The sequence below is a fragment of the Leptidea sinapis genome, chromosome 24, assembly GCF_905404315.1.
Source record: "Leptidea sinapis chromosome 24, ilLepSina1.1, whole genome shotgun sequence".
NCBI lineage: Eukaryota > Metazoa > Arthropoda > Insecta > Lepidoptera > Pieridae > Leptidea > Leptidea sinapis.
Genome location: NC_066288.1, coordinates 6,870,677 through 6,942,765, shown reverse-complemented (window position 1 = coordinate 6,942,765; position 72,089 = coordinate 6,870,677). Strand labels below are relative to the sequence as shown.

The 72,089-nt window shown below is 33.8% G+C and overlaps 2 protein-coding genes and 1 long non-coding RNA gene across 26 annotated transcripts in view; 2 read left to right on the top strand and 1 right to left on the bottom strand.

Moving 5' to 3' along the window:
* LOC126971814 (gremlin-2-like) overlaps window positions 1-908 on the top strand; it is a 3,595-nt gene extending 2,687 nt beyond the window's left edge. The window contains exon 2 of the mRNA XM_050818245.1: window positions 1-908. This exon is cut by the window's left edge and continues 2,468 nt beyond it. The gene's annotated coding sequence lies outside the window, so the exon portion shown is untranslated.
* A 12,762-nt stretch (window positions 909-13,670) lies between these two features.
* LOC126971720 (uncharacterized) lies at window positions 13,671-19,991 on the top strand. Its single transcript, XR_007730972.1, has 12 exons — window positions 13,671-13,704; window positions 13,871-14,027; window positions 14,840-15,005; window positions 15,329-15,494; window positions 15,818-15,983; window positions 16,141-16,306; window positions 16,796-16,952; window positions 17,285-17,441; window positions 17,765-17,921; window positions 18,725-18,890; window positions 19,214-19,379; window positions 19,860-19,991. It is a non-coding gene; the product is annotated as an uncharacterized LOC126971720 (long non-coding RNA).
* Window positions 19,992-23,743: 3,752 nt separating this feature from the next.
* Window positions 23,744-69,041, bottom strand: LOC126971687 (neuroendocrine protein 7B2). 24 transcript variants are annotated; one of them, XR_007730937.1, is made up of 9 exons: window positions 68,921-69,041; window positions 47,869-47,931; window positions 38,486-38,576; window positions 37,706-37,932; window positions 36,370-36,527; window positions 35,589-35,770; window positions 29,993-34,165; window positions 26,234-27,386; window positions 23,744-25,577 (listed from the first exon to the last, which is right to left on the bottom strand). XR_007730937.1 is itself a non-coding variant. In XM_050818081.1 (7 exons), the coding sequence occupies exons 3-7, from the start codon at window positions 38,567-38,569 to the stop codon at window positions 34,091-34,093; spliced, it is 726 nt and encodes a 241-aa protein (XP_050674038.1). In that variant the 5' UTR covers window positions 38,570-38,576; window positions 47,869-47,931; window positions 68,921-69,041; the 3' UTR covers window positions 28,932-34,090. The 24 variants fall into 24 exon arrangements, 1 of the variants encoding a protein (XP_050674038.1); XR_007730936.1 differs by having other exon boundaries at window positions 26,234-28,413; window positions 30,372-34,165; XR_007730938.1 differs by having other exon boundaries at window positions 23,744-25,778; window positions 26,435-28,413; window positions 30,372-34,165.
* Between the last annotated feature and the right edge of the window lie 3,048 nt (window positions 69,042-72,089).

Sequence of the window (72,089 nt, the reverse complement as noted above, 5' to 3'; positions counted from 1 at the left end):
CTTTATTGTAAAAGGATGATTCTGAGAACTCATGTATTAGAAATAGCTAATACTTTTTTGTAACAATAATTTAAAGGTATCTTTGCGTTCTTGTATTTTAATTTTTTTAGATATGTAACATGCACATATTATGTATTTTCATTAGCATACTCTATCGGCCGAATATACCTTTACGTAAGTCCGTTGATAACTGATATGATACAAAAAATTAATATGTAAATCAGTGTCTTCAAATTTGAATTCGAAATTACACATTGTCATATTTGTTAATTACGTTTTTCTAATCTATTTTACCAGTGGGAGGCTCCTTTGCACAGGATGCCGGCTAGTTTATGGGTACAATCTCAGCGCCTATTTCTGCCGTGAAGTAGTAATGTGTAAGCATTACTGTGTTTCGGTCTGAAGGGTGCCGTAGCTAGTGAAATTACTGGGCAAATGAGACTTTGCATCTTAAGTGTCAAGTTGACGAGCGCAATTGTATTACCGCTAAGAATTTTTGTATTTTTCAAGAATCCTGCGCGGCACTGCACTGTAATGCGCAAGGCGTATCAATTACTATTGTGTATTAATCAACAGCTGAACGTCCTGCTCGTACCGTCTCTTATTGTCATAAAAAAATCTATTTAAGGTACTTCAAACAATTATATATAATATACAGAATAATTTGGAAATTCGAAAAATTACTATTTTGTTTTGAAGTGAAAATAGTGAAAATATTGTTTGCTATTTTATTTGTATTTTAATATATTTCGGAAGTAATGCTTTTATTATATTTTAATTTATTATCGTGTGTAAAATACCGGCAAACCAATAAAAAATACTTAAAATAATTACTTTAATATACGTTAGAGTCGCATATATTTCCATTTTTGTCAACAAACAAGACTCCATTTATTGTTATTTTTGTTTCTCCTATGTTATATTTGTATGTATAATAAATATTTAAATGTAAATATTTCTTTTTACTTCAAGGTTTATTAGTAACATCCACTAAATACGAGCAAATCCAGTTTATTTGTTTGTCATAAACAAAGAACAATGGCGAAGTTTCATACTACAAAATATTTGAAATTGAATGGAAGCGTCTTAAGAACTGACGTGTACTAATTAATTATTTATAATTTTCTGCATCTACTGACATTATTCATTTTTAATTTGGAACCGGGATAATGGAGAAATAAATGATTATTTTGTTTGAGTTTTTAGGTCAGGTTGTTATTTTTATTACTTTACCGTTCTAACTATATTATACTTATCTATTATATTCCAACTGACATGTTCCAACAACAATAACACTGAATAACACCAATTCCAAAAATCTTTAAGGATAGGAACTAGTAACCATAGGCAAATAGTTAATAAATACCTAATTACTAACGTCTACGGTCAACAACTCTGAGTATTATATTATGATAAAATGGAAACTTGTTACTTGATGCAATGGTAATAACAGTTTATTTGCAACAAACCAGAGTTGGTTGTCCATAGTTTTATAAGTAATTTTATAATAGGGAAGTCAAATGCGCAATCCATAGTCGTAGGTACTTCTAGTGTGCCTAACCTACGCCCGAATTTAAGGCTCGGGTCGACTTTTAAACTAAGTAACTTCTTCCATTTTTATAATCTTAAAAAACTGGTAAAATAAGTACCTAGTTTTCTAATGTCTTTTTCTCGATCCAAGATCTTATTAAACAAGCAAAATATTTTATTTTGTTTATTGTTATATAAACAGCGTACGTTAGACCAAATCGTGGGGCATAATCATAGTCCTGTAATGGAGTGCAGAAGTAGTTCAAAATGAGGTTCAGAGTTTAAAACGAGAGAAAGATATTATTCGAGTCCAAAACCAAGCCAGGTAAAATATAAACTACTTATTAAAATAAAGAAAGCACAAAACAACACAACAGCGGTAACTATAATTGATAGGTATTATTAGCATTAGGTAGATCATAGGTGACAGGTATAGAAATTAGAAACTCATTGATCACTCGCTCATCGCTGTCAGTCATTTGACAGATAGCTTTCCTTGATCTAACCTAAAATGGATGTGATTTCATAGTCGTGACAGCATATAATGTGAAAATGAAATAAATATTTTATTTATTTCCCCGGTTCCTTTTGCAATACAATTTTATCTAACAAGTCAATTTATCTACGAAGTTTTTTTTTGTAACTATCCTAACCTTAGACGGTTATTCCTATAGTCAGGTAAAATTTCGCCATTGTTCTTTAGGTTATGGATACTTTACAACATAACAACGCATCATGCGTTGCTTTGCTTAACGATATACTTTTGTTTCAAGCTTTTATTTATATAAATACTAGCTGACACCCGCGACTTCGTCCGCGTACACACATGACGATGCACGTAGTACTTATAAAAATCTTTATTTTTTAAAACTCTACTAACTTTATATTAAATGAAGATATTTTATCAATTTATATAAAAATAATCTGATAGATAGTTAACAACTGTAAGTAATCTACCAACTATAGTTAGCTAAAATTAAGTTTCTTTTTTACCTCCTGAGAAAGTCAAACTAATCTTTCAATTTGTTTTGTGACGGGGGATACATCAAAGTAAAAATGAAATCGTTGTTTTTATTTTATTCCGAGCATTTTCATATTTGTTCACCTTTTAAACCTTCTCTGGACTTCCACAAATAATTCAAGACCAAAATTAGGCAAAATCGGTCCAGACGTTCTCGAGTTTTAGCGAGACTAACGAACGGCAATTCATTTTTATATATATAGATATCAGAACATTAAAGGGCATACCTTCAAGATAGATAAAAGATTCAAAGGCGTGGCTTAGCCGCGAGGAAAGGTGGTAGGTACGCTAAAATGCTAAGATCTTACTATTCTAGATCAAATACACAATAATACATAATAGTACAATTCAAATGCCATACTACACATAACGCAACACTAAATAGCCCAACTTCTAACCCCCTTATTCATAATGGTCCGCTAAGTTTACGAGTAAACAGCCGCTAGGGAGTGCTTTTTCTCATTCTGACTTAGGTCAATAAAAGAAGACAGAGTGAGAATTAGAAATGCTTTAATTTAGCAGACTATTATGAATAAAGGGATTAATGTTTAGTTGTAAGGGTCTGTTTCGGAACTCGTTTATTGTTGAAATAATTATTTTAATGGTGTTTTGACTTCAATTTCGATTGACAAAGATTTCAATTAAATGGACTACGCCAAAGTTTTTTGCGAGTAAAACCGATTGAGAAACTTAGTTTTTCCGAGTGTGTGTGTTAGTGTGACCACGAAGCTCTGTGAGCCGTGGTTGAACGTCCATTTTAATTACATCATATTAAAAATTACTAGTAATCAGAGTACATTATGAGATATAGATTTGACATTCATTATTGGTAGGACTGGTAGAGTCTTTATTGAAATATATGAGAAACATACCTTTGGGTCTAATGACTACAGTGGGGCTAAATTCCGCTTATAAAAATGAAAATTTGATCCAAAATACTCAAGATTGATAGTATATCATATTTTTAGACTAAATTTTTGTGAGAGTAACATTGTCTTTATTTGATTGGTGGCAATTTATTAATTCGATCATTTGGTTTTTAATATGTGTTCTCATGTGGATAACCACATGAGAACCAATTTAGTCATAAGACTAAATTCCGCTTATAAAAATGAAAATAGAATAAATAAAATAGATAGTCATAAGACTAAATTGGTTCGAAACATTACGTTTGAGAGACGGTAGGGTTTAGCTTTAAGTTTCTCTTTGGTTTACAGAAGAGGCATACACTCGCTATTTATAACCTCAGACCTAAAGGATCATCGAGACCAAAATTTTAAGAAATAAAACACCCTAACTGTTGCGTCTCTATATATTCTTGATAATTTTATGAATGTACGTAGGCATGAGTGAATTTGCTTGAAACTGTCATAACCATAATGTTAATATCAGGATCAATCATAAAATTATAATACCTACTACTCGGATAAGTCTTTCCTGGGGCGGTGTATATGGTTTTACAACAAGATCCCAGAAAATGTTCAAAACAAATGTATTACGAAATTTGAATGAATTCTTAGAAAATGTTTTTGTGCTAAAGGTTACTATAAAATAAATGATTTCTTAATGATAGATTGGGAATGGAGCAACCACCCTAAGGCTATTAAATAAAAAAATTGTTGTACGATATTACATTGTAACCTGTAATTTATAACAAAAAAAAAGCCCGCTGAATTTCTTGCGCCCGTGCTTCTCCGATCTGAGGCATTCTTTTCCGAACGGGTGGTGGTAGTTTTTGACGTTCAATAAGTTCTGTTACATCCTATTTTGAATAATGCGGCGCAGCTTCTTCAACTCAGAGAAGCGTACGGCGCGGCAGTAAATAGTCTTCCCAAAATTGCTTAGCGACCGCGTAAATCGAGTGTATGTGTGCGTGCGTCGATTCGGGCGCTCTAGTATGAAGTCAAAATACTGTTCTATTGCAGCTGTAGGTGCAACTGATATTATATCATAATATTTAATAGAGTATCAAAGGCCAAGCAATTTAAGAAGCTTAATAAAATTCAAGAGATTTTGCATTTCAAAGACTAAAACATCTAATGCACAAGAATGTAAAGTAATACTTTAAACGATTTGCCAGATAATCTACAAAATTTATATAAAATGAATGGAAAATATACAGGCTTACTAAAAAACATTTTTAGAACAACAAACATATTTATCGGAAGATTAATGTAAATATTAATATACCATTATTTAATTATTATAATTATAGTAAAGTAACACTGAAATGGCGAGCGACAACTTACCCTTTAGGGGTTTTCGTGGTATTTAGATGTAGAAATTTTATTGTTTGCTTTGTTTTGAATGTAAAAAAAATATGTAGGTCGCTGTATAATATGGTGAAATTACTGGGCCACCACGATAACTCAGAATTTTGGGTTTAATCAACATTAGAATAAGTTTAATAAAAAGATAAACCTCGTTGCTAGACGAACATTGTATGTCGATAATATCTATTTACCATAAAAATATTATAGTTATGAGCCCGGACAAGATATTATGGTTGATATGGCATTATGTATATTATGTTCTTGCCAATTCAACAATTTAAAACGGCCTACACACTTTACAACCTTGCGAGACCAAATATGTGTCTGAATTGTATAGAAAACTGTTAAAATGCTTTGTAGCTAAACAAACGAAGTATTAATTAGTTTCACAGAAAGTTTTTATTGCTTCACGAAGTGTTATAAAATAGCCAAATTTATGTTTAACACACTTAAATAGAAATAAATTTTGACGCTTTAATTTCTTTAATAGTAAAAGTATTAAAATGCGTGGATTAAGAGCATAAGATTTAACGTGGGAGAAAAAGAGATATGAAGTGTTTTGGTACCAGGCGATCAAGGTTGAAGAAGAGATTGTCTTATATTATATGTAATATGTAGGGCGTATCTATTACCTTTAGCTGATCCTGCTCGTCCCTTATTTTAATAAAAAAAACGAGTGTACGGGTCACCTGGTGTTTATTAATCACCGCCTCCCACATTTTCTTGCAACATTACAGGAATCACAATAGAATTTCCAGTCCTTCAAAAAGTGTTTTTTAAATTAGCCATGTCGTATCGTCCCGGAATCAACGCACAAGGAAGCTCATTCCACAGTTTGGTCGTACGTGGAAGAACGTTCCTTGAAAACCACCTTTCCATAGATATCACATATGAATCCACAGGGCTGAGGGCGATCCCTTAAGAAACATATTACAGCTTCTTTGACAATGAAGGCTTACTATAGTATAGTTGATTTTAAAGGATTATGATGCATGGTATTTGTCTGGTTCTGTGCAGGCCACCTAAAATTGTATAGTTATATTAAATAGCTTAAGTTGTTATATGGTTTAAAAGATGAACTGGGAGTTTCTTATCAGTTCTTCTCCCCATGTCATAGCCCCTACGAAGTAATGTAGCTTCAAGACGTTTACCAAGTGTTACTGCAATATAATATGTTATTGTCTCTCACTCTTGTAAATAAATATATTTCTATTTCTTAATAATGATCAATCCATGAAGATCGATCTTTGTTATGGAATGTAATTAAGAACTTGAGCCATAACCACCACGCTATCCATGATGGCTTGTGATCACTGTTCTGTGTAAATACCACTGGACAGGCTGTTCCATATGTTTGACAGTAATTTTTTTGTGCCTATTTGAAGCGCCACTCGCCAGAGAACTATTTTTGATGTATAATACAAATGGCTGCGAGAGAAGCGCTTAGTACCTACTCTGAAGTATTTTTGCATTTTGAATTAATTCGTTCGTTTTCCATCAACGTAATAAATTACACATTTTCTTGTAAATAGTTTTCCTATCGATGTTTGTTTAGCTGAGGTTGTCATCACTAGTTTTAGTACCGCAGACTCTCGCTACATGGCCAACAGCGCCAAAATGGCGAATATCAAACAGGCACAAAAGCACTTTGACAGCCCCCAGTCCATTGGTTTATAGTAGAGACTAGAGGTCAGTGGTTGTGATCCGGCAGGTTAGGACTGGATGAGTGGGGCAAGAGATCGCCATCAAAGGAAGAAGTGGGAAGAGTTCTATTTGAGTTTGATCCAATATTTGATAACCATTTGGGCATAATGATTGCTGTGCAGTGGCAACCTGTTTCGAGCTGAATATATAGCAAAAGAAGTAAGAAATATACCTCCTTGTACTTTTTAATAGGCAAATTCTTGCAAATCAACATTGGCTACGATTTTTACCTGTTGTTATATTATTGCAATTTACGCATGAATTATCAACTATTTATTTTCAAAAAATATTTTTTCTTAATTAGTAAAGTAAGGGAAATATACCATTCTATTATTAAAAATATTAAGTAAATATGTTTTTAATAAGAATTCTCATATATTTTAAAGGATCTTTTAAATTTTACCGAAAACACAGAAAACAATGACATTTAAAATATTGAAATAAATTTACTATAAATAAATAAAATTACTACTTATATATCTTTGTATGCAGTGAGTGTTAGTCTTTCTAATAGATCCTACAACAAAATCACTTCAAACTTTGTAATACAAATTACGAGTTACCTAAAGTGACTTGACAACACAATGCCAACAAAAACAATAACTTGTAAAATAACCAAGTCTCGCAACTCAGTTTTTCTAGCGTAAAAAATTGTGAGATCCATGTAATACCAAGTCAGTCTTTATTAACCCCCTTATTCATAATAGTCTGCTAACTTAAAGCATTGCTAATGCTCACTCTGTCTTCTTCTATTGACCTAAGTCAGAATGAGAGAAAACACTCCTAAGCGGCTGTTTAAAGTAAGCGGACCATTATGAATAAGGGGGTAAGTCTCTACTTAAGTCCTTCTGTCTAAGTCATAGGTTCTCAACGTGGGCGATAACGCCCCCTTGTGGGCGTTTGAGACTTTCGGGGGTGCAGTAGAAGTCCCAGAGAAAATTAGGGGGCATTGAGAACTATGGTATAAGTTATTACATAATTAGCTAACCTAACAACCTCTTATAGTTACCGTATCTATGTCTGCTAGAAATGCCTTAGACTTCTGATGATCGGTCAGTCAGTGAGTCAGTGAGTGACAATATAAAGTTATAATTCTTCAACTACTGGTTCAAATTGAATGAAATTTGAAAAATAAAGTGTTTATACAATTCTGCTTGCTTACTGAAAATTCAGGCTTCTAATTTTGTCCACAACAAAGTTAAAGGCGGGTCGAAATAGGCCTTCGAGATACGGATGGTATGGCCGTACCACTTGTTTTTGCTCGACTTGGCGGGGACATTACCGTCCCTCAAGATATATTAAATAAGGGGGAAAATAAAACATCTTTTACACAGAAGAGTACTTTATTATATAATTAATATTCAATGCAACCTCATATACAAATAATAAATTAGTTTATAAACATAATATTAATTATTACTTAAAACATAATATTTGTTTTATAAGTATAAACAAACATGTGCTGAAATTATATTATGTTTTAATATTAATAAATAGAAGTTATAAAGTTAGTGTGCGCAGATATTGCTGTTCTGTCCATTCTGTGTACCAGTTCACAAATTTGCGTGCCTATAAACTTGATGTACGCCAGTTTAGTGGGCAAATGAGACTTAAAATCTTATGTCTCAAGGTAATGATCGCAATTGTAGTACCGCTCAGAATTATTGGGTTGTTCAAGATTACTGAGCGCCACTGCATTGTAATGGGCAAGGCGTATCAATTACCATCAGCTGAACGTCCTACTCGACTGGTCCCTTACCGTCATAAAATTCCATTTTAAGTACTGACATACAACATAGCCCCTATTGAAGCAAAACCAATGTTCCGTTATAAATCTAACCTTAAATTAAAAATTTAATTATGCGATTCCTTATAAACTTATATGACTACAATATGCTTTGACTTTCAATGCCTTAAAATCAACATCGAAATGATATATCTGATGAATATAATTTCTAAGCACTAGTTTCTTACACAATAATATTTACATCTACATTAATTGCCCGCAATTTACCCATGTTTTAATGTACATTTGTAATCTACTTATTAACAAGCTTATTATCTACGTATGTGTCCAAAATTCAATGAGATCCATTCAGTCGTTTTGGTGTGATTGAGAAACAAACATTCAAACTGTCAGATTTATAAGATCCGTATGGATCATGTTAACACAAACAGAAACCCTTATAATAACATAATCTTACTTTATGAGTGGAATAAATGTGCGATATATTGTACATATTCAAGCATTTAAAATTTATTATTAATTACCTCTTCAGACTTAACTACAATTTATACAAGCAAAAGTTTCATACAATAAATATTTGTCTAAGAATATGATATACCTTGAATACATGGATTCATTGGTGGTAATCTCAGTACTAAAACTACACTACAAATCGATGGCAATGTTATTGTGTATCTCTTATGTCTATCTGTACATAATCAAGTTAATGTTAAATCTAATTTCAAGCGTGGCTATATCCGTTAGAAACGTTCTTCTGTCTTGCACGTTTGTCTATACGAGCTAACAGTTTGAATAATAATAGAGTGATAGGACTTATACCTTTTAATATATTTACATATATAAGATAATGGTTATTTTATAAATACAATAAGAAACATTAGTCAATTTATTGATGTTATTATGCTTATTTTAGACTACAATAAATATTCAAATCTATTCTATTAATTATATGAAAAAATATTTAACTATTAATGATAATTTATGATTTTTGCGAAAGACAATTCTATATTAATTTGATTATTTATCTGTCCTACTATGTATTTAGTGTGTTAAAAATTTAAATGATAGCTGAAGTACCTGAAGATTTTTACTGTTTACAGAACTATATCTACAGTCGACCGTTACTTACGTCGTGTCTTACTTATTACTAAATTATTATTCTAATATTTGTTTTATCGCCCTTTGTAACTTATCGAAAGCGTATCTTTCGTATAAGATATTAAATTATTAAAACTTTGATAAGAGATTAAAAAAGTATATTCACTTAAATCGGCTTTACATACGATTAATCGGTTTTGGCCACGATTAAGTTTAGGCCAATAAGAGGACTTTCATCAGGGTGAGCGTAGTTCGTGGTTTCATCCTGTCTGGTCGGTAAAATCTACGATTAATCGTTACTAATGCCGATTCAAATAAATACTAAATAATTTTCTAACTTCTACAATTCTACGAAAAATCCTACTCACTACATATAAGACGAGGGATGAAAGATTCTTTACAAAAAGTACAGCCCTTATTACAATTAAACTTTTAAGAGCACTTATTATTGGAATTAACACATAAAAGTCCAAGCATCCAAATAACCTTCGTTTTCTTGCGAAACCTATTCAAAATTATATCGTAGGATTTAATAATAATAATAATAATAACGATATATTATGATACACAAAGCAATGTACAGAACACTATACGATATAACAATAATGTAATGAAATTTTGCATTTTGGGTTATATTTAAACAAATCTATAAGAGTCATACTTTTTTTCGTTCAACCCTCGCAAAAAAACATTCTTTGGTTATTTCCCATCTTTAAATGTACATGTACTATCACTAGCATACAAAAATATATATAAAAATACTCGTCTCTTTCGATATCTGCATTTTCTTATATGTACCAATGATACATCTAGAATTAGAAATGTAATTTTAAATCAAATGAAACGCTATGATTATATTGATTGTCAGAACAGAAGAAATAATATTGATGGAGAGGTATTTTGCTTGCCAGGAATCTGTTTTGTGTAAATTTATATTATAGTAAATCGATTATTGGCTTAATGTTTTCACTTTTGATAATTCTACAACAGGCATCTTTGAAAAACATAAAGTGATGCTAAAACGAATAATAATAAATCAAAGAATTCAATAATATATTTGTGGCATCATCAACATCCGGATGACGTCCACTGTTGGATAAATGCCTCACCCAAAGATTTCCACGACGATCGGTCCTGCGCTGCCCTCATCCAACGTATTCCGGCGATCTTGACCAGATCGTTGGTCCATCTTGTGGGGGGCCTACCAACACTGCGTCTTCCGGTACGTGGTCGCTATCGAAGACTTTACTGCCCCAACGGCCATCTGTCCGTCGAACTATGTGCCCTGCCCTCAGCCACTTCAGTATCGCAATCATTTGGACTATGGTGACTTTGGCATAGCCCTCTACATTGCCCTCTGATCGACCATGTGCTTTCTCTTAAGGCCCATAGTTAGCAACAACGTCTGCGTACCGTAAGTTACGCGGGTTGGCGATCGCAGTAAATCCTACGTTGTTTGTATCCCTTAGTCGCCTCTTACGACACCCACGGGAGGAGATGGGGTGGTGCTATTCTGGCGCGACACCACACGCGCAATAATTGTGGGTAATATGAGAAACCAGTACTCTGTCGCAGCATACAGCCTGGACTTAGCAATTGGACAGTAATAATCAATGCATTAAATAACGGGCACTCTATCCTTGTTGTTGTAAACAAATTTTATAAATATTTTTCAATATCTTTCATATACAAGATTTATCATGTTGGTAAGTTATTCCAGTGTTTTTGGGGAGTATTCAATTTGTAATATTTGATTGGTAGGAGACAAATCCTGGTAATTATCAGAATATATTGGGTGTATGAGGATAATGTATTTAATCATACGCAAATAATGCCATAAAGTTTAACTGAATAAGAGTTAAATGAAAATCGAATGAAAATGGAGACGAACAAAGTGGCGAAATTAAAAAGACTGCCACGAACGCGCATTTTGCTCAAAACGTCAGATTTGAAAGAGAATTTTGTTTGACTTCTCAACATTTTCTCTCCAGAAGTACAACTACCCAATACAGCTACCCCCATCATGCAAACCGATCTTCATTATCAGGCATATACACAATCAAAATCTGACGCACTTGAGAAGGTAGGTCCCGAAACTTGTGTGTGATTAAGGGAACAATGCCGAAAGATTATAATAATATATGTACCCCGATCAAATTGAAATAAGTTGACTTTTGTGTATGAGCGTGTTAAGGGCATTGAGATATGTCATGGACTTTATGCTGCACGTGTTTGAGTAGATAGATCTCGAAAGTTCCACTAGTGAGATTAAGAGACAAAATTGATATGACAAAATACATATAAATTAAAATATGCTATGGACTTCATGCTGCATAATATGTAAGTTTGAGTGAAAGATGCCTGTCTTATACATTACAAATTTGAGTGAAGGAGGACTCCACAAAAAGAGCAAAAGCTGTGATCTCCATATTCTGGCATTTGAGGCAATAAAGGCAACCAGCTGGAAACATGTATCTCAAAGAAATTGAAAAGAATTAAAAAAAAAGAATTATTGTATACTATCTACTTCATGTTGGCCGATATCACCTCATTTCACTTATAATACATTCAATTATTTTTAAGTTATGCTAAATAGTATTTCCATTTATAGGAACTAGGTGACTCTGAGGCATATAGATGCCCACTGTTCTTACTATAGATATTTACACTTTAAATTAATAATCTGCCAAATATATATTTTCACTAAATAAAAAAACATGACAATATACAATGAAATACAATTGTAAACACAAAATAAAATCGATAAGTCGAAATAAGATTGCAAAAACTAAACTTAGTAAAATTTTGATGATCCAAATGATTTGAGTTTTCTTTAGTGTTAATTCCGCCAATATTTGTCTTTAACCAACTCGACACGTGTTTCGCCTCTACACGAGGCATCCTCGGGACATGTTTACATTGTTGAATGAACAAACAAATTGGGTCCCTTCACCATTGTTACGTATCTCTTCCTGGGGAATTACGTCACAACAGCCGACCAATCACAGCGCGTTATTTCATGGGACGACAGGTATAAACAAGGTTTTCCGGCTCTTTGGATTCAGTCTCGTGCCAGATTTTGCCGAGTCAACACGTCCTGAGAATGCCTCGTGTAGAGGCGAAACACGTGTCGAATTAAAGACAAATATTGGCGGAATTAACACTAAAGAAAATTAAAATAATTTGGATAATTATGAATTTCAGCAAAGTAACGCCAACTACAGTAAAAATTTTGATGGTATAAATAAAACATAATTCAAAATCGTGGCATAGGTACTAATACGTCGTTATATTTTATTTACACACTTATTTATTTTACTTATAATTAATAATGTTTTAGACAACGATCACACTTTACTAATTATGTACAGGCTACTGTTTTTGACTAGATTTCCATCGCTTTGACGCTGTATATATACATTATAGCGTAACCTTATCATATCCTAACTTATTTATTTATTAATAATCTATTTTAATAAGTAATATTATTTAAGAAGAGTACAGAATAGAAAGTCAAGTAGCGACACAAGAATAATTTTATAGAATGATAGATCCCTTTCAATAATGCTTTTTGCAAGAATACATGACGTAGTTACTCGAGGTGGTAATAAACTGTATACTGCCTATTAGCAATAGGAACAAACACAGTGTTACTATTGCATTGGTAAAAACACTGTATTTGAAAAAACAAAATCGCATTTAGAATAAAAAAATGAGAATTTGAGTGTAATTTTAACATCAGCAACGTAACACGATTAAATACAGTGTTATTGTCAGTTGTAATAACGCTGTATTTAATGAAATAAAATTAGCAGAAAAACAAAAGGTGCAAATACAGTGTTACTACGGCAGGACTAATAACACTGTATTTGATGAAACATATTTCCAAAAGTCCAATGTACCAAATTTTTGCACTGAGCCTACAAAAATAATGTATACTAGCCATTAACATTCACTGTCGCATTCATACTTTTATGATTTTCGCCGTAAATAATAGTATTCATCCGTTTTCTTTTGTCTCGAGCGAGAGGGCAACTAACGAACACCTAATTCTGTTGTAAATATCCATGGATTTTCGTTTAGATGTAATTACAAGCAAATATTTCGTTGATGCTCAGTGTGACGCGCGCAGATCGATGTGATATGATTCGTATCGCGGAACGGTACGTCTTAGGTGGTTTGTAATGCGTTGTGACTCAGATCATAATGTCACTGTCAGCGGCTGATGATCGAGATTGTTAGAACGAGCGAACAAGTTTATTCACAACGAGTAGATGTCCTACAATCTACATGAAATGATATGAGTCGTATCGCGGAACGGTACGCGTTAGGTGGTTTGTAACGCGTTATGACTCAGATCATAATGCTACTGTCAGCGGCTGATGATCGAGATTGTTAGAACGAGGGAACAAGTTTATTCACAACGAAAAGATGTCCTACAATCTACTCATTCTGAATAAAATGATATGAGTCGTATCGCGGAACCGTACGCCTTAGGTGGTTTGTAATGCGTTATGACTCAGATCATAATGTCACTGTCAGCGGCTGATGATCGAGATTGTTAGAACGAGCGAACAAGTTTATTCACAACGATAAGATGTCCTACAATCTACATGAAATGATATGAGTCGTATCGCGGAACGGTACGCGTTAGGTGGTTTGTAACGCGTTATGACTCAGATCATAATGCCACTGTCAGCGGCTGATGATCGAGATTGTTAGAACGAGGGAACAAGTTTATTCACAACGAAAAGATGTCCTACAATCTACTCATTCTGAATAAAATGATATGAGTCGTATCGCGGAACCGTACGCCATAGTTGGTTTGTAATGCGTTATGACTCAGATCATAATGTCACTGTCAGCGGCTGATGATCGAGATTGTTAGAACGAGCGAACAAGTTTATTCACAACGAAATGATGTCCTACAATCTACTCATTCTGAATAAAATGATATGAGACGTATCGCGGAACCGTACGCCTTAGGTGGTTTGTAATGCGTTATGACTCAGATCATAATGTCACTGTCAGCAGCTGATGATCGAGATTGTTAGAACGAGCGAACAAGTTTATTCACAACGAAATGATGTCCTACAATCTACTCATTCTGAATAAAATGATATGAGTCGTATCGCGGAACCGTACGCCTTAGGTGGTTTGTAATGCGTTATGACTCAGATCATAATGTCACTGTCAGCGGCTGAAGATCGAGATTGTTAGAACGAGCGAACAAGTTTATTCACAACGATAAGATGTCCTACAATCTACATGAAATGATATGAGTCGTATCGCGGAACGGTACGCGTTAGGTGGTTTGTAACGCGTTATGACTCAGATCATAATGCCACTGTCAGCGGCTGATGATCGAGATTGTTAGAACGAGCGAACAAGTTTATTCACAACGATAAGATGTCCTACAATCTACATGAAATGATATGAGTCGTATCGCGGAACGGTACGCCTTAGGTGGTTTGTAATGCGTTATGACTCAGATCATAATGTCACTGTCAGCGGCTGATGATCGAGATTGTTAGAACGAGCGAACAAGTTTATTCACAACGAGAAGATGTCGTACAATCTACTCATTATGAATGAAATTATATGAAACGTATCGCGGAACCGTACGCCTTAGGTGGTTTGTAATGCGTTATGACTCAGATCATAATTTCACTGTCAGCGGCTGATGATCGAGATTGTTAGAACGAGCGAACAAGTTTATTCACAACGATAAGATGTCCTACAATCTACATGAAATGATATGAGTCGTATCGCGGAACGGTACGCCTTAGGTGGTTTGTAATGCGTTATGACTCAGATCATAATGTCACTGTCAGCGGCTGATGATCGAGATTGTTAGAACGAGCGAACAAGTTTATTCACAACGAGAAGATGTCGTACAATCTACTCATTCTGAATGAAATGATATGAGTCGTATCGCGGTACGGTACGTGTTAGGTGGTTTGTAATGCGTTATGACTCAGATCATAATGTCACTGTCAGCGGCTGATGATCGAGATTGTTAGAACGAGCGAACAAGTTTATTCACAACGAGAAGATGTCGTACAATCTACTCATTATGAATGAAATTATATGAAACGTATCGCGGAACCGTACGCCTTAGGTGGTTTGTAATGCGTTATGACTCAGATCATAATTTCACTGTCAGCGGCTGATGATCGAGATTGTTAGAACGAGCGAACAAGTTTATTCACAACGATAAGATGTCCTACAATCTACATGAAATGATATGAGTCGTATCGCGGAACGGAACGCCATAGTTGGTTTGTAATGCGTTATGACTCAGATCATAATGTCACTGTCAGCGGCTGATGATCGAGATTATTAGAACGAGCGAACAAGTTTATTCACAACGAGAAGATGTCGTACAATCTACTCATTCTGAATGACATGATATGAGTCGTATCGCGGAACGGTACCCCTTAGGTGGTTTGTAATGCGTTATGACTCAGATCATAATGTCACTGTCAGCGGCTGATGATCGAGATTGTTAGAACGAGCGAACAAGTTTATTCACAACGAGAAGATGTCGTACAATCTACTCATTCTGAATAAAATGATATGAGTCGTATCGCGGAACCGTACGCCTTAGGTGGTTTGTAATGCGTTATGACTCAGATCATAATTTCACTGTCAGCGGCTGATGATCGAGATTGTTAGAACGAGCGAACAAGTTTATTCACAACGATAAGATGTCCTACAATCTACATGAAATGATATGAGTCGTATCGCGGAACGGTACGCGTTAGGTGGTTTGTAATGCGTTATGACTCAGATCATAATGTCACTGTCAGCGGCTGATGATCGAGATTGTTAGAACGAGCGAACAAGTTTATTCACAACGAGAAGATGTCGTACAATCTACTCATTCTGAATAAAATGATATGAGTCGTATCGCGGAACCGTACGCCTTAGGTGGTTTGTAATGCGTTATGACTCAGATCATAATTTCACTGTCAGCGGCTGATGATCGAGATTGTTAGAACGAGCGAACAAGTTTATTCACAACGAGAAGATGTCGTACAATCTACTCATTCTGAATGAAATGATATGAGTCGTATCGCGGAAAGGTACGCGTTAGGTGGTTTGTAATGCGTTATGACTCAGATCATAATGTCACTGTCAGCGGCTGATGATTGAGATTGTTAGAACGAGCGAACAAGTTTATTCACAACGAGTAGATGTCCTACAATCTACATGAAATGATATGAGTCGTATCGCGGAACGGTACGCGTTAGGTGGTTTGTAACGCGTTATGACTCAGATCATAATGCCACTGTCAGCGGCTGATGATCGAGATTGTTAGAACGAGGGAACAAGTTTATTCACAACGAAAAGATGTCCTACAATCTACTCATTCTGAATAAAATGATATGAGTCGTATCGCGGAACGGTACGCCTTAGGTGGTTTGTAATGCGTTATGACTCAGATCATAATGTCACTGTCAGCGGCTGATGATCGAGATTGTTAGAACGAGCGAACAAGTTTATTCACAACGAGTAGATGTCCTACAATCTACATGAAATGATATGAGTCGTATCGCGGAACGGTACGCGTTAGGTGGTTTGTAACGCGTTATGACTCAGATCATAATGCCACTGTCAGCGGCTGATGATCGAGATTGTTAGAACGAGGGAACAAGTTTATTCACAACGAAAAGATGTCCTACAATCTACTCATTCTGAATAAAATGATATGAGTCGTATCGCGGAACCGTACGCCATAGTTGGTTTGTAATGCGTTATGACTCAGATCATAATGTCACTGTCAGCGGCTGATGATCGAGATTGTTAGAACGAGCGAACAAGTTTATTCACAACGAAATGATGTCCTACAATCTACTCATTCTGAATAAAATGATATGAGTCGTATCGCGGAACCGTACGCCTTAGGTGGTTTGTAATGCGTTATGACTCAGATCATAATGTCACTGTCAGCGGCTGATGATCGAGATTGTTAGAACGAGCGAACAAGTTTATTCACAACGATAAGATGTCCTACAATCTACATGAAATGATATGAGTCGTATCGCGGAACGGTACGCGTTAGGTGGTTTGTAACGCGTTATGACTCAGATCATAATGCCACTGTCAGCGGCTGATGATCGAGATTGTTAGAACGAGCGAACAAGTTTATTCACAACGATAAGATGTCCTACAATCTACATGAAATGATATGAGTCGTATCGCGGAACGGTACGCCTTAGGTGGTTTGTAATGCGTTATGACTCAGATCATAATGTCACTGTCAGCGGCTGATGATCGAGATTGTTAGAACGAGCGAACAAGTTTATTCACAACGAAATGATGTCCTACAATCTACTCATTCTGAATAAAATGATATGAGTCGTATCGCGGAACCGTACGCCTTAGGTGGTTTGTAATGCGTTATGACTCAGATCATAATGTCACTGTCAGCGGCTGATGATCGAGATTGTTAGAACGAGCGAACAAGTTTATTCACAACGATAAGATGTCCTACAATCTACATGAAATGATATGAGTCGTATCGCGGAACGGTACGCGTTAGGTGGTTTGTAACGCGTTATGACTCAGATCATAATGCCACTGTCAGCGGCTGATGATCGAGATTGTTAGAACGAGCGAACAAGTTTATTCACAACGATAAGATGTCCTACAATCTACATGAAATGATATGAGTCGTATCGCGGAACGGTACGCCTTAGGTGGTTTGTAATGCGTTATGACTCAGATCATAATGTCACTGTCAGCGGCTGATGATCGAGATTGTTAGAACGAGCGAACAAGTTTATTCACAACGAGAAGATGTAGTACAATATACTCATTCTGAATGAAATGATATGAGTCGTATCGCGGTACGGTACGTGTTAGGTGGTTTGTAATGCGTTATGACTCAGATCATAATGTCACTGTCAGCGGCTGATGATCGAGATTGTTAGAACGAGCGAACAAGTTTATTCACAACGATAAGATGTCCTACAATCTACATGAAATGATATGAGTCGTATCGCGGAACGGAACGCCATAGTTGGTTTGTAATGCGTTATGACTCAGATCATAATGTCACTGTCAGCGGCTGATGATCGAGATTATTAGAACGAGCGAACAAGTTTATTCACAACGAGAAGATGTCGTACAATCTACTCATTCTGAATGACATGATATGAGTCGTATCGCGGAACGGTACCCCTTAGGTGGTTTGTAATGCGTTATGACTCAGATCATAATGTCACTGTCAGCGGCTGATGATCGAGATTGTTAGAACGAGCGAACAAGTTTATTCACAACGATAAGATGTCCTACAATCTACATGAAATGATATGAGTCGTATCGCGAAACGGTACGCGTTAGGTGGTTTGTAATGCGTTATGACTCAGATCATAATGTCACTGTCAGCGGCTGATGATCGAGATTGTTAGAACGAGCGAACAAGTTTATTCACAACGAGAAGATGTCGTACAATCTACTCATTCTGAATAAAATGATATGAGTCGTATCGCGGAACCGTACGCCTTAGGTGGTTTGTAATGCGTTATGACTCAGATCATAATTTCACTGTCAGCGGCTGATGATCGAGATTGTTAGAACGAGCGAACAAGTTTATTCACAACGAGAAGATATCGTACAATCTACTCATTCTGAATGAAGTGATATGAGTCGTATCGCGGTACGGTACGTGTTAGGTGGTTTGTAATGCGTTATGACTCAGATCATAATGTCACTGTCAGCGGCTGATGATCGAGATTGTTAGAACGAGCGAACAAGTTTATTCACAACGATAAGATGTCCTACAATCTACATGAAATGATATGAGTCGTATCGCGGAACGGTACGCCTTAGGTGGTTAGTAATGCGTTATGACTCAGATCATAATGTCACTGTCAGCGGCTGATGATCGAGATTGTTAGAACGAGCGAACAAGTTTATTCACAACGAGAAGATGTCGTACAATCTACTCATTCTGAATGAAATGATATGAGTCGTATCGCGGAACGGTACGCCTTAGGTGGTTTGTAATGCGTTATGTCTCAGATCATAATGCCACTGTCAGCGGCTGATGATCGAGATTATTAGAACGAGCGAACAAGTTTATTCACAACGAGAAGATGTCGTACAATCTACTCATTATGAATGAAATTATATGAAACGTATCGCGGAACCGTACGCCTTAGGTGGTTTGTAATGCGTTATGACTCAGATCATAATGCCACTGTCAGCGGCTGATGATCGAGATTGTTAGAACGAGCGAACAAGTTTATTCACAACGATAAGATGTCCTACAATCTACATGAAATGATATGAGTCGTATCGCGGAATGGTACGCGTTAGGTGGTTTGTAACGCGTTATTCCTCAGATCATAATGCCACTGTCAGCGGCTGATGATCGAGATTGTTAGAACGAGCGAACAAGTTTATTCACAACGATAAGATGTCCTACAATCTACATGAAATGATATGAGTCGTATCGCGGAACGGTACGCCTTAGGTGGTTTGTAATGCGTTATGACTCAGATCATAATGTCACTGTCAGCGGCTGATGATCGAGATTATTAGAACGAGCGAACAAGTTTATTCACAACGAGAAGATGTCGTACAATCTACTCATTATGAATGAAATTATATGAAACGTATCGCGGAACCGTACGCCTTAGGTGGTTTGTAATGCGTTATGACTCAGATCATAATTTCACTGTCAGCGGCTGATGATCGAGATTGTTAGAACGAGCGAACAAGTTTATTCACAACGATAAGATGTCCTACAATCTATATGAAATGATATGAGTCGTATCGCGGAATGGTACGCGTTAGGTGGTTTGTAATGCGTTGTGACTCGACCGAGATTGTTAGAACGAGCGAACAAGTTCATTCGCAACGAGTAGATGTCCTACAATCTACTCATTCTGAATGAAATGATTTGAGTCGTATCGCGGACCGCTACGCCATAGGTGATTTTGTAATGCGTTATGACTCAGATCATGTATCAGTCGAAATCTGCAATTATCACAGTGGTATCATATAACAGCAACGCAAGAGCTGGTATTGACGAATATAACAATTCTGTTTAGAGCCCGTAACAAAAATGTATATTAGTCAATGATCTTGCTATCGTGTTAAATCTTGTCTTTAAAATGCCGTAACGAAATAACATTCGGTTTCGGTTGTCTCATCTCTCGAATATAAGGGATATTCCAAAATTTTTTAGGGGTCATTCCAGTGTTTGCCAGGAACAGTACAATCGCCATTCCTAATTTTTCCGCAAAATAGATGTAGTATTAAACTGTTGTTTTGGTTTGAAGAGCTTGAGAATCGATGTATTCACAAAGGCAGTTACAAGAGGGAGGCTCCTTTGCACTCCTGTGCCGGCTAAATTGCAAGTTGTTGGTGTTGCAAGAGAATGTGGGCGACGGTGATCTCTTAACACCAGGTGAACCGTACGCTCGTTAGTCCTCATTTTCCATAAAAAAAAGATTATGAGTACCACAACGGTGCCTATTTCCGCCGTGAAGCAGTAATGTGTATTATTGCGTTTTGGTCTGAAGGGCCTTAGTGATATTACTGGCCAAATGAGATTTAACATCGCATGCCTCAAGGAGACGATCGCAATTGTAGTGCCACTCAGAATTATTGGGTTTTTCAACAATTCTGAGTGAACTGCATTGTAATGGGCAGGGTGTATCAATAACCATCAGCTGAACTTCCTGCTCATCTCATCCCTTATTTTTATAAAAAAAAAACTATCTTTGACTTTGAGTGTGAAGGGCGCTGGCCAGAGTGATATGAGAATCAGATCATAATTTCACTGTCAGGACCTGATAGTTCAGACTGACATAACGCTTATCTGCTAAAAACGAGTATAAAATAATAATAAAAAAGTGAAATATCAACATCTGCAAATATCACATCGCTACGCATAACAATAACTAACACTAACGGAAGAAGTACCAATATATCAATTTTGTAAAAATCCATTACAAAAAAGTATACTAGTCAATGATACTCTTGCTATCGTGTTAGCCCTTGTCTCAATATTGCCGTAACGAAATGATATTGTGTTTCTGTTGTATTTTGTCTCGAACATTAGCGAAATTCACAAACTTGTTAATAGCCATGCCGAAGTCTTCCGCAAAATAGGTGTGGAATTGTACTGTTGTGTCGATTTGAAGAGCTTAAAAATCGATTTATTTAATAAGACATAAGATGTTCCATCTTTGACATTGAGATTGATATGAATCGTATCGCGAAACGCTACGATTTAGGTGGTTTTGTAGTGTGTTATGATTCAGATCATAATGTCAATGTCAGAGGCTGTGATTCAGATTTATATTAGGTAAATCTGCTAAAAAAATAGTATAAACAGTGCAATGTTGCATGAAAAAAGTGAAATATCAACATCTGCAAATATCACATCGGTACGCATAACAATACCTAACATCAACGCAAGAAGTACCAATATATCAATTTTGTAAAAACCCATTACAAAAAAGTATACTAGTCAATGATACTCTTGCTATCGTGTTAACCCTTGTCTCAATATTTCCGTAACAAAATGATATTGTGTTTCTTTTTGTTTTCAACAAATTAATTAGTATTAGAGAAATTTATGAATTTCGTTAATAAAATTTTGACATAAAGAATAAAGAAGGCATCTGGTTACTACATCGATTTTACAAGCAAGTAGATGAGTGCAAACAATTCAGTTAACCAACTGCGGTAAACGGGCGCGACGTACTGAACGCTCATTGGTTAGTTAAAGACTACAACATACCGTAATTTGTCAGAAAAATATAACATATAGAATCGCTAGTCACTGGCTATTTAAAAGGCGTCTATGGGTTAAAATGTCACTGAGTCACTCCATTTTCAACAATCATACATTTTTACAATAATTAGTAGCTTTTGTCAACATCACTTACTCGTGGTTGCAGTTTAATTTTTTAGGGCTAAATATTTAGAAATAAATTGAAAGAGTTCGAAGAGATAGAAGAGATGAAAGAGGCTTTGAGTTGCCTAATTATAGAAGGATCGATATGCATGCTATATATTATCACCGCTTTCCTTTTGATTATCTCTAAAGCCATAAAAATTAACCCTCCAAATTGTTAAGTTGTGAGAAGTTAAGTAACATTCTATATACAAAAACAATGTACATAAATGATACTTTTTGAATACGGCATTCTATAATTTTGCGAGAAGTTTTTTTCAATTCTTAATCAATGAACTTCATCAATAATTTAAAATTAAGTATTGTTTGCAACTAAACGGTGTTTTTAAGTAAACAATAATCCTTGATTAAATTAGATTAAAAGTTTTATAGTGATCGCATTTCCACAATTCTATTTCCATAACGATGATATTGAGTTTCTGTTCTATTTCTATAGCTATTTTATCTAGCTGAATTGGTTACGGATTCAGATTTTCAACTTTTGCTGTGTCTTTCGCATATAATTCTTGATGTCACGTATCTAGATGTCGCGCATTGTCTTCGAGAGTTTCCTTCTATATATTTTAATCTTCGTTGACGTAATTCGTCTCTTGCTAAAGCTCAGAGCTATTTAAAACAGCTGGAGAGATAGAAAGTAGTCAGTGGATTTTAAAAACATCGTCAATGTTATGGAAATAAACTGTGGAAATGTCATTCTATATTTTTTGACATTTTATAAGTGGAACGTTATAACTGTTACAAGTTACAGGGTATTGGTAGTGATTAATAATGAAAGGTGTTAATGTTAATTCAAAAAGTAGCATTAGTTAGTTTTGCATTAAGAATGTAATTAATAGTTGAGTCCACCAATAGTTTAGTTGTGATGTAATGTTTTGTTTTTAAATTTTGTAGTTGAAGAAAAGATCGAAGAGATAGAAGAGATGAAAGAGACTTTGAGTTGCCTATTTATAGAAGGATTGATATGCATGCTATATATTATCACCGCTTTACTTTTGACTATCTCTACAGATATTAAAATTATCCCTCCAAATTGTTATGATATGAGACGTTAAATTACATTCTCTATACAAAAACAATTTACATAAATGATACTTATTGAAAAAGGGCATTTTATAATTTTGAGAGAAGTTTTTCAATTCTTGTTCACTTCATGGATAATTTAAAATTTAGTTTTGTGTCAAATAATCCTTGAAACCTTTTATAGTGATCGCATTTCCACAATTCTATTTCCGTAACGATAATATTGAGTTTCTGTTCTATTTCTATAGCTATTTTAACTAGCTGAATTGGCTACGGATTTCAGATTTTCAATTTTTGCTGTTTCTTTCGCATATATTTCTTGATGTCACGTATCTAGATGTCGCGCATAGTCTTCGAGAGTTTCCTTATGTGTATTTTAATCTTCGTTGAGGTAATTCGTCTCTTGCTAAAGCTCAGAGCTATTCAAAACAGCTGGAGAGATAGAAAGTAGTCAGTGGATTTTAAAAACATCGTCAATGTAATGGAATTAAACTGTGGAAATTTCATTTTATATTTTTTGACCTTTTATAAGTGGAACGTTACAACTGTTACAAGTTACAGGGTATTGGTAGTAATAAATAATGAAAGGTGATTATGTTAATTCAAAAAGTATCATGTTAGTTTGTTTAGTTGTTATGTAATGTTTTGTTGTTAAATTTTGTCGTTGAAGAAAGGATCGAAGAGATAGAAGAGGCTTTGAGTTGCCTATTTATAGAAGGATCGATATGCATGCTATATACACAATGTTCATGAATAATTTAATATAAAGTTTTGTGAGCAACTAAACGCCTTATGTTTTTTCGTAAACAATAATCCTTGATAACTTTTATAGTGACTGCATTTCCACAATTCTATAACCGTAACGATGATATTTAGTTTCTTTTCTATTTCTATAGCTATTTTAACTAGCTGAATTGGCTACGCATTTCAGATTTTCAATTTTTGCTGTTTCTTTCGCATATATTTCTTGATGTCACGTATCTAGATGTCGCGCATAGTCTTCGAGAGTTTCCTTCTGTGTATTTTAATCTTCGTTGACGTAATTTATCTCTTGCTAGAGCTCAGAGCTATTCAAAACAGCTGGAGAGATAGAAAGTAGTCAGTGGATTTTAAAAACATCGTCAATGTAATGGAAATAAATGTGGAAATGTCATATTATATTTTTTGACCTTTTATAAGTGGAACGTTACAACTGTTACAAGTTACAGGGTATTGGTAGTGATTAATAATGAAAGGTGATGATGTTAATTCAAAAAGTATCATGTTAGTTTGTTTAGTTGTAATGTAATGTTTTGTTGTTAAATTTTGTCGTTGAAGAAAAGATCGAAGAGATAGAAGAGATGAAAGAGGCTTTGAGTTGCCTATTTATAGAAGGATCGATATGCATGCTATAAACACAATGTTCATGAATAATTTAATATAAAGTTTTGTGAGCAACTAAACGCCTTATGTTTTTTCGTAAACAATAATCCTTGATAACTTTTATAGTGATTGCATTTCCACAATTCTATATCCGTAACGATGATATTTAGTTTCTTTTCTATTTCTATAGCTATTTTAACTAGCTGAATTGCCTACGGATTCAGATTTTCAACTTTTGCTGTGTCTTTCGCATATATTTCTTGATGTCACGTATCTAGATGTCGCGCATTGTCTTCGAGAGTTTCCTTCTGTGTATTTTAATCTTCGTTGGGGTAATTTGTCTCTTGCTACAGCTCAGAGCTATTCAAAACAGCTGGAGAGATAGAAAGTATTCAGTGGATTTTAAAAACATCGTCAATGTAATGGAAATAAACTGTGGAAATTTCATTTTATATTTTTTGACCTTTTATAAGTGGAACGTTACAACTGTTACAAGTTACAGGGTATTGGTAGTAATAAATAATGAAAGGTGATTATGTTAATTCAAAAAGTATCATGTTAGTTTGGTTAGTTGTTATGTAATGTTTTGTTGTTAAATTTTGTCGTTGAAGAAAGGATCGAAGAGATAGAAGAGGCTTTGAGTTGCCTATTTATAGAAGGATCGATATGCATGCTATATACACAATGTTCATGAATAATTTAATATAAAGTTTTGTGAGCAACTAAACGCCTTATGTTTTTTCGTAAACAATAATCCTTGATAACTTTTATAGTGATTGCATTTCCACAATTCTATATCCGTAACGATCATATTGAGTTTCTGTTCTATTTCTATAGCTATTTTAACTAGCTGAATTGCCTACGGATTCAGATTTTCAACTTTTGCTGTGTCTTTCGCATATATTTCTTGATGTCACGTATCTAGATGTCGCGCATTGTCTTCGAGAGTTTCCTTCTGTGTATTTAAATCTTCGTTGGGGTAATTTGTCTCTTGCAAGAGCTCAGAGCTATTCAAAACAGCTGGAGAGATAGAAAGTAGTCAGTGGATTTTAAAAACATCGTCAATGTAATGGAAATAAACTGTGGAAATGTCATTTTATATTTTTTGACCTTTTATAAGTGGAACGTTACAACTATTACAAGTTACAGGGTATTGATAGTGATAAATAATGAAAGGTCATGATGTTAATTCAAAAAGTATCATGTTAGTTTGTTTAGTTGTTTTGTAATGTTTTGTTGTTAAATTTTGTCGTTGAAGAAAAGATCGAAGAGATAGAAGAGATGAAAGAGGCTTTGAGTTGCGTATTTATAGGAGGATCGATATGCATGCTATAAACACAATGTTCATGAATAATTTAATATTAAGTTTTGTGAGCAACTAAACGCCTTATGTTTTTTCGAAACAATAATCCTTGATAACTTTTATAGTGATTGCATTTCCACAATTCTATAACCGTAACGATGATATTTAGTTTCTTTTCTATTTCTATAGCTATTTTAACTAGCTGAATTGCCTACGGATTCAGATTTTCAACTTTTGCTGTGTCTTTCGCATATATTTCTTGATGTCACGTATCTAGATGTCGCGCATTGTCGTCGAGAGTTTCCTTCTGTGTATTTTAATCTTCGTTGGGGTAATTTGTCTCTTGCTACAGCTCAGAGCTATTCAAAACAGCTGGAGAGATAGAAAGTAGTCAGTGGATTTTAAAAACATCGTCAATGTAATGGAAATAAACTGTGGAAATTTCATTTTATATTTTTTGACCTTTTATAAGTGGAACGTTACAACTGTTACAAGTTACAGGGTATTGGTAGTAATAAATAATGAAAGGTGATGATGTTAATTCAAAAAGTATCATGTTAGTTTGTTTAGTTGTTATGTAATGTTTTGTTGTTAAATTTTGTCGTTGAAGAAAGGATCGAAGAGATAGAAGAGGCTTTGAGTTGCCTATTTATGGAAGGATCGATATGCATGCTATATACACAATGTTCATGAATAATTTAATATAAAGTTTTGTGAGCAACTAAACGCCTTATGTTTTTTCGTAAACAATAATCCTTGATAACTTTTATAGTGATTGCATTTCCACAATTCTATATCCGTAACGATCATATTGAGTTTCTTTTCTATTTCTATAGCTATTTTAACTAGCTGAATTGCCTACGGATTCAGATTTTCAACTTTTGCTGTGTCTTTCGCATATATTTCTTGATGTCACGTATCTAGATGTCGCGCATTGTCGTCGAGAGTTTCCTTCTGTGTATTTTAATCTTCGTTGGGGTAATTTGTCTCTTGCTAGAGCTCAGAGCTATTCAAAACAGCTGGAGAGATAGAAAGTAGTCAGTGGATTTTAAAAACATCGTCAATGTAATGGAAATAAACTGTGGAAATGTCATTTTATATTTTTTGACCTTTTATAAGTGGAACGTTACAACTATTACAAGTTACAGGGTATTGATAGTGATAAATAATGAAAGGTGATGATGTTAATTCAAAAAGTATCATGTTAGTTTGTTTAGTTGTAATGTAATGTTTTGTTGTTAAATTTTGTCGTTGAAGAAAAGATCGAAGAGATAGAAGAGATGAAAGAGGCTTTGAGTTGCCTATTTATAGAAGGATCGATATGCATGCTATAAACACAATGTTCATGAATAATTTAATATAAAGTTTTGTGAGCAACTAAACGCCTTATGTTTTTTCGTAAACAATAATCCTTGATAACTTTTATAGTGATTGCATTTCCACAATTCTATATCCGTTACGATGATATTTAGTTTCTTTTCTATTTCTATAGCTATTTTAACTAGCTGAATTGCCTACGGATTCAGATTTTCAATTTTTGCTGTTTCTTTCGCATATATTTCTTGATGTCATGTATCTAGATGTCGCGCATAGTCTTCGAGAGTTTCCTTCTGTGTATTTTAATCTTCGTTGACGTAATTTATCTCTTGCTAGAGCTCAGAGCTATTCAAAACAGCTGGAGAGATAGAAAGTAGTCAGTGGATTTTAAAAACATCGTCAATGTAATGGAAATAAACTGTGGAAATGTCATTTTATATTTTTTGACCTTTTATAAGTGGAATGTTACAACTGTTACAAGTTACAGGGTATTGGTAGTGATTAATAATGAAAGGTGATGATGTTAATTCAAAAAGTATCATGTTAGTTTGTTTAGTTGTAATGCAATGTTTTGTTGTTAAATTTTGTCGTTGAAGAAAGGATCGAAGAGATAGAAGAGGCTTTGAGTTGCCTATTTATGGAAGGATCGATATGCATGCTATATACACAATGTTCATGAATAATTTAATATAAAGTTTTGTGAGCAACTAAACGCCTTATGTTTTTTCGTAAACAATAATCCTTGATAACTTTTATAGTGATTGCATTTCCACAATTCTATATCCGTAACGATCATATTGAGTTTCTTTTCTATTTCTATAGCTATTTTAACTAGCTGAATTGCCTACGGATTCAGATTTTCAACTTTTGCTGTGTCTTTCGCATATATTTCTTGATGTCACGTATCTAGATGTCGCGCATTGTCGTCGAGAGTTTCCTTCTGTGTATTTTAATCTTCGTTGGGGTAATTTGTCTCTTGCTAGAGCTCAGAGCTATTCAAAACAGCTGGAGAGATAGAAAGTAGTCAGTGGATTTTAAAAACATCGTCAATGTAATGGAAATAAACTGTGGAAATGTCATTTTATATTTTTTGACCTTTTATAAGTGGAACGTTACAACTATTACAAGTTACAGGGTATTGATAGTGATAAATAATGAAAGGTCATGATGTTAATTCAAAAAGTATCATGTTAGTTTGTTTAGTTGTAATGTAATGTTTTGTTGTTAAATTTTGTCGTTGAAGAAAAGATCGAAGAGATAGAAGAGGCTTTGAGTTGCCTATTTATAGAAGGATCGATATGCATGCTATATACACAATGTTCATGAATAATTTAATATAAAGTTTTGTGAGCAACTAAACACCTTATGTTTTTTCGTAAACAATAATCCTTGATAACTTTTATAGTGATTGCATTTCCACAATTCTATATCCGTAACGATGACATTTAGTTTCTTTTCTATTTCTATAGCTATTTTAACTAGCTGAATTGGCTACGGAATTCAGATTTTCAATTTTTGCTGTTTCTTTCGCATATATTTCTTGATGTCACGTATCTAGATGTCGCGCATAGTCTTCGAGAGTTTCCTTCTGTGTTTTTTAAATCTTCGTTGAGGTAATTCGTCTCTTGCTAGAGCTCAGAGCTATTCAAAACAGCTGGAGAGATAGAAAGTAGTCAGTGGATTTTAAAAATATCGTCAATGTAATGGAAATACACAGTGGAAATGCCATTCAATATTTTTTTGACCTTTTCAAAGTAGAATGTTAAAACTATTACAAGTTACAGGGTATTGGTAGTGATTAGTAATGAAAGGTGATGATGTTAATTCAAAAAGTATCATGTTAGTTTGTTTAGTTGTTATGTAATGTTTTGTTGTTAAATTTTGTCGTTGAAGAAAGGATCGAAGAGATAGAAGAGATGAAAGAGGCTTTGAGTTGCCTATTTATAGAAGGATCGATATGCATGCTATAAACACAATGTTCATGAATAATTTAATAAGTTTTGTGAGCAACTAAACGCCTTATGTTTTTTCGTAAACAATAATCCTTGATAACTTTTATAGTGATTGCATTTCCACAATTCTACATCCGTTACGATGATATTTAGTTTCTTTTCTATTTCTATAGCTATTTTAACTAGCTGAATTGCCTACGGATTCAGATTTTCAACTTTTGCTGTGTCTTTCGCATATAATTCTTGATGTCACGTATCTAGATGTCGCGCATTGTCTTCGAGAGTTTCCTTCTGTATATTTTAATCTTCGTTGACGTAATTTATCTCTTGCTAGAGCTCAGAGCTATTCAAAACAGCTGGAGAGATAGAAAGTAGTCAGTGGATTTTAAAAACATCGTCAATGTAATGGAAATAAACTGTGGAAATGTCATTTTATATTTTTTGACCTTTTATAAGTGGAATGTTACAACTGTTACAAGTTACAGGGTATTGGTAGTGATTAATAATGAAAGGTGATGATGTTAATTCAAAAAGTATCATGTTAGTTTGTTTAGTTGTAATGCAATGTTTTGTTGTTAAATTTTGTCGTTGAAGAAAAGATCGAAGAGATAGAAGAGATGAAAGAGGCTTTGAGTTGCCTATTTATAGAAGGATCGATATGCATGCTATATACACAATGTTCATGAATAATTTAATATTAAGTTTTGTGAGCAACTAAACACCTTATGTTTTTTCGTAAACAATAATCCTTGATAACTTTTATAGTGATTGCATTTCCACAATTCTATATCCGTAACGATGATATTTAGTTTCTTTTCTATTATATAGCTATTTTAACTAGCTGAATTGCCTACGGATTCAGATTTTCAACTTTTGCTGTGTCTTTCGCATATATTTCTTGATGTCACGTATCTAGATGTCGCGTATTGTCTTCGAGAGTTTCCTTCTGTGTATTTTAATCTTCGTTGGGGTAATTTGTCTCTTGCTAGAGCTCAGAGCTATTCAAAACAGCTGGAGAGATAGAAAGTAGTCAGTGGATTTTAAAAACATCGTCAATGTAATGGAAATAAACTGTGGAAATTTCATTTTATATTTTTTGACCTTTTATAAGTGGAACGTTACAACTGTTACAAGTTACAGGGTATTGGTAATAATAAATAATGAAAGGTGATTATGTTAATTCAAAAAGTATCATGTTAGTTTGTTTAGTTGTTATGTAATGTTTTGATGTTAAATTTTGTCGTTGAAGAAATGATCGAAGAGATAGAAGAGGCTTTGAATTGCCTATTTATAGAAGGATCGATATGCATGCAATATACACTATGTTCATGAATAATTTAATATAAAGTTTTGTGAGCAACTAAACGCCTTATGTTTTTTCGTAAACAATAATCCTTGATTACTTTTATAGTGATTGCATTTCCACAATTCTATATCCGTAACGATCATATTTAGTTTCTTTTCTATTTCTATAGCTATTTTAACTAGCTGAATTGCCTACGGATTCAGATTTTCAACTTTTGCTGTGTCTTTCGCATATATTTCTTGATGTCACGTATCTAGATGTCGCGTATTGTCTTCGAGAGTTTCCTTCTGTGTATTTTAATCTTCGTTGACGTAATTTATCTCTTGCTAGAGCTCAGAGCTATTCAAAACAGCTGGAGAGATAGAAAGTAGTCAGTGGATTTTAAAAACATCGTCAATGTAATGGAAATAAACTGTGGAAATGTCATTTTATATTTTTTGACCTTTTATAAGTGGAACGTTACAACTGTTACAAGTTACAGGGTATTGGTAGTGATTAATAATGAAAGGTGATGATGTTAATTCAAAAAGTATCATGTTAGTTTGTTTAGTTGTTATGTAATGTTTTGTTGTTAAATTTTGTCGTTGAAGAAAAGATCGAAGAGATAGAAGAGATGAAAGAGGCTTTGAATTGCCTATTTATAGAAGGATCGATATGCATGCTATGTTCATGAATAATTTAATATTAAGTTTTGTGAGCAACTAAACGCCTTTTATTTTTCGTAAACAATAGTCCTTGATAACTTTTATAGTGATTGCATTTCCACAATTCTATATCCGTAACGATGATATTTAGTTTCTTTTCTATTTCTATAGCTATTTTAACTAGCTGAATTGCCTACGGATTCAGATTTTCAACTTTTGCTGTGTCTTTCGCATATATTTCATGATGTCACGTATCTAGATGTCGCGCATTGTCTTCGAGAGTTTCCTTCTGTGTATTTTAATCTTCGTTGGGGTAATTTGTCTCTTGCTAGAGCTCAGAGCTATTCAAAACAGCTGGAGAGATAGAAAGTAGTCAGTGGATTTTAAAAACATCGTCAATGTAATGGAAATACACAGTGGAAATGCCATTCAATATTTTTTGTGACATTTTCAAAGTTGAATGTTGAAACTGTTACATGGTTTTGGTAGTGATTAATAATGATGTTAATTCAAAAAGTATCATTCGTTGAAATTTGCATCTAGAATCTAATTAATAGTTGAGACCACGTCGATAAATAATTTAATAAAACGAGTTCCTTTTTCTTTTCTCTTAGATACCATTTAGAGTTTTGCAGATACAATTACATATTAATTATTATTATTTATCAACGTGGGACATATTGTCCGTACATATTGATTAATTACTAAGGAAGACATATTTACTGTCAAATATTACATTGTTATAAATACAAAAAAAAATTGTAATTAAAACTTATAATATTATATTAAGAAATAAAACTATTAGATATATACCGCTATCAAATCAAGAAATATACATAATTTTGTTTCGGTCTTGTACTTAGGATCAAATAATTCGCATGAAAAGAAAGCAATGTTAAAACAAATTGGTTTACGGATCAAAATAAAATAAATGCTAAAAAGCAAACCAATCCGTTATTTCGATGCAACATAATATAAATCCCTGATTTCTGATTATTATCAGGGTTGCCAGGTTTTGTCGCCTCTTACGACACCCTTGTATCCTGGCATGGGATTGGGGTTAGTATTCTATTCCGCCCCAATACGGAAAGGCGCATTGAATTACAATAAATATTATGACAATTTGAAGAAATAAGAGAGACATTTAACTAAACGTGACTTAATACAAATATCATACTATTTAGTTTAATTCTAATATACATAATGTTCCGTCTTTGTGAGCCGCTGCAGTTTTCAATATATTAATATTTTTTTTATAAAACTAATTATAGCTAAGGTGTTTGAGTCATTTATGACTCGTAGAATGCTCAATAGTTTTGTGAAGTAATAAGGTTTTGTTTATGTACATTGGTATGACCAGATAACTGTTTGATAAAAAATTATAATGGCAAAATGTAGTTTGTGATTTTGATTGGAATGAATGGAGTAAATCACGTTTTCAAATAACTATAAATTGGATAGTTCTAGTATTGTTTGATTTCGGAATTGTATGAGATTTATTGCAGACTTTATGGATAACCAAGCTCCCATAGTTTGCAATGCCTACAAGGTTATAAAATCCGTAGCTGGTATTCACGGTAACTAATTCATATTGATTTGGGAATACTGTAGCTGGTATTTGATTTCATGAAGGGGCTCTGAGAGCAAAACAATTTTGTGGAATGCCGTCAGATAGACATCAACATGATTTGGGTGCAAATTTGTACTTTGACGTAATGGCGTGATATTCAGATTCCGGTAGGTATTAAGCTGAACAACTCCTCAATATGTTTAAACTAGAAAATTTATATACATATTTTCGCCTATTCAAAGTCTTAATAAATCTCGTAAAATGCCAAGTGTACATTTTATCATGATCTTTGGTCATTTCAAGCCTTAACCACCTTTCAATTAGTAAGTTTACGACTTATCTGAAGAACATGGTAAATGGTGAGATAATTACCATGTCATACCATTTGAAATCATTCTGAAACGGTTAGAGTTATGTCGGGAGATGTTTAGAGAGGATAGTGTGCGAAAATCTGTTTTTCCCAAGACAAAGATTTCCCAGTGATCATTGGTAAAACGTCCAAATACATCCTTTATTATAAAGCCTTATGTTTTCCTAAGCCTAAGATAAAACATTTGTTTATAACGTACTTAATCAAATTTATTTTTAATATTTGGAAAGCCATTCTTTATTTAATTATAAGCCACTTATAGATTTACCTGTTTACTATAATTTTTGCTTTTATATATTTTCACAAAACATTGCGAAACCCAATAAAATCAATGTGATTCGATTCAGTTGATTAGACAATATTTATTATAAATGAAATTAAATGAAATTGATTGTTTTGCAGGAAAAAAATATATATATAAAATACAAATAAGAAAATAAGAATACCCTTGTTTTCTTGTAACATAAATAGATCATTTTCATCACCAAAACTAAATTATTACTTAACATGAGGTTGCACTGTAATACACACATATTAAATATAAACCACATCAAAGACTTATCCTATTGAAGAATTGTACAGAATAAAAAATATAGTATAGATCAGAATTTAAAGTATGTCCATACTTTCGTCAACAAAATTCTTATTCTTTTTATTAGATAGGTAAATAATGTTTCTGATTCATCTGCATTCGCATGAGTTCGCCGATCGATAACGAGAATTCGAGAGTTATATACTTCAAAAAATTACTGCGAATACATCGTAAAAATAGTTAGTTAAAAGAAAAAAGACTCTATTTGATAAATGAACGACTATATATGTCGATTTGTCATTTTTATATTATAATATTAAGTTACGCTGTACTAAATATAACACTTAAACTTTCTAAAAAGATATTATTAGACGGTTAAATATGCGGATACGATAGCATTAGAAGACTTGCATATTGAATCCTTTTTTGGCAGCAATGGGTAGACGCTCACCGAAGAGAAAGGGGTTCTCCATCTAAAGAAAATATTTCTTAATTAATATTATTGGAAGCACATGGTGTTGAATATTCGTAGAGTAAGGTGGATTGTATAATGTGAGTACAAGTATAGTCCGACAACTACGTGCGCGACCGTTCCACGGGCTGACAGACGGTGGTAGGGAAGGGGTATTAACCTTCCACGATCGCCAATGGCCCGGCACTGAGGTGTGTCATAGATCGGTACCATATTGGCGCCGATCTTTTTAACGCATTTATTTTACATGTATTAATAGATTGCTTATAATTAGTATGATATAAGAAAACTATTGAAACATGCTATAAGACCGTGCAAAATAAACTATCTTAAAAACAAAATGAGAGTTAGACTTGGTCAGGGCGTAGTGTACCGAACGGCACTTCAGATTTTAGTGTATATGAAAGATTTTGAAAGGATGGCAGTCTCACTTGTTGGCCTTTCCCGCAACACCACCCGCTATCCGCTGACATCTTATTACCCCGGCCCCGCCAGCGTCTGTCATCCCGTGGAACGGTCGCGCATAAAGTTACTATATCGGACTATACTTGTACTTACATTAAACAAGTCACCTTGCTTTACGAATATTCAACACCATTTGCTTCGTATTGTATATAAATATTTACATATCATTATATAGTATTATTAGTTATTATATTATATTAGTATATAAAATTAATATAGTCTGTTTTTTGGTAAGCTAGGTTCCAAGGCAAAGGATTAGCGTATAATATAGTATATCTACTTATAAGTTGAGCTGCCACCTGAAACCCTAAAGATGTGATTTTATTATTTTAGTTAATATTTATAGAAGAGAGAAGCGAGATACGTGTTACGTAATGTTAAGTGCCTACTCTTCTGCAATCCAGAAGAATCCCAAGAACGTTGCCGGCTTTTTAAGAAGGTGTACGCGCTTCGCTAATGTCGTATCGTCCTGGGAAACCTGGGACGTGAAAGACCATTCCATAGTTTGGTTATAGAAATTTGTAACTGATACATTTTTTAACGTGCGGCAATAACCAAGCTCTTAAGCAATACCTATTACCATTTTACATACCTGTGGTAAAGTCACTACTTTATTATTATTATAATATGTAATCAGCAAATTTTACATTCTTGGCGACTTTAAGTTAATTCTTTTGTTTTAATTTTTAATCTTATTAGTTTAACTATAAGTGAAAACTTGTAATTAGCCTTCAGTACTTAATTTTATACCTTCTTGTTAATAAAATAGCTCGAAGTTATATATGCAAGTGTTACTTGAAATGGCACTGTCGAGGAATGTCATAATATATTCAGACGGAGTAGATGATATCACAATTTAAAGCGGCAGGAATCAGGTGCTTGAATTAATTAACCGTTTCAATGCTGAGTAAGAGTGTTGTAATGTTCTGAATTGAATGAATAAGATGTTGTTTACTAACATCTGGGTTAAACTTTTTGGCAACCAGATTCTTGTGGTCAGGGAAGTGGAGGTCCAGGTCAGACGAAGAGTCATCAGGGCAGCTAAACATGTGTTCACCATCACACATACAGCGTTGAGCTAGCTGATACTCTCGACTGAACGCAGCAGTGTTTTCAAACTCGCTGATGCATCCTTGGTCTTCTAGAATAAAAAAAAAAACGTTCTTCTTCAGCAAATGAAATGTTATTCTTTAATTATATTGTGCATAAGCATTTTTTGGGAAAATTTATCTCTGAACATTGCAACCTTTTCTTTGTTGCTGATCAAATGTGTCTAGGCTCACTCAGATTACGTAATAGAAGTAATTTTGAAGGTAGACTGGAATCGATGGAATACAAGATAAAGAAAGTCTCGCAGGGGATCCAAATTTGTTTGGTGTAATTTAGGACCAACGTGACCAGAACTACTACTATTACTAAGCCCTCTCATTTCACAAGTAAATGTTACTATCCTTACAACTTTTTATCTTATATGTTATGTTATGTTGGCGTGTTTCCTTCAATTCAACTAGTAGAATCGGCAATAAATCAGCCTTGATTGTATGCATTCATGAAGACAAGGAAAACTATAACACTTACATGTGTAATGGTGGTTCGAATTGCCGTCAGAATTTATTAATAATTACATTAGATTAACAGTTACATTACATAACATTAACAGTTAAATTACATTACATTAACCGTTACATTACATTACATTAACAGTTAAATTACATTACATTAACAGTTATATTACATTACCTGTGTAACCAACTGGGCAGGGGTTGGGAGGATTGCAATAAGCTGGCAGTACTGCATCTGTCTTGACCATCTGGCGATTCGGAACGAGTCCTGATGGTTGAAGTCGCTGCTCCCCTTCTCCTGCACCGCCGGTTACATACTGGTGTCCCCACAGTGAGCTAATTCAGATGTTAAGAATTACGGTTATTGATATAGTATACATGATGGGTAAACAACGGAAGTCCAATTACCCCACTATTGCATGCTAACTAACTTGCTAACTTAGTAAATAATCCTTACAATATGTTTGAGAAGCGTTGCTCCACAACGCGGTTCTAAGGAACTTTTTGCCACGTACAAGCAAAATATTGACATATTTCATGTAAAGTTAAATGTTTTCAGATTGCTGATTTGTAATAATTTAAAGTAATTACTGATTTCTTTAATCCCATTCTTAAATATTTTTTTTTCTGAATCCTTAACTCATTGTGATAATATATACACTTGATAAATGTATACACTTTTATAACAAAGTCCCAGCCACTGCTCAGGCATTATCTATAAATAAATTTATTTTTTTTTATAAAAAATAGGTCTGTCGTAAACCCTCTTACTCTACAGCTGAATATCTAATTGATCGGACAGCCTGGGAGTATTTTTAGATTAAGATTATGATTATTTTATAGCGATAGAAATGACTGTACACTATTGTATATTTTTATTGAAAAGAGCGCAAAACAAAATACAGTACAATATATTTTATTAAAAAGAGCGCAAAAAAGAATGCTGGGAGAGTTTCTTGCGCCGCTTCTTCACTCACAGGCGCTATTTGTTTCCGAAACGGTGGTAGTGTTAGAAGTGACATCAAAAAGAATTCAAAAGGAATCAATTCTGAGAAAATAATAATATAATAATAATGATTTCATTCAGAAGAAATTCCAAAATAATTGTTAGTAAAATGTCCTAAATTATGTTAGTAATTCATATTTCCTGAAAAGCGTTCCAAGCCACAAACACCACATTTTAAGGAATTCATGTTTAAAGTTTAATAAATATTTGTTACCCATACATGTGGGTTGGGCTACTAAGTCACGAAGTCATTTAAACAGTGACAGTAGGGATGCCATTTTTTGTCAGTCCGTTAATATGAATCACGTGACCAGCTTTGTGTTCTTAACTCAATTTCGATATGATTGTGGTTTGGAATATTTTTTTGGAACTTCGTCCAATTATAACTAAACAGGCACATGAAGCCGTAATGCAAAAACTAGCAAAGGTTTGCAGAATGATATTAGGGCTACCCCGCAATCTCTTCAGCAATGACGCGGTATAATGTCATATAAAAAAATCTACGAACCTATGTTGCAGATATTCCTGGTCTCGAATACTTGGGCTAGGATTTCCTTCAATCAATGAATCATAATCAAGTTGTTCATGATCCATATCTTTGGAGGCGCGCGCTATCAGGTTGAGTTGTCTTTCATTGGAAGGAAACTCAAGGTAGGAGGTAGCGCCGTCGTTCACGTTCCTGCCCAAGTGATCCACTATCTCATGTAGCAACGCTTCGGTAAGCATGAAGCGGTCCTGAGAAAAAATGAGATAAACATTTTTTTTTCATGAAAACAAGGGACGAGACTGGCAGGATGTTCAGCTGATGGTAATTGATACTGCCCATTACAATGCAGTGCCGCTCAGGATTCTTGAAAAACCATAAAAATTCTGAGCGGCACTACAACTGCGCTCGTCACCATGAGACATAAGTTGTTAAGTCTCATTTGCCTAGTAATTTCACCAGGTATGGCGCCCTTCAGACCTAAACACAGTAATGCTTACACATTACTGCTTCACCGCAGAAATAGGCGCCGTTGTGGTACCCATAATCTAGCCGGCATCCTGTGCAAAGGAGCCTCCCACTGGTGGTTATCATAAAATAAAATTGATATCGAAAATCGTGGCTCTCTCCACTTCCCCACACACACACTAGAAGGTCAGATTCAATACTACATTCGTACTATTTTTGTTAGAGGAATAAATATTTTAATATTTAATTTTTTTAAATAATTATGTGAAAAATCAGCGAAATTCATCCAAACTTCATTGAAAAATATTTAATATATATAAAAAAGAAATTACAAACCTCTCCCCCAATAGAACCATGGGGGCGGAATCCCATAGCTCTTGCGACGCTTATTAGAAAGAACATAGCCACGAGGCGGTGCATTGTGGTACTGCAAATAGACAAACAATATAAACATGAAGAAATTTTAATAAATAAATTATCTGAAATGTTGCATAAAAATCATTGCTTCGCCTTAAATAATAATAACTATCTACTTTATTCCTTGGAGCTGTTAAACGCAAGCATCTCTTAAGACAACGCATTATCAAAGTCGCATAATCTAAGCTACATTATCACTGAAGTTTTTTTTGTGAAAATAAGGGACGAGACGAGCAGGTCATTCAGCTAATGGTAATTGATACGCCTTGCTCATTACAATGCAGTGCCGTTCAGGATTCTTGAAAAACCCAAAAATGAGCAGCACTACAATTGCGGTCCTAACCTTGAGAGATGAGATGAGACGTTAAGTATCAATTTCCCAGTAATATCACTAGCTACAGCGCCTTTCAGAGCGGAACACAGTAATATTTACACATTACTGATTCTCGGCAGAAAAAGGCGCCGTTGTGATACCCATAAACTAGCCGGCATCCTGTGCAAAGGAGCCGCTCACTGGTAGTAGAAGTGAGTAAATTATAACAATGGTCAAGGAGTCTTATCACGTCAAAATTTAACAATAGTTATGTATTCGATTTTTCTTTTACAATTATTTCCTTGTGCGTATTTTTAATACCGTAAGGTGGATTTAGTTATTAATTAAAGTATATTTTTAAGAGCATTGTATTCATAATTTGGTCTCAATTTATCACCATTATAAGTGCTATTTGTTTTGAAGTGATAACTTTTATAGGAGGGTAAACCGTTTCGTAACGTAACGCGTTACGGCGCCAGTTTGCTGGGTTCTCTTTCTCTCTCGCATATGGCAGTGGTAGGCAGGCTTCTCCTCTCTCAGTCTAATTTTTCACCACATTCCAGAAACATTTATAAGTCAACATCGCGATAAATTGGCGACACAAGTGGTGGTGCGGAGGCCGTCTATCAATCCGTGATTGCCGGATTCATATGATTTAATTTTCTTTTCACTCTGCCTAATATATAATCATAATTTTCAAATGGGTGAGTCAAATGTCAAATTTATATGTCAATGTTTTCTGTTGTGAAGGAAGTTAGTTCTTCATGTCAAAATTTATAAGACGTCATTCGTTTTACTAAAAAGGTATTAAAACGACTCTGAAGTTTACATGTGTCATATAGGTTTACGGCCGTTTTCAATAACGTATCTCTAGTTACGGTTAAATTGCTATCACCGCTCAATGACAACATCTTATCTATCCATAGTTCTGTCCAATATAGGTTAGATGTCAGACGATAGGTTATTGAAATGTAAGTAAGCGTAAAAGGATAGATTTGTCTACCTCTAGTAAGTTAAACTAAGTATAGATATCTTATTGAAAACGGCCGTTAAAGGTAGCGAAGCTACGAAGAAAAAAAGTATCGATCGAAGATTCGTACGAAGATGCGATGTTAAGATCCCTACACGCGTCTCGCCTGCGTGAACAAAGGCTAGTAGGCTACATGTTCTACTTAGTTACATTTCCACAGAGTTAAAACACGCCTGTGCAACTCGAACAATATTGAATATGGCATATTCGAAAGTTGTTTTTCGTAATCCCTAGTGTATTGAGATTATCGTTTATTTAACCTGAGCAAAATCTCCATCAATCAAGCTTAATAAGTTGGTTCAATGATATGCGACCAAATTCGTAAAACTTATAATAAAACAATAGTGTACTTGGTTTCATAATTTTTTACAAATATCTGATTGCGCGGAGGATGAATCAATCAAAACATGAATTAACATGACATGACATAAATGTAATGTTTTTGTTTGTAATAAAAACTCAAGACCATTGTGTATTTGATGTGGGCTGTTCGATTAAGATCCTATCAGATGTTTTAGCATTCGGTTAAAGTCGGTTTCCTTTGACATTTATCTCTTTATTGTTTTGAATAATTAAGATCAAGTTATGTGTAAGTTTTTTGGCATTCAATTCTGCAGGCGCCTTAATTTTAACTACAAAATTATCAAATAATGGTAAATGTATACACTTTTTTAATACAGTCCCAGTCACTGTTCAGACATTATCTATATAAAAATTTAAATGTTGTAATTATTATGACGGGTACTCACGATATATATCACGTACATCAAGCGTCTGTGGTTAGATCTTTAACAAAACGTGCATATGATCTGTGTGATGGTGATCACTTGACGCAGGAACTGGAGCACGTTAATAGAATACTTCGTCAAAACGGGCACAAAGCGGCTTTAACAAGTGTTTCACACAGCCGCACCGTAACGGTGGAACGGCAAGTGGCATATCTACCATATATGAAAGGGGTCACTAATAAAATAGGCATGAGGAGGAAGTATAATATAAAAACAATTTTTCAACCCCTCAAAAAAGTGGTCGCCTACCTACGTTCACCAAAAGACAGTATTCCATACCTGTGCCCCGGGGTCTATAAAGTTGACTGCAGCTGCGGAAGCTCTTTTATTGGACAGGCAAAACGAGCTATTTCACAACGCGTTAAAGAACACATCAGCGCAGTCAAAAATAGATCTTAAAAAATCTGCAATAGCCGAACACTTGCTAAAAGCCGGTACCAACCATTGAAACTAGCAACAAAACCCACGCGTGATTTCTGCTGAACGCCAATCAACCCACGGCTTGTTAGAGAAGCTATAGAAATTAAAAAGCATCCTAACAATTTTAACAGGGAGGATGGTTTTAGGCTAGCTCAAACGTGGAATCCTGTGGTTTCTCTCTGCAGTACGAATGCAATAAAACATCCGGAAGTATGGACGTCGTCAGTAGTGTGTGTCGTGAATTAGAGAATCAAAGACCAAAACCAACTAGGTGCCAAGTGGACAGATTGATATACCATTTTATTTATAGATATACTATATTATTTTTATTATTAGTGTCAAGTGTTTCTCGCCGCCAGCGCAGTTCCGCCGTGACCACGATTCATGCAATTGGATCGAAACATCGGCATAAAATATATATCGTGAGTATCCGTCATAATAATTACAATATCCGTAATTACACGTTCCGCGGTGATAAAAGTTTAAAAATTTAAATGTTTTATAACAAAATTGCTCCATCGTACATCCTACTACTTCACATATCTATGTGATTGGACAGCCTGGGACTAGATTATGATTATTTTATAGCAACAACAGTGACAGTACATTATTGTATATTTTATTAAAAAGAGTGCAATAAAGAATGCCGGGAGAGTTTCTTGCGCCATTTCTTCTCTCTCAAAGCGCAATTTGTTTCCGAAGCGGTAGTAGTGTTTGGAGTAAAATCAAAAAGAATTCTAAAGGAATAAATTTTGACAAAATGCCTTGCGCTTTGCCTATAAAATCATTGTTTCTTAAAACACAAAATACCTATTAATAATCATATACTAATTTTTGTTATCTTAGTATATAAGAACTCCTCCGTGGGTGAAGGCTTCCTCCTAATTTAGTAGCCTCAATAATAGAGAATTTTATATAAACTCTTATTCTTCTTCAACGTTTTCTTATTAATGACCTTATGATTCTTAAACGACCAAGACGATCTAATGGCTAATGAAATGCCCTGCCCATTGAATTGCAGTGCCACTCGAGATTCTTGACAAACACGTTATTCTGAGCAGCACTGGAATTGCGATCGTCAATTTGATACATAATATAATGTTAAGTCTAACTACCTTAGTAACTTTACTAGCACTTGCACATAACTTTTTCTTGACCAAAGAAGCCTGCCGCTAGTAAAAGTTCTCGCTATTCGGATTGTGCAAGAGGCACTTTAAAATTTATTACTTTAAGAAAGTGTTTCGATAAGAACTAACTGCGATCAGTTATCCAGGGTATTGTGTTCATTTATGGTTCCTTAACCGTTTAGGATATAATGATTTTACTCTCTTATTCTTTACCTATGTATTTGGGTGACAAAGAAATATATTTTTTTTGTTATTATTTGTTGTTGTGTGAGATGTTTTAATTGCCTACATGCCTCATTAGCTCTACTTTTCCAATAACAAACTTGTTTCTTTTTGTATGACAATTAGTTCTTTTATTTATATGTCACCGGTAATGTTCATAGTCCATTATTTTATACAATGCCTAGGCAATATATTGATTGTCTAAAAAGTTCAATTCATATTTATATTGCCTAGGTATTAGTTACTACTACTACAACAACTATAAAGTTTATGTTTGAAGTTAAAAGGGTCAATGCAAACCAACAAAAAAAAACGCGAAGGTACTTCTACGTAGGTAGATAATGTTGCGAATATTAATTCATCGAATACAAAATCGCTTGCGGCTAACCACGCAGCAATACCATTGGTGGAGCCTGACTTAGCATAATCTGATCGACGAGAGTTGAGTCCGATACTGAGCTGATATGTAATTGGAGCCTATTGTTTAAGATAAAACGACAGATAGACTGTTTTAATAATGTTTACTAATAAGTCTATTTTAGATATACTAAAAGTAGTAATACCATTAAGGCTGTTTGTACGCAATTTCATTTACGTTACATACATCTGGTGTCGTACGCAAATAAATTTAAGGAAAACCTACAGAAGGCACTTAAAAAGATAATAATCGAAATGCAAATACAAAAGTAGAAAATGATCTCTAAATTGATTAATTTGCTAGTCACATTCTTGAAGGGGATTGGGATTTAAAATCAGAAAAATATAATAAACATAAACAGAAGTTAAATAATAAAAGTACATTGGTATTTAAGAATACGATCCATCCCCTACCGTTTAATAGAAATAACAAAACAAAAACCAACGGATACAAATTGCAGCATCGATAACATCAAAGACAAACAGAATCAACTTATATGACGAGAAAATGAAGCAACTCGATTTCGATATCCACTCCAGCAGCGAGGAACAGCATAAAGGACATGGACACCTGGCACCAGAAACCAAAACAATAAATAAAAAAATAAAAACAAAATGTTTCCCAAGTCGACTGGTCCTTATGACATAATTAGCCCACCACCCTCATACAGACAGAATGAACAAGAACAATATAGATATAAGTAACACACACTGAATCACTCAATGAAAATTGCAACATTAACAAAATAAATATAACATTACAATCCATGATTTATTAACACTGAAGTTGGCAATTATTTTATAAAATGTACTTTGTACTTAGAATATATAAATGCCCTCGATAACATCAGTTGTGACGTAATAGGCATGTCGGAATTGCGGAGAAAAAGATATAACATTAAAGAATATAAAGACCAAATACATCTAATGTTAAATTAGTCCCTAAAAGACAAAATTGCAACCTCAATTGGAAGCGCAGAAGGAGAACCCTACTACTAAAATCGTCAAAATATTCAATATACTAACAACAAAACAAATCCAGAATGCGTTGAAAATGGAGTCTCATATAACTTTTCCATCCGTTTACCTTAGTTACCTCATTCAACTATTCCGCCGGCATACGATTATTTGTACTAAGTGGATGACGCACTCAACAAGTCCGGTTGTCACATCGATACAAATTCAGTTTTTGAGGCTTAGTTTAAGTGTTATTTAAAACCCGAGTTGTAAGCAATTTGTTTGCCCCAAAAAGAAAACCATAAAATGTGGATTATTTATCACATTGCAATAAATATGCTATGATATTTTGATTATTATTGTACAATTTTTCCTGTATTGTGTCCAATTTGGACTGATGTGGCCTCTTAGATGGCCTTCTGACAACGCATTCTTTGCAATGTATTTCCCATGACTTTCCTACGTCATAAATATAATGTACTGACGTCAATAAGCCATTCATCGCATGGTGCGGTTAAAGTGTGGAAAGATAATAAAGGCCATAAAATCATGTCATTATATTATCCCTTATAGAGTTTTTTTATCTTAAATTTTAACCCGATTAAGTTTTGTCAAAAATAAAAACATTTGTGTCACTTCTCAGTGGTGACAGCGGTAATACAATTTCACACTCTTCGACAGCCTGTTATGGTGAAGGAAATAGTTGTACGTACAACAAGATCCTATTTTTGGAAATAAATACAGTCACAAGATCGGAATTATATACATGATAGCTCATGAGGTCTACCTCTTTCATCTTAGAAAAATATTTGTATTTCAATCCGGGTAAGATCTGGCACTACCGTTGTGCAAAATGGCGTTATTGCTGAGTTCGTCTATAAACTTCTGGCAGACTATGTTAACCACTCTTTTGGTTTCGGGTCATCTTGAAATACCTATTGATTCGATAGCTGCTTTCTTTTAGGATCGTTTAATCAATCAATTAATAGATATTGAGTCTGTTGTACTACGTCTGACATTTAATTTCAATCTGGGAGGCATACATTTGCACCCAACGTTGCAATCTTCGTTGAATCTATTAAAAATAGCTTTGCATCACGTGACGCGGTTCATCTTTGAGCCTCTCTCGAATTGTATGGGACCGCCGACAGCAGAACTTTTCTTCACCCAAACAAAAGAAAACTACACTGTTACTGCATGATTAAGTGTATTTGGCTCATCCCTATGCCTAACGATGCCTTAATCTCACAATAGGTTAAATGCCTGTTTGTTTCGATCATACGGTATGGAGTGAGGAGTAGTATAATATGAAAATTTAAATAGAGATGAAGTGCAGAAACCATAAACGAATAACAATGCCACTTATATTTATTTTGTTTTATTATTTAGATGATTCAAATTTCAAATAAATGACATATGAAAAACATCAGTATTAATATTGAGCTCTCTCAATGAATGACCTCTGTCATTGAGTAGTTTTTACGTATTTTTGAGGAATAAAAAAACCTCAAATAACTATGTATCTGAAAATGATTGTGAATGAATTACGGCCTGCTAGTATAAATCTTCCCGGTGCTTGAAAATCAAATTAAAAGACCCGATCTCATCTGGGGCTTTCCATCAAGGAAGATGCCTATCATAAAAATACAAAGATCCTTATCGCAGATACTACGTCATAATATTGCACAATGCTCTTGTAGTACGCATTAATATTTTAACTGCTGCATAAACGCAAATGAATCATAATGTTGTCATATGCTCATCAACAATTAGATTTAGACATGCAGCATGATTGATTTCCATACTTATGTGATGAATATAACAAATAAAATAATAATTCCAATGAATATGGACATCTACATTTTTGATTGATAAACGGCTGCTAAAAAGGATGGTAAAGATTTATCAAATAATCTAGATTCCTTCACTATATTTTTTTTTATTACAGAGGAAAACGAGTTAGTGCTTTACCTAATGTATGAAATGGAAAGTGAATTCCGCTGCTAATGAAAATCAAATAAGCAATCATAAAATTATTTTATGTTGAATTTAAAGGGGGTATAAGAGATACCTACGTTTCCGATCTTTCAGGTAATAAAACTAGTCGTATTTTAATATTATGTAAGTTCAAGTGCGTTTTGTCACTGTCTTCAAACATGTATAAAACGAGACAAAACACACTTGATTACAGACACTGACCTGTATAGATACCACTGGACAGGCTGTTCCATATGTTTGACAGCAAATTTTTTGTGCCTATTTGAAGCCCGACTCGCGAGCGTCCAGACAACAAATTTTTACGTATAATACAAAATGGCTGCGAGAGAAGCATATAGTACTCTGAAGTATTATTATATAATAAGCATTTTGAATTAATTTCGGTCGTTTTCCATGTTCTTTATTGTTCAGGAATTAACGTTATAAACTACACATTTTTTTTTGTAAATAGTTTTCCTATCGATTTTTGCTTAACTAAGGTTGTCATCACTAGTTTTAGTACCGCAGACTCTCGCTACATGACCAACAGCGCCAAAATGGCGAATATCAAACAGGTACAAAAGCACTTTGACAGCCGCCATTCCAGTGGTAAATAGTAGAGGTTCAGTAGTTAGAATTCATTGAGACGCCTTCTGAAACACGAGCCTTTAGTCGTCGGTTTGGGGATACTGTAGGCATATGATAACATTATCTGTGGTTATTGCATGTTAGACATTAATGTGATGCTGGTGAAAAACAGTCAGACCACTATTTCAGAGTTTTTTTTTAATATCCTGTTGATGGCTTATGTATTTTAGCTTTAAATATTTCTTCTCCTTATTAGTAAAAAAATTGTCATTTAATATGATTTTCTTCACTACTGGGATTATACACCACTAGTTTTTAATTACCAAAAAAATGGTCGGGCTATGAAGAATAAATAGTTACGAGTTTTTACTGTGGAAAATTACAAGTAATTACATTACATTAAACTTAATTTTTGAATGGCTTATACTTATGAACATAATACTCAAAAACAACATAAAAATACTACTTGCTATTTCAATAATGATGCAGGGCAAGAACGGGGCGGAGTCAAGTTTGCCTAGAGATTTATGAATAGAATTATGAATTGTACGAACGCATATAACACCAGTCGTGGAAATTAGTCAATTCCTTGCTATTTTGTGAAACAATAAATAAGACACTGTTAGTGTAATGGTAACCGTTAGACCAGTTTTTTTGGTAATTTTAAAACAACGGTGTATATCCAATCTTTTTGTACCAAACTTTATGGACGCGTCGATATCCGAACCCTCACCTGTGGAGTTAACGCCTCCAACATTGTTAATCCAACTGAACATATATCTTGGTATGTGTGTTCAACTCTGTAGTCGTGGCTTCAAAAACAAATTGTTTAGATTTGAATGAACTTTTGGCATTGCGTAGAGATATTTTCTCTCCTCATCTTCTACCGCATTTATCACTGGGAGTTCAGAAGTCAGAGGAGTTGTACAAGTTGATAGCATTGGCCGAATTCTACCAACGGACATCACGTTAAAATGCATAATTCCACCCGTACCAAGTTGGAGTCTGGCATTCTACCAACCTTGTACACTTTATGGAATCATCAACCGGATGCTATTTTGCCGATACGACTTAAGGGCCTTCAAGAATAAAGCATACTCCCACCTTAAAGGCCGGCAATGTATCTCTTGATTGTGTTGCGGATGTCCATGGGCGTTTGCCTCACTCCCCATTGCTTGACCCTCTTTCCCGTTTGCCCTCTCTTAGATAAAAAGTGACAACTCCATTCAATTTCCTAATATGCAGTCATTTAAATCGAGTACGCTAAGTAAATGAAGTTTACAAATAATTTATGAACAATGTTAGACCTTTTGGACGGTTGGTCTTACACCCGTTGTGTTGATGGCTTCTAAGCCTTTAATCACCAGACGTGCTGGTTCGAATTCGGCATTGTCCATAAATTTTGGTACAATTAAAAAATTGTCCATATTAGTAGTAAAAATAAAATTGGATTTACAGCGTACCGTTGGCAGCCGGGAGAGTCGGCCCACAACTGCGTCCCAGGAACAATATTCCTGAAGACGAATCTAGATAAAAACATAAAATTATTTTTAGAGTTAACTTTACGTTAAATTGTACATACAAAGCCAGAACACGACACATCATGCGTATATATATATATTATATATTTATATACTGATAGCGTTCTACCGGAATGTTCTGATATCGTCTGGGTTTTGGAAGATAGAAATGGGACAATGTGAATTTTGGGGTTCATTAGAAGTATCTATGCCATTGCTGTCTAATAGTTATAAATAATTTAACACAGAAAGCTGTGCGGTGTTAATATATCTATTGTTTTTTTATAAGTTATATCCCATATTTAAGCACTATAGCATGCTATGAAAACATCGACTGAAGCAATAAATTATTAACTATTTGAACCAAACTTTATGAACGATGCGAGTATTAAACCCAAGGCTGGAGATTACGCTTCCAAAGCGCTCATTCCAACTGTTGTTACAGTCAACCGTTCATAAATCTTGGTAGGTCAACTCTCCAGAGTTTATCTACAAACAGTCAATATACTAATATGCAATCATTGGTATTGAGCCGGCTATATTCTTTCATTAAACTTTTTTCTCCGAAGATAAATTTTATTTAGACTATGAGCTAATGGTAGAATGAAGAGCATAATATAGTAATTAATTTGACAGAAAGATGTCACTAGAAACTTTACCGTAGACAATTGAGTTAAAAAACTTATTCTATCTACAGAGTTGTACAAGTTTATCTATGTTGATTTTGATACAATTATAGCCTATAAAAGTATCAAGGAGCTTTGATCGCAATATGCAAAGATTCAAGAAGTATGCTGCTACATAAATAAGTTTAACCTTAAACAGTGTACATGAAGCTTCATGCATGGAAAGAGAGAGAGCTAACTGATTATTAAGAGGGTGAAAACTGAATGAAACGCGCTTTCCCAGAGATGGGATGCGTTTTGACGTCCCCAAAAAGCCCTTGTAGTAAATTTCATAAACATTTTGACAGCCGTTTCAAGACATTTGGAACATATGTTTTCAAAATACATAATAATGAGGACCTAGGTAAGCGAGATTTGCTCGCAGTGAAAATTCGGAAAAACGCGTTTTGCTAGAGACCTATCCAGAGCGGTATTAGCTCTCAAAAACCCATGTGTAGTAAATAACAACACATCCTTACAGGCCAATCCGATATAATTAAGATAAACATAAATCATAAGTATTATATACATGTACATGTATAAAGATATATCTATATATTATATACATTAATATTATAAATACGAATGTGAATTTGATTGTTTCTTTCGCTTTCATGCCTAAACTACTGAACCGATCATCCTGGAATGTCAGAGTCCCAGAGAAGATCATAGGATTTTATAGAAAAAAACCCTTAAAATTTAGAAGTATCGCATTAAAACACACGGAACACTCGAAAGTAGTAGACACTGACAGTCGAATGACATTTCAAGATGGCGGCCGTAGTTCCTATTTTTGCCACTTCACAGATAAGTTGGTATTACTATATTTTATGGTTAGATGTACTTATGTTACTTATCAATATGGCGGCTCGGGAAAGACAAGCTACGCGCCAAAAATTAGGGCGTGACAGGACGAGATATACTTACGACTTTATGCATTAAAGAATGGGATCAAAAATCATCCCTATCTTTATAAATATATGTATGGATTAATGATTGGTCTGCTACTCTTTTTATGTCTGTGATTTACATTTATAATTACAATTAATCAAACGCCATCTTGATTTCAAAATTCAAAAGACTGAAGTAGGTAACCAATCAACTGCTTTTCTATTGTATTTAAAAAAATATATGAATGAGAGATACATCAACGAAACAGATAATGAAAGTTTAAGATTTGAATAGTTCGTTATTTTATTTAATTCTATTGTTTCACCTTTAATTTATAAGTACATATTTTCATCGCTCTGTTGCCTCTAAGCAATAGTAAATAACTTCCGTTAATTCAGTATCTAGAGCCCGAACAGCTTTTGAAGTTATACTTCTTTAGGCGCGTTATGAAAATATATGAGAGTGAAATTTTAAGATGCGCGCGCATCACTGTTTCACAAGTCACAGGGTGAAGTTGGTTCCTAAAATTTTCTGACGTTTGCGTCATTCCTTTTTTTTTTGGTTTCTTCGTCCGTAATTAGCACAGGCAAAGGGTTCAAACCCATACAGCCGTAATCATTATTTAATAAATAATTGCCAAAGTCACCTTGCAAGATTTTTACAAAATTGTTCTTTCTAAAAACGTAGAATAGCACGAGGAATAAATCAGTTTAATAATTTTTGCTTCGTTAGGCCAAATAAGTATAAATTTTTTCGTGCATACGTATACACATACAATTTTTTTTAATAAAGCAGTTTTTTCAGATTTCAAACTTAATTGAAATTTAGAATTCTGGAATGCTTATACAATCCCGGTCAGAAAAAAAGAAAATATTCTATTTCAATGGTATATTAAAGTAAGTAATATTAATTCATGAATTACGCGTTTATTCCTCATAATTATTAATAATTAGACCAAATATAAAGTCCGCTGGTTAATTAAATCATTTTTGGCTATAGAATGATTCCTCCAAAATATTGAAATATCAATTTTCTACTTATAAGTGTGTCAAGAATGTTTCTTAAGTTTTTTATAGTATATTGTTCACGAAGGGCAGAAAATTGACGATTCATAACTAGGGTGCGTTTTGTAGATACGAGACGAATTCGAAGGCCTCAATACAGCCGACTAGTCGAGTTGTATTTTCACCCAAGAACGGGTAATTTAGTAAAATTAAAGGTAGTCTTTTTGGAAGAATTTTAAAAAAGTGGCCAAGTGCGAGTCGCGATATACAAGTTGTTGTAACTTTAATCGATGTTTTATTAATAGTGTATTTTTTTAAATTTCGTTATTGATAATACGATCTAATAATAATAATAATAAAGCCATTTATTCCATATCTCTAAAAAAGTGTACATATACAATATTGTTAGTTTTTTTTTTTTGTTAGTATTATTTGCTTAATCTAGGTTTTTTAGTATAATTGTTATTTAGTTAAATTTTTAGATATGGATCCCAGATTGGGTAAAGGCCTCCTCCAACTTCATCCACAACTTTCTGTCAAGTGCTTTCTGCATCCAATCTTTTCCTGCTGATTGTGCTATGTCATCAGCCCACCGTTTTATTGGTCTTCCTACATTTCGTTTTCCTGATGTTGGCCCCTTCCAACGTGTAATTGCTCTAGTCCACCTCCTGTCGGTATACCGTGCCGATAATACGATCTATGGCGTATTAAAAAAAACAACTTACTAGATCTCGTTCGAAGTTTGCATGGTTATGTACATCATATATTTTTTAGTTATATCATTCTCTTATTTAAGAAGTAACAGGACTACTAACTATTAAGTTTAGAAAAAAAATATATTAGAAACCTCAATATCATTTTTGAAGACCTATCCACAGATACTGGGGTATCGTATGGGTTTGATGAAAAAAAAAATATTTGTATTTCAGTTCTAAGTATAGGGAACCCCCAAAATTTATTGATTGCTTTTCTATTTTTATGTAGAATCTTAATGCGGTTTACACAATATATCTACTTACAAAGTTTTAACAGTAAAGTTCTTATACAGAACTCTACAAAGATTAAACATGCCATTTAACACGTAGTTTGTATGGAACTGTAAAGAAGCAGTATTGTAGTTCGTCAAAATGTTCATCAATAATATGCAGAAAAAAAAATAAAAACGCGTTCGTAATTTAATCTATACTAATATATAAAGCTGCAGTGTTTGTTTGTTTGTTTGTTTGAACGCGCTAATCTCTGGTACTACTGGTCCCATTTGAATGATTCTTTCAGTGTTGGGTAGTCCATTTATCGAGGAAGGCTATAGGCTATGTTTTTTTTCAAAATTAGGGATCCGTAATAAAATTGCTATTTTGTAACACAAGGTGTAAAATCGAAAACCAATTTTTGCGTGCGCTGCAAAAATTATTGACAATACAACAAAATGATGTACAGGCTATAATATAGGCAATATTTTATTACTTATAAAACTATCGCGTGAATTATACTTTATATGGCAAAACAACGTTTGCCGGGTCAGCTAGTTTGATATAAAATTTCTGTGCGCAAGACAATGTTAGGGAGTTCATATGTATAACTTATTTCGTACGCATATTTTTACATGATAGATCCTGCACTTTAGGCTCAGTTGTCACACAAAAGTTCTTGCGAGAAGATATAGTTTTATATAATAATTTACTATTTCTATGTGCAATCAATACTTTACGAGATTAGAGAACGGTAGTTCGTTTCCCGAACAGAATATTAAAATATCTATATACCCAGATGGTTCCGAGTCTTAATTAACTTTCATACACTCTCGTTATTGTATAATTGAATTCTTAGTAAGACATGGATAAAAGGCATAAACTTGTGTACTATCAGGCTAAGGTGATAAAGTAAATGTGTAAATTAATTAATTAATATGTATATAACATGAGCGGAAAACACGATAAACTATTTGTATGAATTTGTCAATGTGTGCCGTATGCTTAAATCTCTTTGCGGTGACGCGTTTGGCAGAATTTTGAAAATGGAATTAAAATCTTTCGTTTCTAATTTTAGTATCCAACATCTGGACGACCGAGCCTAGATCGGTTTTTACTAATGTACAAAACTTGAACGAAAAAACAACAGGTAACAAAATAACAGGACATCTGGATTCAAACCGGGGTCTTCTGCTTTCCGGATCACCCAATGTCCCATCTGAGTTATTATAGCCTTGCATATAGTGGCGAAATTTACCTTTGTATTCTAATGTTATTGTAGCTCTTTTTCCTCCAATAAAATTATAAAACTACATTTTTCAAAATTTAAAATTAGCTAGATCGATTTCTCGCTCCCGAAACTACATGTATACTAAATTTCATTAAAATCGTTGTAGCCGTTTCCGAGATTCAGAATATATATATATACAAGAATTGCTCGTTTAAAGATATAAGATAAATAAGCCTATAGTATGAGTTTCTGAATGTAATTATGGATGAAAATTTATGAAAATAGTGTTGAACATCCAATTGATTACATTTTTAAATTGATAAAATATATTTTTATAAGTTTGTTAGTTTGAATATAATAGGTATATAGATTTTAATTATTATTTTCATCAAAACAGGAGAATAAATAAAAATAATATTAGTAATTACGCGTGTACGCGTTACGGTAATATAATTTATAATAAAAAAAAATTCATAAGTAATCTCTCAAAAGACCAATAATAATCATGATCATCATCAGCCGGAAGACGTCCACTGCTGGACAAAGGCCTCCCCAAAAGATTTCCACGACGATCGGTCCTGCGATGCCCTCATCCAACGTATTCCGGCGATCTTGACCAGATCGTCGGTCCATCTTGTGGGGGGCCTACCAACACTTCGTCTTCCGGTAAATGGTCGCGATTCAAAGACTTTTCTGCCCCTTCGGCCATCTGTCTGTCGAACTATGTGCCCTGCCCACTGCCACTTCAGTTTCGCAATCATTTGGGCTATGTCGGTTTGGTTAAAATAATCATATATACAAATCCGAGTAACTAAGAAGTTTTCTACTGAAATGTAGTTCTACGACAGACAAGTTTTTCTATCTTTAATTTTAACAGCGGTATTGACTTGATGCAAGCAAATAAAAAACACATTTTATATATGTCCGTATATTGTGTGGGCGATATCGCAGTGGTTAGTAACTTGAGTAGACCTCGGCGCCGTATCAAATAGGAGTTAAACGACTACCACCGGCCAGCGTCCGTTGTTCTAACATTTGTATTTTATTTTATCACCATTGATGTTGTAACATTTAGACTGCGCGTTCAAATTCAAGAATAAATCTAAGAGATTCTAAGAAGTTCCCTCATTGCTGAGGATCGTCTATCCGTCAACGGGCTGTCTCCATTGGATTCGCTTCGTCGCCTGGTGGACTATGGCGCTTATGGGTATCTGCAGGTTTTCGGACATTTGATCCAACCACTATTTAGGAATACGGCCTCCTTTAATCCTCTATTTTCCCCGTACCTCTGCGTGAAAATTGACCAAAATGTTGCACTATACGCTGTAGCACTGTCGGCTTATATCCACGAAAATTCTTTTCAACGCTTCGGTCTAAGGTTATTTACAATATGTTTGTGTAATATGGAATTCCTTTTATAATATACATTCGCAGCGCTATGAAAGTATCCAAAGAACATTCTCCTATCAATTGGCTTTTTCAGCATGTGGGTAACCACAGATGTACTTACACACAGCGCCTTTCTTCCTTTAGGAAGAAATCCTTAAACAGGCGCCGCTTATCCAGAATCCTCGATAATAATATCGAAAATACAAAATTACTACATTAAATTTACACTTATGAAATCAAGTTTGGGACATAGCTCTTTAACTATCAGACAGAGCTGGTGAACAATACAGCATGCTTGTTAGAAAATACTCAAATGTTATACGATTTTTTGACTCACTTAAACAGATCATGTTAAAATATTTATAAGTCAAGATCTGCAAAGGTTTTGAAACGTCGGGTTAGCTAAAATAATAAAAAAATTAAACTTTTAAACAAAAATCGCGTTTTAATCCTTTAAAGAAGTGTTTTAATTTTTAAATCAGTACCTTTGATTAACCATGCATTTAATTTATTTTATATTTATCTAATATATAAAATTCTCGTGTCACAGTGTTTGTTACCAAACTCCTCCGATACGGCTGAACCGATTTGTATGAAAACCCATTTTTTGTGCATATCGGGTGGGTATCTGAGAATCGGCCAACATTTATTTTTTATAGACCAATTTTTTTTTAAATTTGTTTGGCAATTCATTGCTTGCTGGGTCAGCTAGATTTATATATATTTAATTTATTTATAATCATTTCCTATTTCAACTTATATATTACTTATACTTAGTGCTCTATGGTATTACTAAGATAAATCTTAAAAGCTGCTGATAAGGTTATTAAATGTAGCGCTCCGTCTAAAAAAGTTTAAGGTCCTTGTTAACAGTGTTATCGAGGCAAATAACAAAATAATGACTTTATTTGTAAAGTTCATAGAAACATAATAATATTAAGTATTTTATATTGTTGCTTACGTTTGGTTTTACTAGGCCTATTAGAATAACATCTTACTATATATAAATTACGTGACACGTTGTTTGTCCGCGATGGACTCCTAAACTAATGAACGGATTTTAATGGGGATTACTTCATGGAGTGCAGTTTAGTCCAACTTGAGAGATAGGATAGTTTTTATTTCGATTTGGGACCCATAATTATTTTTATTTTCAATATTTGCTTTGTATGGACATATTTTTTTTTTGGTTTGACAGTTCTGCTGTGAAACAATTTCATTTTAATAACATGGAGCATTTTTTACGTAATAATTCTTGATGTTTTGCAATATTATTGGCAAATTCCTATTAATGTTATAGTGTTAGTGTATTTGTTCCATTTTTATTGATCTTATTGAGTATTCTACAAAAAGGCTAAGTACTTCAATTTTTTTTTTTTAAATTCAAATAAAGGACGAGACGAGCAGGATGTTCAGCTGATGGTAATTGATACGCCCTGCCCATAACGATGCAGTGAGCGGAACTACAATTGCGCTCGTAACCTTGAGACATAAGATCTTATAAGTCTCGTTTGAGCAGTAATTCACTAGCTATGGTGCCCTTTAGAGCGAAATACAATAATGTTTACACATTACTGTTTCACGGCAGAAATAGGTACCATAATCTAGCAAAGGAGCCTCCCACTGGTAAAGTTGTTACTTCTTTGGCCTCATAAATAAGTTGTCACTAGTTTATTGTACTCATAAAGATAATAAAATCTTTATTTATTTAAATTATGTGATGCAACTACAACGGAACTCAATAACTCCTGTGCTATTTTTGATAATTTACATTTACTATTTAAAACAAACTCGTATAAAAGATTGTATTTATAATAACTTAGACTAAGGGTTGATCTTCGCTGCGCTCCAACTAGATACCGCAGGCATAGTCGCAAAAAGAAACAACTAATACAACGCCTAAGTGGGCGTACTCGAGACAGTCTCGAACAATGTGTGACGTTGACGCACCAAATGTTCTGTTAAACTTTGCTAATAGTTGAAACTAAAATGCCGGCTTGCGTAATAAAACTTTGTAAAAATAATACTATTAGGAATAAGAAAGACACTGGTATCACATATCATCAGTAAATATTTTGTATTTCACTAATTTCATTGTATATTACAAAATTTGAAAGATGCCATTGAGTGTCAAGATGGAGAGGAGCGCAGCGGAGACCAATTATTAATCTAAGCATAATAATTTGTAAGCTATGATGCTGTAAGTGCTAATTTAATAGTGGCAATGTTGTTGTTGGTAAAATGTACATAACTATGACGTTCATGAGTGTAATTTTTATATAAATGCATTATTATTCATATTCAAATAAACTTAAGAAAACGGTAAATTAATTTTGGAATTGAATTCTTTATAGACCTAAGTATATTTCTTTTTAAATAAAACGACTTTATATAGGCCAGGCGTTGATAGAATATTTTTATAATACACTTTCGGCAGCATGAGACCTCTGACCTCTACTTTATACCACTGGACTGGCGGCTGTCAAAGTACTTTTGTGCCTGTTTGATATTCGCCATTTTGGCGCTATTGGCCATGTAGCGAGAGTCTGCGGTACTAAAACTAGTAATGACAACCTCAGAAAAGATCGATAGATAGTTGAAAACTATTTACAAAAAAATGTGTAGCTTATTACGTTGATTCTTGAAGTATAAATAACATGGTAAACGAACGAAATTAATTCAAAATGCAAAAATACTTCAGAATATTGTACATTGCTTCGCAGCCATTTGTATTATACGTCAAAATTAGTTCTCTGGACGCTCGAGAGTGGCGCTTCAAATAGGTACAAAAAATTTGCTGTCAACCATATGGAACAGTCTGTCCAGTGGTATTTATACGTATAAATTAATTTTCGAATTAAATAATTTGACAAATACTCTTTGTATGTAAGTCACTAGTAAAAATAGAATTGATTTATCGATCAGCCCGGATCTTGCGGACGTCGCTGAAATACTAATGAAGCGATTAGATCTCTTTAAATTTAAATTTACCAATGATGATTGCTTAGGATTGCCTAAAACTTGCATTGAATCCATTATATTATGAGTGATTCATACATTAAAAAACAAAATATAACATTTGAGTCATCTTTATTTTAAATTTGTCAAAAAAAAATTTTTTTTTTGAACCAATGGCTACAAAAACCTTCCATAAATTTAACCATTATTTCCTTTTTTTTTGTGTTTAATTTAGTCTTTTGCTGTTAGACAACCGATAAAAACAGGCGAGAAATATTATATTAGAGTGCGTGACAAGCTACGTCTTACACTCGCGATTTGTATGACACTTTGTGTTAGTGTCATTGCTCAATATAGGGGTTAACTGTCAACCCCAATTTTTTTCAACCTATCGGTCGATTAAGTAATATTTACTTCACTATTATATAATATATTTAGTATTTGTATGTCTGATATGTTTGTTATTTAAATTTTGACATATTTTTCATTTGTCAATGTTTAAAATTTAAATATTATTATTATTATATTTTATTTTAATTTGTAGTATATATATATGTATATATAGCGCCACTTTACTTTATAGGTACATTCCACCATTTTATTTATTTATGTTTTGATTAGTTTCCGCTGCGCGCCAACTAGTTACCGCAATACTTAAAAACAATCGATTTTTTATTACGGCAACTATTAGATGCTTGTGTGCGTGGCATCTTGACACTCTATGGCATCTTTCAAATTTTGTAACATACTATAATAAAATACAAAATACTTACTGATGATATGTGATCCCAATATCATTCTTATTTCTTGAAGTATTATTTTAACAATGTTTTACTTTTTAAGAATAGAATTATAGCATTTTATGTTAACAGAACATGTGGCACGTCAACGTCACACATTATTCGAGACTGGCTCGAGTACGCCCACTTGGGCGTAGTATTAGTTGTCACTTTGCGACTAAGCCTGCGTCTAGTTGGAGCGCGGATTCTAAGGTTTGAAATATCTATGTAATTTTAGAATTTAGTTACATTATTTTTATATTAATTATTTGCTGTATTCGTTTCCCGAACAATAAAAATGCTATGTTATAGGTATGGTTATAAGGTATACTTGTATTTCCTTAGTTTGTGAATATACTATATTTAAAAAAATAAGGCGTATTCGCGTTTTTCATACTTAATATACATATTTTTATAGGCTTATGAACGATGGTTCGTTGTTGCGTTAGAATTTATTAATGAAATATTTTTAACACCCGGTATGTAACTTGAATTCAACATTAACACCCAGACTAAGTAACATTGTGCCGCTATATAGACAGACACGTATTATTAAGGAAAAGTTATTTAATATTATGCAATGCTGCTAAATAATAGATAAGAATAACGATAAGGGGCGGTAACGAAGGAGAGCGGCGTCCCATCTCCTGCCCGCACCGTCTGCGGTTGAACCGATTCACTCCATTGCAAATCGGTACTGAAATTAGGGTAAGTACATGAAATAGGTTACACGCGTTTGGTATTCACGTGCCACACGTGTGTTTTATTATTTCTAATTGCTCTAACACATTTAAGTGAAATCCTTTTTCACATGTTTGTAAAGTATTAAAATTATTATTGTTCCCGAGTGAGTGACCGGTATCAATTAAATGTTTCGCGAAGTGTGAATTTTTGGGATGATTTTTCCTAAATGCGGCAATATGTTCCTTTAAACTCAATTCGAAATTAGAAACATTTAATTGATACCGGTCACTCACTCGGAAACAATAATAATTTTAATATTTGATAGCAATTATAAATAGTAAAACACAAAAATAACATGTTTACATTGTTGAATAAACAAACATATTTAGTCCCTTCACCTTTGTTACGTATCTCTTCCGGGGGTAATACGTCACAACAGCCGACCAATCACAGAGCGTCATTTCATCGGACGAGTGTCTCGTCCCAGATTTTGGCGAGACAACACGTCCTGAGGATGCCTCGTGTAGAGGCGAAACATGTGTCGCATTGTTTAAATACAAATATTGGCGGAATTAACACTAACGAAATCTCAAATCATTTGTATAATTATGGATTTCCGCAAAATAACGTCAACTTCAATAAATTTTCGTAAATGAGTTGGCTTTTGGATTAAGTGACCACTCTATCAGCTGATTTTAATCAAAAGTTGTAAGATCCGGGTTCGAATTTTGATATTTGTATACGTTTGTCCGTTTGTTCAGATTAATACTTATGTATCCATGTTTATATATGTAGGTATTTATTTAGTATGTTTGATTAAGTATATACATATTTTAAAACGTCATGTATTTTGATATATCATTGAAGGTTAAGAAACGAAGTTGGGGTTAGGTTATTTATGTGATTTTAAGTAAAATATAAACTAAAAAATAAAAATAAACTATTTAAGTACAACAAACAACTTCTTTTTATTTTTAAAACAGGCTTACTAAAAATTTGCGATAATGTTTTGACTTTGGCGTCGATTTTAAAATTACGTTATTGACTTTTTATTTACAATATCATACGAAATATATTTAAAGTCAACCGATTTCGAAATAAAATAGAGTAGGTAAATATTTTTTTTAATTTAATTTAATATGTTAAGAAGTGTATGTGTAAAGTCGATATTTATAATGTAAACAGTTATACATTTTACATCCTTAAGCAGAAAAAATGTAGCATTAAGAAATACCAATGGCTACCTTCTGACGTCATCAGCAGGTACTAGTTTCAATTTTCTAGGGTACTGTTTTCATTAATTTCCTTTAAATACGTTTATATTCTCAACACGTGAAATACTTATAGTTAAAAAATCCAGTGGACAATAATTTATTATAATTTGTCGTCGTCTTCAGCAATTCCAATTACTAAATAATACTTTCAGTATACAGATGTTTAATTTATTTTTGAAAAGAAAAACACTTGCTGTATCATACCTATAAAATTTGAGAAGTTTCCTCAGTTCATCATGGATTTTTTCAAAATTTTTTGCATAAGTAGTTTGAAACTTTCCTAATAAAAATCCCGGTAAATATCAAATTAAAAACTTCGTTGATTATCTAATATTTATCAGACTACACTATCTATATATAAAAAATCGACATCGGAATATTCTGGTAATGGGTGAGTCACACCTCGCCCATATCTCCCCATCCCCGCTCCATATCTCCCCCCTATCTGTCTGGAATCTGAACGACCCGCAATCAATAAATGCACTTGCGCTGTATGCACTCAGCTCCACCCAGATGCCTAGGCCCGGGCTAGGTCTAGATTCAGACCTGCGCGTTGATGAGACTGATATTGATTTTGTATCCTAGGGACGCGATGGTAATTTCCTGATAAGTACTTGTATAACGAACAAAGGAAAATGGCGAATATCAAACAGGCACAAAAGTACTTTGACAGCCGCCATTCCAGTGGTATAAAGTAGAGGTCAGTGATCTCATGAAGCTGAAAGTGTATTATAAAAATATTCTGTCAACGCCTCGCCTCAAAAAGTCCCTGTATTTAAATAAAAATATTGAGGTCTTTAAAGAATTCAATTCCAAAACGAATTTACCGTTTTCTAAATTTTATTTAAATATGAATAATAATGCATTTATATAAAAATTACACTTATGAATGTCATAGTTATGTACATTTTACCAACTACAACATTGCCACTATTAAATTAGCACTTACAGCATCATAGTCTTACAAATTATTATAATTAGATTATGGATTGTCTCCGGTGTGCTCCAACTAGATACCGCGTGCGTGGCATCTTGACACTCAATGGCATCTTTCAAATTTTGTAATATACAATGAAATTAATAAAATACAAAATGCTTACTGATGATATGTGATCACAGTGTCTTTCTTATTTCTAATAGTATTATTTTTACAAAGTTTTACTACGCAAGCCGGCATTTTAGTTTCAACTTAGCAAAGTTTAACAGAACATGTGGCACGTCAACGTCACTTATTGTTCGAGACTGTCTCGAGTGGTATTAGTTGTCGCTTTGCGACTACGCCTGCGGCATTTAGTTGGAGCGCAGCGGAGACCAATCTTTAATCTAAGATTTGAATTATCTATCCAACATTTTTTGTTTGTTATACATGGAAACATCTAATTGCCATTTAGAATTCAGTTACATAATTTGTTATATTACTTTGCTGTATTCGTTTTCCCGAATATTAAAAAAGCTATGTTATGTGGTTATACGGTATATTTATTTAGTTTGTGAATATACTATATTAAAAAAAAATAAAAAAATTGTGTTTTTCGAATATCATATAACATATTATATTAATTATATTGGCCTATGAATGATGGTTAATTGTTGCCTTAGAATTTATTAATTAAATATTATTAACACCCGGTCCATATTTGAATTTTACACTAAAACCCAGCCTAACTAACATTCTGTCTCTATATAAGTATAGACAGACACGTTTTAATAAGGGAAAGTAATATATAATGCATCGCTACTAAATAATAATATACAATTAATAAGAACAGCGATGAGGAACGGTGGATAAGGAGAGCGGCGCCCCCCCTCCTGCCCGCAGCGTCTGCGGTTGAACCGATTCATTCCATTGCAAATCGGCACTCAAATTAGGGTATGTAAGCCACGTAATAAAATGCACGCATTTGGTATTCCCGTGCCACAACATCACTGTTTTACATTGATATGCATACAACCTCCCCCCCCCATATTTTTGGCGATTAGACGTCCCGACATCGTTGTACATATTAAACGGAAATGATAACGAAAAACTAATTGACACAGATGTATTCTTTGATAAATTGTCGAGCTTAAACAAATTGTTTCAAAAAATTTTTTCTTTACAAAATAACTTCTTCTATTTTTAAAATAGGCCAACATTTAATTTGCAATAATGTTTTGACTTCGGTGTCGATTTTAAAATTACGATATCATACGAAATATATTTAAAGTCAACCCACTTCAAAATAATATAAAGTAGGTACACTTTTTATTAAATTTAATTTACTGTGTTGAAAAGTACATGTTTAAAGTCGATATTTATAATGTAAAGAGTTATAAATTTTACATCCTTAATCAGAAAAAATCTAGCATTTAAGAAATACCAATGGCTACTTTCTGACGTCATCAGCAGGTACTATTTTCGATTTTGTAGGGTACTGTTTTCATTAATTTCCTTTCAATATGTTTATATTCTCCTATCTTCGTTCCAGCCACACGTGAAATACTTATAGTTGATAAATCCAAAAAATAAATATAATCCAACACACAATTACAATTTATTATAATTTGTGGTCCTCTTCAGAAATACCAATTACCAAATAATACTTTCCGTATACAAATAATTAATTTATTTTTGAAGAAAAAAACTTTTGCTTCAACTATACTTATAAAATTTGAGGAGTTACCTCAATTAATCACGGATTTTTCAAAAAATTTTGGCATTAGTAGTTTGAAACTTTCCTAATAAAAATCCCGGTAAATATCAATTAAAAACTTAAATCAAATATTGAAAAGGCTACACTGTATCCATAACTATTCAATAAATCATAGACGCGCATAAAAAATTGACGATGGAATATTCTGGTAATGGGTGGGTCACACCTCTCTCAAATGTCCCCCATCCCCGCTCCATATCTCCCCCCTATCTGTCTGGAACGATCCGTAATCAATAAATGCACATGCGCTGTATGCACTCAGCTCCACCCAGATGCCTAGGCCCGGGCTAGTTCTAGATTCAGACCTGCGCGTTGATGAGACTGATATTGATTTTGTATCCTAGGGACGCAATGGAAATTTCCAGATAAGTACTTGTATAACGAACAAAGCAAAATGACGAATATCAATTAGAATTTGCCTTAGAATTTATTAATTAAATATTATTAACACCCGGTCCCCATATTTGAATTTTACACTAAAACCCAGCCTAACTAACATTCTGTCTCTATGTAAGTATAGACAGACACGTTTTAATAAGGGAAAGGAATATATAATGCATCGTTACTAAATAATAATATACAATAAATATGAACAGCGATGAGGAACGGTGGATAAGGAGAGCGGCGTCCTCCCTCCTGCCCACGCCGTCTGCGGTGGAACCGATTTATTCCATTGCAAATCGGCACTCAAATTAGGGTATGCCACGTACACGAAATAAAATGCACGCATTTGGTATTCCCGTGCCACAACATCACTGTTGTCACACCTCTCTCATATCTCCCCCATCCCCGCTCCATATCTCCCCCCTATCTGTCTGGAACGATCCGTAATCAATAAATGCACTTGCGATGTATGCACTCAGCTCCACCTAGATGCCTAGGACCGGGCTAGGTCTAGATTCAGACCTGCGCGTTGATGAGACTGATATTGATTTTGTAGCCTACGACGCGATGGAAATTTCCAGATATGTACCGAACCGAACAAAGGAAATGTTCATATAATATAAAGAATCCATTTTCACGTAGCGTATATAAACGAATTTTATTAGTGATAGCAAAATGAAACATAAATAAAATACATAAATATAAAAATATTTTTATATTAATTAAATTTATAGAATATTATATTGGGCAAAATTGTAAATCTAAATCTATTAAAATAATTACATCTATTTTTCAAATAGGCTAACGAAAAATTTGCAATAATGTTTTGACTTCGGTGTCGATTTTAAAATTACGACATTGACTTTTTACTTAAAATATCATACGAAATATATTTAAAGTCAACCGATTTCAAAATAATATAGAGTAGGTACACTTTTTATTAAATTTAATTTAATATGTTAAAAACTGCATGTTTAAAGTCGATATTTATAATGTAAAGAGTTATAAATTTTACATCCTTAATCAGAAAAAATCTAGCATTAAGAAATACCAATGGCTAGCTTCTGACGTCACCAGCAGTTACTATTTCAGATTTTCTCGGGTACTGTTTTCATTAATTTCCTTTAAATACGTTTATATTCTCCTATATTCGTTCCAGCCGCGAAATACTTATAGTTGAAAAATCCAAAAAAATAAATATAATCCTACACACAATTACAATTTATTATAATTTGTGGTTCTCTTAGTAATAAATAATTAATTTATTTTTGAAGAAAAAACTTTTGCTTCATCTATACTTATAAAATTTGAGGAGTTACCTCAATTAATCATGGATTTTTCAAAAATTTTTGGCATAAGTAGTTTGAAACTTTCCTAATAAAAATCCCGGTAAATATCAATTAAAAACTCAAATCAAATATTGAAAAGGCTACACTGTATCCATTACTATTCATTAAATCATAGACGCGCATAAAAAATTAACGATGGAAAATTCTGGTAATGGGTGAGTCACATCTCTCCCATATCTCCCCATCCCCGCTCCATATCTCCCCATCCCCGCTCCATATCTCCCCCCTACTTCTGTCTGGAATCCGAATCGAAATCAATAAATGCACTTGCGCTGTATGCACTCAGCTCCACCCAGATGCCTAGGCCAGAGCTAGGTCTAGATTCAGACCTGCGCGTTGATGAGACTGATATTGATTTTGTATCCTAGGGACGCGATGGTAATTTCCTGATAAGTACTTGTATAACGAACAAAGGAAAATGGCGAATATCAAATAGGCACAAAAGTACTTTGACAGCCGCCATTCCAGTGGTATAAAGTAGAGGTCAGTGATCTCATGCTGCTGAAAGTGTATTATAAAAATATTCTGTCAACGCCTCGCCTCTAAAAGTCTCTTTATTTAAATAAAAATATTTAGGTCTTTAAAGAATTCAATTCCAAAACGAATTTACCGTTTTCTAAATTTTATTTAAATATGAATAATAATGCATTTATATAAAAATTACACTCATGAACGTCATAGTTATGTACATTTTACCAACTACAACATTGCCACTATTAAATTAGCACTTACAGCATCATAGTCTTACAAATTATTATAATTGGATTATGGATTGTCTCCGGTGTGCTCCAACTAGATACCGCGTGCGTGGCATCTTGACACTCAATGGCATCTTTCAAATTTTGTAATATACAATGAAATTAATAAAATACAAAATGCTTACTGATGATATGTGATCACAGTGTCTTTCTTATTTCTAATAGTATTATTTTTACAAAGTTTTACTACGCAAGCCGGCAATTTAGTTTCAACTTAGCAAAGTTTAACAGAACATGTGGCACGTCAACGTCACTTATTGTTCGAGACTGTCTCGAGTGGTATTAGTTGTCGCTTTGCGACTACGCCTGCGGCATTTAGTTGGAGCGCAGCGGAGACCAATCTTTAATCTAAGATTTGAATTATCTATCCAACATTTTTTGTTTGTTATACATGGAAACATCTAATTGCCATTTAGAATTCAGTTACATAATTTGTTATATTACTTTGCTGTATTCGTTTTCCCGAATATTAAAAAACCTATGTTATATGGTTATACGGTATATTTATTTAGTTTGTGAATATACTTTATTAAAAAAATAAAAAAATTGTGTTTTTCGAATATCATATAACACATTATATGAATTATATTGGCCTATGAATGATGGTTGATAGTTGCCTTAGAATTTATTAATTAAATATTTTTAACACCCGGTCCATATTTGAATTTTACACTAAAACCCAGCCTAACTAACATTCTGTCTCTATATAAGTATAGACAAGATAAGTGAAATACTTATAGTTGATAAATCCAATAAATAAATATAATCTAACACACAATTACAATTTGTGGTCCTCTTCAGAAATTCCAAGTACCAAATAATACTTTCCGTATACAAATAATAAATTTATTTTTGAAGAAAAAACTTTTGCTTCATCTATACTTATAAAATTTGAGAAGTTACCTCAAGAAATCATGGATTTTTCTAAAAATTTTGGCATAAGTAGTTTGAAACTTTCCTAATAAAAATCCCGGTAAAAATCAATTAAAAACTTAAATCAAATATTGAAAAGGCTACACTGTATCCATAACTATTCAATAAATCATAGACGCGCATAAAAAATTGACGATGGAATATTCTGGTAATGGGTGGGTCACACCCCTCTCAAATGTCCCCCATCCCCGCTCCATATCTCCCCCCTATCTGTCTGGAACGATCCGTAATCAATAAATGCACATGCGCTGTATGCACTCAGCTCCACCCAGATGCCTAGGCCCGGGCTAGTTCTAGATTCAGACCTGCGCGTTGATGAGACTGATATTGATTTTGTATCCTAGGGACGCAATGGAAATTTCCAGATAAGTACTTGTATAACGAACAAAGCAAAATGGCGAATATCAATTAGAATTTGCCTTAGAATTTATTAATTAAATATTATTAACACCCGGTCCATATTTGAATTTTACACTAAAACCCAGCCTAACTAACATTCTGTCTCTATGTAAGTATAGACAGACACGTTTTAATAAGGGAAAGGAATATATAATGCATCGTTACTAAATAATAATATACAATAAATATGAACAGCGATGAGGAACGGTGGATAAGGAGAGCGGCGTCCTCCCTCCTGCCCGCGCCGTCTGCGGTGGAACCGATTTATTCCATTGCAAATCGGCACTCAAATTAGGGTATGCCACGTACACGAAATAAAATGCACGCATTTGGTATTCCCGTGCCACAACATCACTGTTGTCACACCTCTCTCATATCTCCCCCATCCCCGCTCCATATCTCCCCCCTATCTGTCTGGAACGATCCGTAATCAATAAATGCACTTGCGCTGTATGCACTCAGCTCCACCTAGATGCCTAGGACCGGGCTAGGTCTAGATTCAGACCTGCGCGTTGATGAGACTGATATTGATTTTGTAGCCTAGGACGCGATGGAAATTTCCAGATATGTACCGAACCGAACAAAGGAAATGTTCATATAATATAAAGAATCCATTTTCACGTAGCGTATATAAACGAATTTTATTAGTGATAGCAAAATGAAACATAAATAAAATACATAAATATAAAAATATTTTTACATTAATTAAATTTATAGAATATTATATTGGGCAAAATTGTAAATCTAAATCTATTAAAATAATTACATCTATTTTTCAAATAGGCTAACGAAAAATTTGCAATAATGTTTTGACTTCGGTGTCGATTTTAAAATTACGACATTGACTTTTTACTTAAAATATCATACGAAATATATTTAAAGTCAACCGATTTCAAAATAATATAGAGTAGGTACACTTTTTATTAAATTTAATTTAATATGTTAAAAACTGCATGTTTAAAGTCGATATTTATAATGTAAAGAGTTATAAATTTTACATCCTTAAGCAGAAAAAACCTAGCATAAAGAAATACCAATGGCTACCTTCTGACGTCACCAGCAGTTACTATTTTCGATTTTCTAGGGTACTGTTTTCATTAATTTCCTTTAAATATGTTTATATTCTCCTATCTTCGTTCCAGCCACACGCGAAATACTTATTTATAGTTGAAAAATCCAAAAAATAAATATAATCCAACTCACAATTACAATTTATTATAATTTGTGGTCCTCTTCAGCAATACCAATTACCAAATAATACTTTCCGTATACAAATAATTAATTTATTTTTGAATAATAAACTTTTGCTTCATCTATACTTATAAAATTTGAGAAGTTACGTCAATTAATCATGGATTTTTCAAAAATTTTTGGCATAAGTAGTTTGAAACTTTCCTAATAAAAATCCCGGTAAATATCAATTAAAAACTCAAATCAAATATTGAAAAGGCTACACTGTATCCATAACTATTCATTAAATCATAGACGCGCATAAAAAATTGACGATGGAAAATTCTGGTAATGGGTGGGTCACACCTCTCCCATATCTCCCCCATCCCCGCTCCATCTCCCCCCTATCTGTCTGGAACGATCCGTAATCAATAAATGCACTTGCGCTGTATGCACTCAGCTCCACCCAGATGCCTAGGCCCGGGCTAGTTCTAGATTCAGACCTGCGCGTTGATGAGACTGATATTGATTTTGTAGCCTACGACGCGATGGAAATTTCCAGATATGTACCGAACCGAACAAAGGAAATGTTCATATAATATATAGAATCCATTTTCACGTAGCGTATATAAACGAATTTTATTTGTGATAGCAAAATGAAACATAAATAAAATACATAAACATAATAATATTTTTATATTAATTAAATTTATAGAATATTATATTGGGCGAAATTGTAAATCTAAATCTATTAAATTGAATGATGTAATTGAAATGTCTTTCTGTCGGCTATCTATCTCTGATAAGTAATTTTGGTCACTTTGAAAACAAGAATCTGCTCAAGTTAAAGACTGAAGTATGTGAAAAAAACCATTTAAATGGTAAAAAAAAATCTAAGGGGCCGAATTCGAGAATTATTATTGCTGGCATTTACGAACACCATATCTTGTAACTATTATATTATATAACAATATAATATTGAATTGCGCTATAAGACACACTATACAGTTTTTTGTTAAGACAGTTGCACACTGTTCGAGTCTTAACGATTTATGTACAAGGTTGAACCAACCTGTTGCTAAGGCGGGACACAGTACAAAGATAACAAAGCATAGCATAAATATTTCAACTAAAATTCAACAAAAAGTTGTTCATCCCGTATTTAGAAAAACATCTTATATAACAGCATTGTAATTTTCACACACAATAATATTATATTATTAACACCAATAACACCACATTCAAAGCACAGAAAGATTGCGCATAAGAGTACATATCATTAAGAGGTAAAAATCATATCAGAATAGAGATAGGTAAAAATGATAAAACAAAATATGGTCGCTTTGCAGGTACATTGCCAGTGACGGGTTTTCAATCTAAAGGGAAAAGTTCAGGGCTATAAATAGAAATAGGTAAAGGATCAGGAAATAAGGTAAAGCTCATTCTCAATATTAAAATAGACTTACTTGGAGTTTAACCAAACTCGCAATGATAATGATCAACGCCACTGCAAGGTACATGCACTGGCTTTTGATGAACAATGGGCAATGAAACTGTCGGGAGAGTACTCACCGGCAAAAGTCTGACGAGAGAATGAGGACTCCTCCAGAGGCTGCCACGGTTCGATAGGGGCACGCATGCGCCCTGAAGCCTTCTACGCAGTTGAAATTCAGCTACCTTTGACATTCAGGAACCTTCTAGAAGCTTTATTTATAGCCGTTTCATCAATATTAACGATTTCAGCGTCCGACGCGACGCAACCCACGTATAAATTTTCAGGACGTCACGAGGCTTCGAGAAATCTTATATTAAAATTAGAACTGCGAGTAATTTGTAGTTCGGTTGATTATTCTAGAAATTCGGGTACACATTTTTTAGTTATATTATTGTTTGACTTTGAAATGACCCTTCAAGTTCGTTGCATCGTCTCGATACGCAATCCCTTGACGTAACGAAGTTTCGAGAAATCTTAAATTGAAATTAGAACTGCAAGTCCTTTGTTTCGCTGTTGATTATTCTAGAATTTCGGATACTCATTCATTTATTGCTTGTCTTTGAAATGACCTTTGGGTTCGTTGCATCATGTCGAGACGCGACGCAACCCACGTATCCCAAGAGACCCTTGACATAACGAAGTTTCGAGAATTCTTAAATTAAAATAAGAAAAATTTGTCATTTATAATTCTTTCTTTTGGAAAGCTATAAATAATTCGCATTTTGGGACGATTAACTTGAGTATGCTGGCTTATACCTTACTTAAAATTAATATTATATATTAATATATAATATTAATTTTTATTAATATATTAATATATAATATTAATTTTTACTTCTTTGTTTTATTTAAACAGTTGCGTCATGTTCGTTTTTTTATGGAAGAAGATGAATAAAGAGGTCACCTGTTGTAAAGTGATCACCTTGGCACCATTCTCCTGCAACACCAGAGAAATAATAGGAGCTTTATGTTGGAGAGATTTTTGGTTTCTTCTTCCATTATTAGACAGGCCAATACAGCCATATACGTTAATATTCAATAACAACATTATATAGATATGTGCTAATAAACCCTCAATTTCTTATTCTCAATTATTTTATTTAACTTTTGAGTGAAAATTTTAAAATGTGAACCCTCTCTTCTGGGATTAATTACACAATTTATAAAAAAAATATGAACTATGCAAAACTCGAACCCGTGACCTCTCGCGATTCATGCGAGTGCTCTTCCACTGAGCCAACCGTTCGAATCACGTATTGTTGATAAATCATGTATATGTCTTGTTCAACTCTCAGGTTGTGGATGAAGCCACAGGACCTACTTTACAGTTGATAACATGCTCAACCCCAGTATTTGAATATTCGGAAACTGACATGAGATGTCGCTCTTGCAAATCTTTGAAAATATTTTTTAAAGTGATAACCCTCACTTCTGGGATTAATTACACAAATTAAATTTATAAACAAAAGAGGCTTATAAACATGGTTCATAAATATTAGTTATAAATTTAATTTGTGTAATGTGAAGATATATTAATAATTTTTTTATAGAATCTTAAATGAAAATATTTATCAGTTAAATGAAATGGCGGAGTCCCAGGTACATTTAACTCCTTTCATCAAATTGCTCAAAAGATGAGGTTATATCTTCAGCGTTTGCGAGAAAAAAAATTGCAAATATAGCAATAAACGTGAGTCTTTACTTGGTAAAGAGACAATAAACTTTGGCGGAGCTCATATATATTATAACAACCTACCCTCGGATATAAAAAATGCCAAAACATTGACTTCTTTTAAAGTGAGCCTTCAAAGGCTAAATATGAAATATTTATATGAATATGCGAAATATGAAAATAATTATGACATTTTTCAATAACATAAGTTTGTTTTATCTATATGCCTAACATTTTATTGCATTGTATACCTACCAAAATCATTATTTGTTAGTAGGTAGGTTAATTTATCATGTGACTATAGGTATTAATTTAAAAGAAGTACTAAAGGGAACCATGCCTATTCATTTAAAGAAAAAACTAATGGATACATGCCTGCTCCCCTGTATCACATCCGGCTGCCAAACGTGGAAATACACGCTACGCGTAAAGAACAAGTATGACAAATGTGAGAAAAATACAAAAAATCCCACAAAATATCATACGGGGAAAGACTAAAGTCACAGATGCGCTTAATTTCTTACAAATGTTAAAATGGCGCTGGGCTGGCCATGTAGCCAGGATGAGCGATGACCTATGGACTTCAAGACTGACGTTGTGGCGAGACCCTACTGGTGTTAGAAAGAAAGGTAGACCAGTAACTCGCTGGGATAACGATATTATAAAAATAGCTGGTAAAAATTGGAAGACAGTTGCCAAAGATAGAGAAAAATGGAAAAGTCCGGATGATGCCTTCACCCTCACATAAGAGGGGTTCTTGCATGCCTGCATGTTAAATTACAGGTACCTTTGTAAATATTATATAATATAATTTATATTTTTAAGTAATTTAACTAAGATTATACAAATTACTATACTACCAAAAATCTAAATGTAAATAATCTAAGAAAGTATGTCTGTAATTTTTTTACTTTTTATTATGCGGGAAATAAAAGGCTTTTTATTTTATTTTATATTATTTATTTATTATAGGTATTAATGAGAATGAAGTTTATTTACACCAAAAACGGCTTTCATTAATGTACATATTTTTTTATAATAGAGGACGACAAACGACCTTACGGGACACCTAATGTTAAGTGATCACAGCACAGTGATCATGCACAGGAGCGTTGCCGGCCGTTAAGGAAGGTGTACGCGCTTTTTTTTTGTATACAAATAAATTAAGTATTAATGAAAGAATTATTTATTTTAGTAGTAACTTACATTTTGTATAGTGCAAATTATTAAAATGCACTTGAATATTATGTTCTTTTGCAGCGTTTAAAATATCCGGCAGTGTGCTGCCAAACTTGAATCTACAAGTAAAAGTTTTGTTAGGACACTACTGATATCTTGCTCCACTTTTTCAAAAATATCCTCCTTTTTATACGTAACAGGGCGACCAAAAGGAGGTGCTGCTTTACAAGTGGGAGGCTCCTTTGCACAGGAAGCAGTAATGTGTAAGCCATCTTGTGTTTTGGTCTAA

Excerpts from the sequence above, each read along its gene's own strand:
- LOC126971687 (XM_050818081.1), bottom strand. The coding sequence starts at position 38,569 with ATGCACCGCCTCGTGGCTATGTTCTTTCTAATAAGCGTCGCAAGAGCT. Across the intron at positions 37,933-38,485 it reads ATGGTTCTATTGGGGGAGAG|GACCGCTTCATGCTTACCGA; the intron begins GTTTGTAATTTC and ends ATTTTTTCTCAG. Across the intron at positions 34,166-35,588 it reads CCAAAAAGTTTAACCCAGAT|ATGGAGAACCCCTTTCTCTT; the intron begins GTTAGTAAACAA and ends TATTTTCTTTAG.